The 72,089-nt window shown below is 29.2% G+C and overlaps 1 protein-coding gene across 2 annotated transcripts; it reads left to right on the forward strand.

Annotated features, from left to right (window-relative positions):
• Positions 1-11,808: 11,808 nt before the first annotated feature.
• On the forward strand, positions 11,809-43,608 carry LOC129958165 (pleckstrin homology domain-containing family B member 2-like). Of its 2 annotated transcripts, none has more exons than XM_056070405.1 (9): positions 11,809-11,904; positions 16,711-16,854; positions 19,315-19,399; positions 22,767-22,912; positions 23,201-23,310; positions 25,219-25,258; positions 25,359-25,434; positions 40,717-40,794; positions 43,378-43,608. In XM_056070405.1, the coding sequence occupies exons 3-9, from the start codon at positions 19,354-19,356 to the stop codon at positions 43,512-43,514; spliced, it is 633 nt and encodes a 210-aa protein (XP_055926380.1). In that variant the 5' UTR covers positions 11,809-11,904; positions 16,711-16,854; positions 19,315-19,353; the 3' UTR covers positions 43,515-43,608. The 2 variants fall into 2 exon arrangements, with proteins under 2 accessions (XP_055926380.1, XP_055926381.1); XM_056070406.1 differs by having other exon boundaries at positions 11,842-11,908.
• Positions 43,609-72,089: the final 28,481 nt, after the last annotated feature.

Below are 72,089 nucleotides of genomic sequence, written 5' to 3' on the forward strand. Positions count from 1 at the left end.
AATTTTATTTTAAACCCCGGTGCGAATTCTGAAAGTAAGCATATATTCGAAGTAGTTCTTTGTCATCACTTTAAGAAATGAGTACCTTTTATGTAATAATACGGATGATAATTTTTTTTAATTAATATAAAATGACACGCATATATTTTGGTTTTAAATATTGCATATGATTTTTGATATTATTGATTTATTTGTTACGCTGATAGATTGAAAAACATGACAATTACGAAACTTGACATTCTGCAGTTTCTACAAATGACATTATAAAATATGATCTAATAAAATCCTAGAAAATTCTGTTGAGTTATATCGAAAAATCACTTATCTGGTATTGGTGTGTTACCGGTTAAGAGAGATTCAAATGCACTTATTCACGAAAAGCAGGTGAAAACCAGACATATTTTAACTTCTCAATGAATTTTGAATAGCAGACTTCCAACCTATAGAAACACACCCGAACTAGGAGTAATACATGTTGGCGAAAATCTCTGGAAATAACAGAGTATAGAAATCATGTAAGAGCTCTTCTCCAACACCTCTGTATTTTCAATGATTTTCAGGAGTTAGTAATGCAATAATTAGTGAAAAGGGTTTTTTTCCCCCTTGAAGATCATAAAAAAAAAACAGAAAATCAAAGATATTGTCAGTTTTTAGAGGAAAAAATAGCATAGCGTGAGATACATTCTGTATCTGACGCAGAGCTTTTGTTTAGTTCTCTTTCCCATTAAACAATGAGACTAACACTTTAACTTTTAACTATATTTTGCAATATCTGAGAAAAATATTTTTACTTTCTCTCATACCAAGTATAGAGAAAGTATTGTAATCGTCAAAAAATTTGAACTCGGCATTTTGACGAATCTTCCCAATTCAGATCTTCCTGAGTTTGATTTTTGACATTAGGTCTGTCTATTTACCTGTAAATACGATAACCAAAAAGATTTTGAGCTAAACGGATGAAATTTAGTATATAGATTTTACACCAAATTTCTAGATTTCTATCATATTTTGGGTGAAATTCGTTTAGAGGAAGTCTGTCTGTATAACTTTTGGAGTACAAGTGAACTCGATGGCTACATAGAAGAGCTAAAAAGATAACATTTAATACACATGTTTGGCATTTAAAATGAATATTCTTATCAAATTTTGAACTAATCTGTCAAAGGATTGACTGTGTGTCGATCTGTACTTTCACATGCATGTAAACGCAATAACATATAAATACAATGATCTAAATAAATGAAATTCGTGATGTAATCTTGTAACTATAACTATAGTTCCGTGCTAAAGTTTGGTTTCAATCAGTCGGAAAAAAAAGATGTCCAAAATATATATACTCACGATAGATTCAATAAAAATTCCAGATTCGAGGTGAAGATCAATATTTTGTAACTATTGTTCTACAATGCCATGCAAGAACATTACGATTAATACTTCGTCCACAATTTTATACTGACTGGGGGAAGGGGGATAACACCTTTAGTATAGAGATTTCGGGGAGACCACTTCCGCTGTTTTGGCAATAAAGAAAAAATCGCATGTCCCATAAGTATAGACATTGTCTGACTTTACTTAGTTAAATATTTTTTTCAGAAGACGATTACTTATTTACATTTTTTGAAAGTATTTAGCATCTGCTTTTCTGTTTTTTATTGGTTTGAATAATTTTTTGAATTGTTTTCAACAAATCGATGTTTTTATGAACTCTATGAAACATCTATATAGGTAAAGAAAGAGGAGATAATTAAAGTTTTGAATTTAAAATTTAAAGGTAAAAGAAGAATCCAAGATTTTAAAGAAAGCTTTAAAATTTGTTTACAGAATTTTGCATAATGACAAGTAGTCTAGTAAAAAAGGACCTGGTCGGCAAAGAATAATATATATGTGCAGTGATAGAATCATCTAAGCATGCATCTGAAACAATTACGTCATTGCTACAAATTGCATCTAAATTTGGAGTGTCGAAAAATGCCATTCACGGAAAAATATTGTAATCTCAATGAATAATTTTCATTTTCATTTCTAAATGAATAACTTTCATCCCTTTCGTTTAAGTTTTCAAAAACTCCATTGCGTTTACATGTATATGAAAGTATAAATCCACAGATAATCAACTTTTGGACAGATTTATTAACATGCATCTGAGGTTGCAGAATTAATTTGTATTGCTATGATATCAGTATTCAATTTCAAAAAAGCTATATAATTAATTGTATAGGATTTATGAATCTACTTATGTACAAAAGCATAAATATATCGTTTTAGAAGGTGAGGAGATGTATGATAAGCTTAATTAAATTGACATTTTTTTTAATTCTTAAATTAATAATAATCAATAGAAATTAGAAGTACAAATGATATAGAGTAATCTAAATTACTTCATTACTACTTAGATCAATGGAAATTTCCACGTTATAAATAATATTTTATACTGGGGTTCACCAAACCTATTAATTCTAATCTTCCATTTCGAATCCTTTCCAAGAAGATCACCGACCTTACGAAATTGTTCCGAAACCTTTTAATTGCAGAAACGCTGCTTTTTAAACATCAGGATACTCCATTTTTATTTAAATCGTTAATTTTCAACACATTTGCAGATATAGTTTGCTGATAAAATCTTCTCAAATGTAATGGCATATCAAAAACACTACCTAACCTGATTGTAATATATGTCGCTGCTTGAAATAAACAGTGGCATATTTGCAAAACACTACTTTTCAGGAGAGCGTTTCAAAGTTTTTGCACAATCGAATAAATTATTCCCGAATATATTATTAGCCACAGCGAAATATTTTGGTGGTAAAATAATTGTTTTTTACTGAACTGCTTATACAGGCAAAGAAAAAAAATGCCTAAAATATTACTATTTAAGAAAGAAATGAAGATATGCCGTTGTTACGTAAGTATTATTATTAAATACTGAAGATAATTCTAGGCAACAATAAGGTAAGTTATTATTTAATTAATTGGAAATAAAATAAAAATAATTCATTTGAAACGTTTTAATATGGAAATAAAGTAGGTACAAACTAGTTACAAACTGTTATAAAAATCGGAAAACTGTCGAGGAATAAGGCCATTTTTTAACACACCCAGTAGCTTCTCCTTTGTTTTTTTTTTTTTTTTTTGTTTTTTTTTGTTTTTTTTTTTTTGCCACCTTGAATGGAGTTGGGTATGCCTGCTCATAATCAGGAAATGTTGGACTCTCAGACTTTCGAGTTTTCTTCATTTCTAAATCTACTACGATTTGGAACTGCGCATCCCCGTAAGACCTTTTTCCATAAATCTTCAAGGGCTCACTCTTTTTAAACATAATGACGCTCATTTCTGAAATTGCTGGGATAGGGATGCCCGTATCCCTAATATTTAGGAAATCGGAGTACATCATCTCAACAAGTTTGTATGGCTTTCCTTTTTTTTTTTTTTTTTTTGTCATACTGATTATTGTTGAGTATTGAACTGGTGAAAATATGCCGGGTTGTCCACGCAAAAAGTGATTGACCGATTTTTCAATTTGGCTATGTACGTTATCACCTTCATTTTGAGTATGCCCTGTGACAAGATATTTGTGTGTGATTGAATCGAAGTTCATTTTATTAATTGCTTGGAGATACATAGACATTAAGTATTGGTTTTTTTGTTGTCCAGAACAGTTGTCGCTGTAAAAGATTACATTTTTCACTGACCCCTGTGCATCAAGGTAAGAGAGATACTTCCAGACGGACGTTCCGATTTCTACTGGGCCACGGTGTCCCTGTGTTTCGTTCCAGAAGTAACAGAACACTTCATCTTTTTTAATGTTAAATATAGTAAAGTTGTATGAAGCCACCTTAGACAGGTAATAAAAGTCTGACACCAAACAGTTCGGAACCGAAAGAACAGCTTGTAAATCATACACAGCAACAGCAGTTTCAGCGTCCGAATTTTCTTTGTCTGCCTGCTTCTCCATTCGAGAAAGATCTTTCTCTATGATATGCTGCTCATACTTCTCAGTTAATGCATCTGATTTTGGAGAGTTTTCGTATTGTCGGCAAAGTGAACATTGGTCTTTTTTTGGTTGAAAAAAGCTAATATTATACGTCTTAAATATTTGGAAATATTGGTCGTAAGTAGCACATTTTTTTCCTTCTATTTCTCGTTCCTTCTTGTAGTCTCTATGCAAATCTGCGATAAACTTTCCCCCTTCGATGTAAACTCGTGAAGTGTCTTGTCGGCAGTAGTGGCTAGGGATTTTTGGGATGGAATTGATGTGTTTATGAACACTTTCCACCAAAGTAACTTCTATTTTGTTATGCTTCTGGTGTTTTCCCCTTTGATCTGTTTTTAAAATATTTGTTTCGTTGTCTATTTTTTCAATGACTGTTCTGATGAACCTGTCTGTTATGTTGAATGTTTTTTTGAAGAAATACTTACAGACTCTGAATCTTTCACCTTTATGGATCACATAATATCCTTGGTTTTTACCTTTAATACGTGTCGCATTCAAAGTGACTCTTTCTACTTTTGGCGCTACTGTTTGCATACAATCTTTGACGTATTGACGTTGACGCTGCAAGTCTCCAAGGGCCCAAAAGGTTGTAAACATTTCTTGTCTTTGGCTCTCGTCAATTTTCTCCTTGCAGTTTAACTTACAATTTTGACATGGCGGTAACAGCTTTTTAGCGGCGACAAGCTTGTCAGTGCGACCGAGGTATTCTTTACCCAATTGTCTCAAATGTTTTCTTGTTTTCCTCTGATTCTCTTTCTTGGGTTTCTTGGTCAAAAGTTTCGGTTTTTTGGCATCTGGTAGGGATAAAATATTATTATTGCTCATTTCATTGTCAGAGTTGTATGACGGATCATTTTCTTCGCCGTCAGACGCTGCAAAGGGGTCTGGTGCCCCATCAGAATCTCTACCAGTCTTATCCAATTCATTAACTCCATTCTCATTCATTTTGGTAACAGCAGTCTCATTTTCTTCGGTAACTTCATTTTCATTTATTTTGGTAACATCAGCCTCATTTTCTTCATTAACTCCATTCTCATTCATTTTGGTAACACTAGACTCATTTTCTTCGGAAATTTTATTCCCATTTATCTTGGTAATACTAGTACTAGTCTTATTAACTTTGGTAACTCCAGTCTCACTGGTTTCAGGAATTCCAGTCTCAGTCTTTTTAGAAACTCCATCAGTCTCATTCATTTCGTTAACTCCATTATTTACAGTCTTAATATAATTCAAAGTGCCATCAGTATTAATTATTCCGGCATCTTCACAAAAATCTTGCATCTCATTGCTATCATTGCATCTGTACTGCATTGGTTGTACTGGTTGTAGTTCAAAATAATCGGGGTCCGGCAGGTTGTTTACCCATTCTTGTGTACCTAAAACCGTTGATGTAGAACCTATCGCTGTTGGTGACACTGGTGGCACAATTCGCCATTCATCCCTGTGTGATGGGCCTGGTGCTTCAGTAACGCCTTTTTCTATCATTTGGCGCTTTCTCGCCATCTGAAGAATTAACGCTGTCCGCCGTTTCATGATTCATGAAGAACTACAACAAACAAATAACAATAAAATTAAACAACTGCATGCAGAAGTCTGGACAATAGTCAATTGGATGAAGCAAAAAAGCTTTGAAATCAGTAAAGTCTTTAAAATAATGCAGAAAACAACACACTTATTTTGAAGTATTTTGATCTGGTTTTCTCCAAAATGAGGGAAACACCAGAACATCAATCAATACTCCAGTCTTTTTTTAAAAAAACTACAGTTAGCGGATTCTTACATTGAAGAAACACCGGCATATCAGCTCAAGTGACAGTTTTACTTTGAGTGAGAGATCAGTAGTTAGTCTCCCACTCGATGTAACACCGGCACATCAGCCGAAATGACGATTTTATTTTCATTATACATAGTGAAACATAGAAGTAAAATGGTATTAAGGGTACTTATGCCGAATCAACTTACAGAGACATAGATGTTCCTCCTCCAAGCACTTCTTCAGAACTGACGCAATGGCGGCTGTGTCGTTGTTTACTAGGAGAAGCGCGCCAAAATACCAACTATGCACAACGACACTAGCGATTGCTGCGTGATATTTTGAAACTAGAGATATGCCGACATTACCACAAGAAAGAGTAAAAAAAATGAATTTTTTGATGTAATAAAAAAAATCGATTTTTGCAGATATGCCACTGTTCATTTCAAGCAGCGATGTGAGAAACTCTGGAAAACTCCAATTTCCTGTTTTGACTACTGTCTCATTACCGTGAAAGAGTGGCATTAATTCAGAAGAAAACTCTACTGTGCAAGCGCAAAGACATTATCGAGTTGCTAGATAAAGAAAGCAGAACTCTCTAGTTTTTCCTATTCCGGTATCTTTTTTATCCAATAAGCATTCCGGCCATTTATTTTATCGGTATCATTTGTGATCGCATAGCGGGCTTCATCCAGACTTTTAAACTCCTATATTAAGGAAGTTTTTTTTGTTTGTTTTAGAATTATAAAGGAGATCACCTCCACATTTTAAAGTATTTTAAAGAGTTGAAAGAAGTTCATTCATATTTTCTCTGGAAGTGTTGACATCATTTGTTGATAGAAAATTTGTTGATAGATCATTTGTTAAGAACTCATTCAAATATAAATTACTTATCTTTATGATTCGTAATCTTTACAAGAATTTCTGCATCTATTGAGTTTTAACAGTATCTCATTCTTTGCAGTATGATCTTGCGGACGAATGTTCGTAAAGGGAATGGCGAAAGAAAAAATTAAGAAATAGGATGCAGGGGTTTTAAGGCTGCTTAAAAATTTGTAGCCATTTTAATGGTTAAATTTCAACCATTCTCACACAAAAAGGATAGATGATGCTATCCTAATATATTTGCGTGAAAAATGTTATTTTCTTTAATTCTGCTTCTAATAAATATTTTCTGTTTAGTAAACATAATAGAGTTAAACATTTTTAAGACCTAATCCCGTTAAAGTTAAATTATAATAAAAAAATCAATCTTTTAGAGCCTTTTTACAAACAATTTGCAATTTGCAGACAATCAAACAATTTGCAAACAACAACAATTTGCCAAAGATTTAATTTATATCTTAAATGTAGAAAAAAGCATATATTTTTGTGGTTTTCAAATATGTTGAAATTGTACAGAATCATTTAATACATTTTTCGCAATTATGCAGGAAATTCTTTAGAGAGATCACAGGAAAACTTAATTCCTTTTTTGGGGGAAGGGCTTAGTTTACCGTCATTTATGATAAGTACAAAGCGATGGCTTAAATGAGGCAAAATTAAATAGATTAATAACTATTATAAAATGACATCAATCCAAGACAGAAAATTCCTATTTTAAACGATATACAGATTTTAAAGTTTTATTTTAAAATCTGTTTCATTTTACAGGAAGCAAGAACCATGAGTATAAACAACGAAACATTGTCGAATGGTGATAAAAATGCAACACCAAACTTTCAATCATGTGGCCATTGTTAACAACTTTCAAAATAATGCATTTAGCAATGGTATGAAATAAAATCGATACAAATAAAAGAATAGCGATTGAAAATAGTTAAAAAGGAAAGCATTTCGGGGATATTATTTCAGTAATAACAGTCTGCAACAAATAACATGATTACTCATAGGCGGCATTAGAAGGAGGCAAGGGGGCAATTGCCCCCTCCCTGTTGGCGAGAGATTGAGGATTTAGTCGGAAAAAATCTTCATCACTTCAGTGTGGTTGTGAAGTGCTGCACATTCTTGAATATAATAATTTAAAAACTACCTTAAAGTTAAAATGTTGTAAACAGTCAAAATATCCAAGTAACGATTAAAGCAGTTTGACTGTAGTATTTGGCAAAATAATCGATAGGGCGGTAGGTCAATAAAATGCCGCATTTTGTGGACAATTTTTGAAAGGCTGACTTTGAACGTAATGCCATAGATGTCGAAGAAATTAAATCCGCAGATTTTAAGGCTTTTGATTGAAATATCGTCCATCAAGCTTATAATTTGCATTACTTTTGGCAGTATATCCAACAAGGTGAATAAGATATTGCATTCTGCCGACAATTTCTGCATGGCTGACTATGAATTAAATGCGATGGAAGTCCGCAGATTTTCTGATTCAATATATTTCATTCAGTTTATAATTTGTGCTATATTTTTCAATATAACCGATAAGGTGAGAGGTGAATGAGATATCGCAATTTGCCAAAAAAATTTTGGTCGGTTGACTAAGAACTCAATGCGATGGATGACGACGATGTTAAGTCCACAGAGTTTTAAACATCTGATTTAAATGCGCTTTATTTAGCTTATAATTTGCGTTATATTTGGCAGAATAATCAATAAACTGACGAGTGAATAAGACGTCGCATTTTTGCCGACTAATCTTTGTCTTTTGGCTAAGATGTTAGGTTAGGAGAAAAAATTATTTTCATCGAGTATTTCGATTATCTACAAATGGAGTTATTAGGGAAATATACTTTTATATTATACATGAACAGGGTGATAGAGTTGTATCCCTAATTGAGAATTCAATGAATTATAGTTCTAAAATTAATCGTAATTTTTTTCAACTAATTGTTATTTCCTTGGGAACGAATTGGTAAATTTATTTTATTTATTTCACTCTGAGAATTGCCCGAATAGAATCTATTTAATGGTTAGATTAAATTTGATAAAACACTCGTTTCTCTGGACACTCTTGTGCAATATGCATGCTAAGAAGAGTTATTTTGCTGTAACCAAATTATGTTAATTCATTATAAATCACTGGAATAAGTAAATTCCATAACTATGAATTAAGTTTATTTACATTAAAATATCTGTGTGTGTGTTTTTTTCAATCTAATTTTACAGGATTCAATTATTTCACAAAAGAAATATTACCGACTTTAATTGACTACAAAAACGTATATGTGGTATAGTAACCTTTCAGCTATACTAAAAGAGCTTACCCACGTATGCAACAAATTTATTAAATAAATTTCTAACTAAATTCTTCAGATTCTGCATTCAGTATGGCAACTATGTTATCAGGAAATGCATTTAAAAAATTCTTTTTCATTTTTCCTTTCAATGATTCTTCGCGGCAAAATCTATTTAATTTCAGGTGCTTCTAAACTTTTAATAAACTTTGGATAAAGATGTATTTATAAAATGATAATTAAAATAGTTATTCATAGAATATTCATATATAACACATCAACCCCTTCACATACGAATTTACATAACTTCCTAATGAGATGGCACATCTTATTTGGGAAAATTGTTATTCTAATCTCTAGAATAATAAAAAGGCATTTGAGGTAATGATACGTTTTCAAGTGATTTTTTCATTTTAAATTATTTAATATTTTCCTTTAATTTAAGATTAATAATTAAAAATTTAGTAATTCGATGCGCGATTCAGAATCGTCATTAGATACGAAGGGGTTAAGAAAAACGAATGGATGCAACTGAGAGGATAAAATTCATTTTTGGGAAGAATAGCAGCTTGCAATAGCTTCGATGGAAAAAAGTATTAAACCATGCATAAAAATGAAGATAGAGGAGTTCATATCTAAGATCTAATTGTTTTTTAATAAAATGAATTAATTTTTACTATTTCCTATACATAGTATAGAGGAAGCATAGAAATCACTCAAAAAATTTGAACTCGAGATTTTGACGTATCTCCACGTTTTAGATCTTTCGGAGAGCGAAAAACACATTTTCAGAAAATATCCGTCTGTTTGTGACAAAGAAACTGAAAAACATTTTGTGCTAGACAGTTAAAATTTGTTATACTATCTTTACACCAAATTTTAAGATTTCTATCAAATTTTGAGTAAAATCTGCTCAGAGGAAGTCCAGCTGTTCGAATGTAAGTTAACACGATAATTATAAAATGAAGGGAGCTAGATCAGTAAAATTCGCTACACAAATTCAACATCTATAGCATAAATTCCTGTCAGATTTTGAGCTGAATCCAACCACGGATTGATTATCTATCGATCTGTACTTTCAAAAACATGCAAACTCGATAATTCAAAAAAAAAAAGTGACCTAATATTTTAATAAATTAACATATCAAATTTGCTATGTGATTTTGGACTACAAGTGCAGTTTTTGTTTCAAATTTTTGTTTCGATCGGTTGAAAAAAACGTCTAAAACACAAATTGGATTTTTGGATACTATTAACGCATACCAGAGATTGATCGCCAAATAACTCTCCAAGGAGGCCATGATAGATTCAGTAAGAATGCTAAATTCACGCTATTATACACGAATGCGATATAAGGCGTTTTCTAGCATGTCAAGTTTATTAGAAAGTGTACAAGAAAGTTTTGGGGAAACCACTCCCACTGGTTTTAAACTTAAATATACATTGAAAAATAAATACATGGGAAACCAAATATTTAAGTAGTCCATTTTTCACCCGTACATTTTTCATATCTTACGTAAAATAGTAAGTTTATACATATATTTACAAAATATTTTATCCACCCTTCTTAGGAAACAATATCTTTGTATCTTTTCAGCATTCTATATTGTTTTTGTCCGAACTATAGTAAATTTTTGCTGTGCGTGCGCGTTTATTCATCTCAGATTCGAAATACATCCAAATTCATTTAACATGATACGACATTCTGGCGAATCTGTTTTTTTTTTTAATCTATATAATGCAATCTAGAATGAAATATAACTATATTTTTCCAAAATTAGATCTAAGAGCGAGTAAATATCAAGAGTCTCATAAAAAATAAGCTCAAATATTAACAATCTTTTGATGGTAAGTAAAAGAAGCTGAGAACAATTTTTTACAAATAACTTTGTAGATTTTTAATAATGGAAAAAGGGGTTAGTATCCATATAAAAAAGCTAAATAATATTTCATTTCCTTTAATTAAATGTAAAAATTAGTTATGAGTTATTTTGAAGCCAAATTAGAAACATTGTGCTTGCCTTCCCTGTCAGATTCTCCCCACCCCCATTGGCAAACCTCTGCCTCCACCCCTGTGATTACTTTGTCAGCCATCGAGGGTAAAATAATGAACTGACGTTTTTATAGAATTATTTAGGATAAAAATCAAATAGGGAATAATTCCTTTATGAGATTATCAAGGTTTCCAAATGATACACACCTTTCATTAAAGTCATCCGGCTGTGTTTCAGGAGTTACTTTCACCTTGCGTGTTAATTCTGCGAGAGCTTTTACCAAAAAACCCGGGGCGGTAAATTACCTATCATATTTCTATTCTAGATTGGCGGCACTCTTCCACTGTACTGAGGTACTTTAGTTTTAGCTACCATCCACCACGAAACTATGATGGCGAATGAATAAAGTTTGTTTACTTTTTATCCCAAAATTTGCTATAGAGGCTAAAATCATCAATTTAAAAAGTATTGTCTAACACAAATAAGAAAACGTATACTTTTCAGTAAAATAATATATATTTGCATGCAGATTTTATAAAGCATAATCAATCACTTTGCCTTCAATCAGCTATATTTCATATTCTCAATGTAGCAATTAGAGGCGGTTTTACTTTAAAGAATTAGTAGTATTTTCGAATAAGTGGTCCAAAAGTCGATCTTACTACATGCGATATCTGTTGACAATACATAGAATTGAAGAGAAATATCTAACGTATCATAATAGAAAGAAACGAAAATTCTTTATATTGATTTTTCTTCCAAACTACTTAATGTGTATTTATCGAGAATTTTTAAAAGGTAAAACTGCGACTGAATTACAGTTGTTTAGAACAAATATGTAGAATTAATAGTCCCAAAAATATTTATAAGGCAAAAAGAAAATTCAAAGATTATGCATCCTACTTGCACACAGTGAATGGCAACAAAGGGCAATACAGTTTGTTTTGGATAAATGTTGCGTTTTTGGTTTCGTTTCTGCAATCATACGTAGGTAAAACAATTGTAGTGTATTAATGCTTATTTTCGGATCTTGAAGGAATAAAATAGTTACAATAAGCATAATCATATTATATAATTAGGATGTAGTTGTACTAATTATGAAAGAAAAATATGAATGAATTATTATTTATTAAATTCAGTTTGCAACAATATTATTATTGTGTTTGAGAAACGGACATTTGGCAGTAGGAATTCTTTACTATTGAATTATTCTGAAAACAAATTTATTCAGTATTATATTAATATATAACATATAATTTGCAAGGTCAAATAATTTAGTTTTCTAAAAAGTGCGAGATAACTTATTTTCAGATTTGAAATTAATGCAGCAGTACTTATTATCTACTGAAAATAAATACATGAATTAAAATTCACATTACATATGCATTTTTTTTCCAATTCAAATTATTTATATACCAATTATAATTTAAACGTTGAAAATTTAACAAAATATTGCTGAAAAAGACTTGCTTGTAAATGAAAAAAAAAGTTATTGTATTTAAAAAAAACTGTGAAAACTCCTTCTAAGTATCACCTTGCTTGTTGCATATTAGTGGCATTATGTACAAATTTGTGTATCATTTAGAAACAATGAAATTCAAAAACTCTGGGTTAGGGTCTTAATCACACGAGACAGAATCGGAGGATTCATAACATCCAAATATCAGCTATATGTTTGAGGTCGTAATCCTGATACAGCTTAAAATGTTTCTAGATTCCCAAATTATTTTTACTTTGCTTGAGAATGTCAAAGTAAATATTTTTTTAATATACCTTCTATAAACCCTTGAAGTTCTCCATATCTGACATTGTCAGGTACATGCAGATTAATTGGTTGTCACCTCCATATGTAACATTGAGCCGTAAATTTTTGATATGTAATCTGTATTTGAACTGTGCCAAACTGCTTGCTTGTCGTTTGATCTGAAAATGTACTATGTGCATCTCTCCAAAAATTTCCAACAAAATTTACTGAACTTTTGTTGGTTGCCTTATGTACATTGTAGCAAATAATGATCTAGCTTTTTTATTTGATTGCTGATATAGGACTTTGTCATATTACTTATGTTTCCTTAAAACATTTTTGACAGTTTCAGGAATTGCAGATTTCCAGAACTTATTTTTACATTTCAGAATCAATTTTACAGTTTTAATTCTTTGATTAGTAAATCTCTAAATTTTCTTGATCTTTGCTTGGTTTAAACCTTATTTGTTTTCTTGAACCTGTGAATAATATGAAAAACAGTAGATTATTGAGCTTCAAAAATTGTCCTATTATTGAAATGTTTTTCTATTTTTTCAGTGACTTATTACCAGATTTCATACATCAAACATCTTTATTTCTCACCATTATTCCATAAATAACTTTTCTGCTGATACTTTATGTCTAAAATTATAGTCTGAAAAAAGTGTAGTTTATAAATTAAAATTTATTGATACAATATTTTTTTTAAAAAAATTTCTCCTTTCAAACGTATCCCAATACTTTTTGGCAACTGTTTGTAGTAAATTATACTTAAAAGATTAGATAAAATTGTAATTATAAATTAAGAAAAAATTTTCTTATATAGGGTATGCCGAATGTTAAAGCATTTTTTCATTCATTTTTTATTTTTTGTTTTAATGTCACTAATATGTTTATAAATATCTTTATATATTATGCATGCCATGTGTTCCAGTACTTTTTTTGAATGATTGTATATGACTAGTGTGTGTGTGTGTGTGTACATTTCAAAATAGTATATCATAAAGTTTAAATTTTTTTCAATTTAAATTTTTTAAAATTTCAATCCTATTATAACATCTTTTCTGCCTCTTAACTAATCATTTATATTATTTCTTGTCCTAAAAGTCACAAATATTTTCATTTCATTATGGAATTTTTTTTTTCCAAATTTATAACATACATAATTATATATTATCTATATTATATTTGAAATTTATGAAATTATTTATTTGAAATATATGTTTTAAATTTAAGGAATTTTGATCATGACAGCTTAATACTGGCTATGGCATGTTGTTAATTAACAATTTTGTACAATTTCTCATTAGTAGCAGCTTCTCTGCACAATAATGGACACTGCTGCAAACCATCTTTTTCATGAGAATACAATTTTTAAAAAATCAGCTTTACTTCTAAAGTGCCCAGACATTTTGTATTGTAATTATTTGATTTGTTTAACTCGTTAACTCGTAACAATCCAGCATCTGAAATCCCCAAACAGTTGCTCTAACTTGTGGGAAGAACAAACATCTATGTTCAATTCATTATTCGAAAGACTTGGGATGACTTTCTGCACTCCAGCCTATGGAAAAATTTTAAAAATTATCAAATTGTCTTTTTGTATTATAAGTAGTTTCTAACATATGAAAACTAACCTATATTAAGCCAAATGTGCTTCTGTCAAAGCAACATGGAAATGAAACTAAATGCACAGAATGACAGGTATGAAAAATTGAAGAATGAATTGAGAGCAAGGCAATCCTTTGTCTAAGGATAGTGGGGAATCAGATAACTTAACATTATATCAGAGATATAAAAATTTCAACCAATTCTTTGTTGAGTTCAAAAAACAAAAAGTGTTTTTTTTTTTTTTTTTTTTTTTTTTTACTGTTTGATTACATTGAGCTATAAATTAATTCTGATGCTTTATAGAGCTATTTATTGTGTAGGCCCATTATATGATTTAATGTTTCTTCGTATTTAAAGATTCAAGAACTTTTTTCTCTTGACTTTTATTTTTCCAACTTTTAATTAATTTAATTTATTCTTCTGTAGAAATAAAATAAAAATTGTGCATGCCTTTTAGCAAGTTTTTGCATGTCAGGAAGAAAGCTTTGAGCTGGATCCTTTAAAATCAGATGTCAACAGTTCATGTAATTAGGTGTCAATTCATGTGCTTAGTATACTATTTATTAAAATATTGGAACAGTACACTTATACAAACTTATTTGAGTAATTATTTATAAGTTAGAGTTAACTACTTTTGAGTTAATGAAGCATTTTTAATGATCACCTCTGTTTATACACAAAAATAATGAAAGAAAATAAAATTAGCTGATTTAATTGAGGTATACAATCAATGTCATGTTTGCAATTCATTTAACATTGTGTTTTAATTCATTGAATTCAATCTTTATTACTTACAATAGTATTAAAAACAAATTTTCTTTCCACAAATTTTTTTTTCCACTCTATGTATTAAGATTTTATTATTTAGAATTTTATTTCAGGAAGTATTTTTCATGAATAAAACTTTTTCTCTCAATTCAGAGTATTTACTTTCTAATAATACTAATGACAATTATGCTGAATGAATGATTCATTATATTATTACAATATAATGATTTTATTATTTTAGTTGCATATAATTAAGAATGAATAGTATCACAGTTGGAACTGTTTGTAGATTTTTCCTTAATCATTTTCATATATAAATTGTTAAATGTTTTGAAAATTTCAATTTTTTTCATGGGAAATTATTTTTCTTTTTTCTCTCTCTTTCTCTCTCTCTCTCTCTCTCTCTCTGTGTATGCATGTATGTTTTAATATTTAATACTTGTTTTAAGTTAAACCATATATTTAGGGATTCATGTATTTCAAAATAGTCAAAACTGACAATCTAATACTAATTATTTTTGATCATATATTTATTTCAAAAAATAATTATGGAGTTCATAAATATTTATAAATGTAGATATTATTTGCCTTTAATAATCTGATAATTTGATATGTATCATACATTAAGCTACATGGTTTAATCAATTTCATAACAGAAGGGAAAATATTGCTTGCAATATTATTATCATATCTCAAGTTGTTATAAAGCAAGTTATTATTCTATGTGATTTCTATTTTTGTGCTAGTAAAAAAAAATATGTATTACTAAAAATGCTTATTGTTTTATTGTTAAAAAAATAGTAAGTATATATAATTAATAAATAAAATATGACACTTCAAACCTTACAACTCAATCAAATTTTTTTTAGTATGATGGAGAAGATTTTTTTTATTTAAATTTATTTCTGTTTATGTGAAACAAATTTGCATATTATTAGATGTTTGCATATATTTTAATTAACTACATCTATTGGTAAACATGCAAAGTATCTATATAAACGATAATGGTTTTGGATTTTACCAGTTTGCTATTACTTTATTGTTATCATTTTGAAAGTTTTCCATTTAGTATTATGGAGTTATTCAATGTATAAAACCCCCAGTCATGGAACACTTCAAATTGCATTTTTGACATTCATTGCTTTTTTGTTGTTGTTGTTTGAAGAAATCTATTGCTGAAGCCCATCAGACACTTTTAGAAACTTATGGTAAAGTTGCTCAGTGATATCCCAGTTATTGGTTTTAGTTTCAACGACTTAAGTGTGGTGATTCGATGTCAATGACTAAGAACGGTCTGTAGGACCAAAAAAATTTGAAGACAAATAATTGCAAGACTTATTAGACAAAAATGGAGAAAAGTTGTAGAAAATTATGGAAAAATATTTTGATTGATATATATTGTACCAGTTTTTCTCAAGAAATGCATTTTTAAAGTGAAAAAAAGGATCAAAATGTATGCAATCACCTAATAATAATTGTGCAGTTACTTTACTTGCTTCATTTTGGCATGTTTATCAAATTAATGACAGTTAACTTAACATCCATTTAGTAATTATAGTCTTATTTAAAATTCAGAGTCAGAAGGAAATAAAATTATATGCTAATCTCTGTTTTTAGCTATCATTTGAGCTGATTGGTTATAAAAACTTATCTGAAATTTTCTTTTTCAGAAATTTGTTGCAGTGAAGTTTGAAGATTTCACTAGTAATAATTTTAAAGAGAAGATTCAAAAGTGATTTTATCTTCTCATTTTTTATACCATGTAATGCTGCATAGATATTAAATCTTGTAGTATTGTTGAAATTCTACTTCCTGTAAGTTAATTGTGCATTTGGAATTTTTTTTTAAATTTTGTTTCACTAGCATATTCTAATGTTTTCACTTACGTTGACTTATTTTGATTTCATGGGAAATTTTTTATTTCGTTTTATTGTGAATATTATTATAGATATTTATTTCTAATTTTAAAATATTTTTTTTAATATTGAAATTTAGTTACAAATACACTAATCATGTTTTGCTACATTTCAGAAATTGAACTATTGTTTTTTGTTTTTTTTTTTCTATTTGAAATGCTGTTGATAAAGATACTTATCAGATATGACTAGTTATATATTCTGAGTAACGATTACAACCGGTAAAACCTCCAGTTTGTTGATTCAGTTGTTGGCAATTCAGACAGTAAATAAATGAAATAGTTATATCATTAATCTTTTTTACTACTTTTGTTTGAAGCTTTAATAAACTCATTATTACTTTTCACTCCATTTCCATCTGTAAAATCAACAGCTGCACTTTGCAAACAGTTTGTTAAATAGTGGCATATTTTCTTTAAAAAAAACATTTCGACTATAAAATACTGAAATTTTACTAAAGGCATAATAGGTACTTTTATGTTACGTGTTTTACCTCTGGATTATGGGCTTGAATATGTTTAAATCAAAGACAAATCTCAAATATTTTTTTAAAATGGGAATTTAGGCATAGAAATGGGAATGTGTTTTAGTGGCAACAAGATACCTTATCTTTTTCAACTGTCTGGGGGAAGGGGAATACCTATTTTTGTATTTTCATAGTAGTAATAAATTTACCAAGAAATATACTTTTTCTGCATCTTTAAGAAAAGTGTTATTGAACTCTGTAAAAATAGCTTGTTTGTTTTTAATGGTAAATTTTATAAAATTTATAAAGAATGCTGAAAATCATAAAAAAGAAAATTGTCTTTAATAATAAGCGAATGTAGGGTTTATGAATAATACTAAGATAAAATTTCTCCTCCCTTCCATATAAGAATCATTAGTGCTAAAATAACTGATTATGATTAATAGTATTAGGGAATAGAAATAGTTGATTCCCTGAGCTATTTTTGGATTTTTAAGGTATTATATTAGAAGGGTTGTCAGAAGTGAAGTCTACGAGAGAATTTATTTTTAGGAGCAAGAATTTCCTTACAGAGATTAAATCAAATAGATTTTAGATAATTTTCTCTGTCTGTTGAATAATGTTTAGTAAGATAAAATTGATAAAAATGCATTGAAGTTTCTCTTTTACTGTATGTAACTATGCATGATCAAGTTTTCTCTTCCAATCTGCTTAGTATTTAAATTAATTTCATTTTAAGTTTTTTTTCTTTGTTTTGTTTATTTATTTCAGCCTTTATTGCTAATCTTTTTATATAGTAAAATCAGAAAAATATCTCAATATTTACACAATATAAAATGTGATTTTTTTTTTCTCATAAACTCTTATTTTGCTTTTGTTATTGTCTGGACATGCACCTTAGTGTACTTCCTTTGCAGTGGTAAATGGATTTTTAGTTTAAATTTGTTGTTTAAATTAACATGTGTAAAATTCCTAGTGAAAGAGATTGAAATAAATCAAAGAGATTTGAAATTCTGGTCTCTGAATACTGAGAAACTCTTCTGGTAACTGTGAAATCAAATCTTGTGTACATTTATCCATTCACATTACATTTATTTTTAAAAGAAAGATAAGAGAACTATTTTCAATATTAAATAATTTCAAAAAATATGCCTACTTACTCATATTCTAAAAAGATTGTAAGTTGTCATTAAATTTTATAACTAGAGAGACTCTAAATAAATTTAATGTCTTTTGGTTTTCATATCTTAATTGCTATACAGTTATTTATTTATCCATGTCTCTTATTTAAATATTGTATTCCATAAATACATATATAAATATTCATTTTCATTTACAGAAATAAAGTTATTTTGATTTGGTTTTACTTTATATTGGAACGTTATAACTATCTAGTGGTAGTATCTTTGCTTAAAACTCAAAGAGTCACAAGCTCAAGGCTCAATTCCTTGGAACATCGACTATATTTGTCAGTTGCATGTTAAATTTTTTATCTTGGTTCAAGCATTCTTTCATTGGCATATTGTGAAAGTTTTGCGAGTGGATAACTTCGTATATTTTCATCACTGTCTAATCACGAATGAAATTTTGAAGGTCCATTCTCATTAGCTCTTATGTTGCCTTAAAACAGAACATTATCTCAGCAAATCAATCTTTAAATTCTATCCTGTATATCGAGAATATATTTAGATACTTATATTTGATTTAATTGTCTGTGTTTTATGTAGTCTTATATTTAATTCACTTATTTGAAAATAAATGTTAACCTCAATTCTTAATATCTTTATTGCATCTATTAGTTAGTTTATCTATTGATTGATTACTATTAGTCAAACTTTGTATTATATTGATTATTGCAATGACTAAAGTAATTTCATTTTCATTTTTCTAAGTGATTATCTTCACTTTTACTGAAATTGTGGAATCTAGTCATGGATAATTCAGTGATAGCCAAAAGTGGATGGCTTTCCCGACAAAGTAATTTTTATTTATTTGTCAATATGTTTTAATATTAGCCAAGAAATATAAACTAATCTTTTTTAGATAATGAATTGATTGTTTATTTATTAAGTTTTTTAATTTGTTATAAGGCTTCTATTATTTCAATTCAAAATATATTGAATAAATTCTATTTTTACTTATGGTAGAGTATCTTTATTCAACTGAATCCCGTCTAAATTAATTAAAAATTATAAATCAAAAATTATGATCTGTAATTTTCATTATTGTTTAAAAATAATTGTTTCAACAGACAAGTTTGAAATCAATCAGATGAGACCATTGATGTTTAAATATGTCATAAAAATTAACTATGTGATGTTGGAGTAACATTGAAATATTCTGAACATTAAGAAGCTTCAAGTAGGGTAGTTAAGTTTTACATCAGTTGTTGATATAGCATCTAGAAAACATCAATCTGCATGGAAATAACTTAGTATGATAAAATTGTAAAAGTTAAAAAAAAAAATGAAACTTTTCCCTTTTAAGGATTAATTTTATTGCTTTATAATTTAAAAAAAAAAAAAAAAAACTACGTGCCTAGTTCATTATTGTTGCTGCCAATTCCAGAACCACTCAAAACTAGATATGCCCTAAAAAAATCCAGATTTGCAGACATCAACAAGACAATGCTTAAAACTTACTGACATAAGTAAATGTTAGAGATTTAGTTTGTTCATTAATCAATCTACTCATTTCTAACACTTTCGAAGTTGAATGCTGCACCAAGGTATAAGACATTGTACCATTATGCAAAGAAAGGAGTCATTAGATTATCGTATGATCTTCTTAGCGAGTCCTTGGAATATAAATATTTCTTTTTCTTTCATAATTTATTACTCATTTCTTTAAAGAAATGTGGAAGGTTATAACATATCAATTGTACATGTACTATTTTAAATTACAATGCTGATTAACTACTTAAAGGAAGTGCTGTGTGTTAATTGGAGGAGTTTCTTCCTTGAGAGGGCTATTGAAAGTCCATAAATTGTCTAATTATGTATTTTCAAATTCATTTAATTACAGCCACAAAAGTGTGGAACATATTTTTGTTTGTTTGTTCATATGTTAGTGTGTCAAGAGTAATTTACTGAATATGACTTATGGGAGTGAAGGACTGTGCAAAAATTTGTTTTTTATTTTTTCAGAAATACTTTTATTGGCTCAAACAACATTAAATATTATTATTTTTTTTTTACATCATTTAGAGTATTTTTCCATCTGGAAGTATATTTCTATCACTGACTGTTTAGAAATTGACTATTGAATCACAATAAAGTGGATTCTTTATGTAACGTTTATTTTTATTTTTCAATGCAGTATATTACGTGAGAGAAGTTTAATACACAATTTCCATTGTACATTTTGTAAAAACTGTTCCCTGTCTATTTATTATTTGACATTTGCTGTTCCCATTCTTGTTGGATAACTGAGATTCCATTATACTTAGTTTTAATGGTATAAATGTACATATCTGCTGTGTATTTGTTGTAACGAACTTAATTTTATAGGAATTTTCTGCAGCTGCAAGACATATAGACTAGATTTCAATGAATTCTACTAATTTGTACGCCATCTTTTTTTCTCTGCATATAATGACATATACCCTTTTGATCCCAGTTGGGCATTTTTAAGTAGTACAAACTGTGTTGGGCCTTAGTGTTTTTTTGCCTGCATTTCTTCTTCAATCTTTGGTGAACGTCTTCCGTGCTTAGTAGTATGTTTGCTTCCTATCGTGCATGAATTTTGATTTAGGATTTATCTCTGAGTAACGATCATTAGCAAATTCTTAAATTTACTAATATCAAGCTCAGATTCGTAGATATCTTTTGCAAAATCTTTTTACTGCTTGTAGGTATAGTCACGTGGTTATCATTTTTTAAGTTCGTTCTGAAGAGAAGTTATGCTTTCATTGGCTTTGGTTATTGAAGCTATTTGAGTGTCTTTCAGACTCTCGAAAATTTTAACCATACTCTCCCTATGCTCCCAATACGAATTATCATAACCATACTCTCCCTATGCTCCCAATACGAACTGATATAAAAAATCATAATCAGTTTCGCTATTTGATCATCTACCATTTGATTTTTCTGTTTCTTTTTTAGTCAAATATATTTTTTCTGGAATTTCGAAAAATATTAAAGTAAAATTGCAGAAAATATTAGAGAAAAAAAATATCTAACAAATTAAAGAAAAAAATGTAAATTCTTGAATCCAAATCTCCCTCCAAAATGAATATATAAAAAAAATATAGGTTTGAATATCAAATTTGAATCAAATATATACAGTCAATCTAGATTCTTTTTCATTATCTAAAATCAAAACGGTTCATTGGTTCTTAGGCTTAACGCTTATGCTTATTGTTTCTAATTGGCAACATACTCAAATCTGCTTATAGCAAATATTTTGCATTCAAATATTCATAAACAGATATATAGAGAGAGACTTAAATAACTTGCTTTTCAAGTATCAACTTTTAATTCAATATTTCAGAATAAATTATGGCATTCTCAATTGTACAAACCAAGCAAAAAGGATATGCTTCCACAAATGAATTTTTTTTTCATCAATACTTACACTGTATTGCACATGTTGTAAATTGAGTTAATAACATTTTTAGTATGTTTCCTATTGGCAACAATAAGCATTGGAACTTATTTTCTTAATATTTTAGAAGACAAAATTGATATGTTGCTTAAAAGTAACATGGATCGCTTAAGGGTTAAAATCCTACCATTGATTTTTCCAGTGCATCCAAAATCAAAAAATCCTAATCAGTTATATATATAGCATTCGACATATTTCGCAGCCATTTTAATTAAATTTATATATTACTCTTTTCTCTCTTTGAATATGAATTCCGTACTGATAAAGGTAAAGTTTTCATTCAGCTTCATTAACATCGCCAGTCATTTTAAATATTTTAAACTTAACGAACAATTAGTTTGGATGACAAAGCTAGTTGTCAGCAACATACTTTGAACGTGTTACAAATGGTGTATCACAGTTCCTCTGCTTTATTGATTCCTAGAAACATTTTTATAACCTGTATTCCTCAGAATCTCACCGTATATAAAAATTTCAGCGCTTTTAATAATACCTTGCTTTTCCACATTATTTTAGAATTATAAATTATGCATATTAGACTTGTGCCATTTTATGCCTTTTTAATTTTGAGTATGAATATATATATATAGTTCAGAATTAATTATGAGCATGAGTTATCAAATATTTTATAATAGGTATAAAATGTGTGTGGAGGCTATTTATTTAACTGTCTTGTTTGTTTTATATAGTAATCATTGGCATTAATTATTTTGTGGCTGTTCATAAATCCATTTTTCAGCTTCAATTTTGAAAAAGTGGAAAAAAAGTTGGATTGAGTTATATAGAGATGGCCATTTAAAGTATTATGAAAATGAATGTAGTCCGAATGCTGAAGATATCATTTTTATGCCGACAGAATGCCTAGCAGTAAAAGCCGGTTTACAGGTAGTTGTTTATATTAATCTCTTTGAAACATTTTATTATTGATATTTCTGTTGACTTAAAATTTTTTTTATATATATATATTACCATATTTGATATTTGAGGGAGGGAGGTGACATTGTTTTTGTAAGCCATGTAGTGTTATTGCTTTATGCTAATTTTTTAATGAGTTGAATTTTTCCTTCTGGCCTTTTACCGGTTTTTTTTTTTTTTTTTTTCCCTTCGTGCACACATGCTGCCAAAAAAAAAAAAAACATTGTTTTATTAAACCAAGCATTCTTTTCTCTGTAGGTTGAAGGTATCCAACCACCTGAAGGATATGGCGTTCAGAATTTATTGTCTGTCATTACTTCTACTGGAAAGACCTGGGTGTTTTGTGGAGAGTCATTAGATGATATGAGGTTGTTATTTACGAATTTTACAATAATTTGAATTCAGGAATTCTGTATTTGAATTTTTACTATGGTTGTAACTAGAGGTGCACTAATGAATTAACCCTTTAAAGGGCCATTTTTTTCTAGTCATATTATGTTAAAATATTTTTAGGCTTGAAATTAGAATAAGAAAAGGTATTCATTTAGCTTATTAGATAAATTTAATTTGATTAATTAATTAATTTGGTTAATTAATTTTTAAGTAACAAATCAAGACACATCATTTTGTCTGAGATAAAGAACTGAAGCATATAAGTTTCTGACTTACTAAAAAAAATTTGTCAGAACCTATGCCAACCTACATAATTTCATACAAAGATTGATAAATTTGGTGGGAAGCATACTTCCCACGACCCTAGAAAGGGTTAAGCAATAATGCAAGATAATTGAAAATTCAAGGAACTATAGAAAAGTTCCATTTAGCTATGTTCCACTATAAATAGAATTCTTCGAATAACATTAGGATTTGAATAATACCTGGTAATTTTATTTTTTTTTAATTCCAAGGAAGGTAGTAACAGTGCCATTTTCCGTCTCTCGCTTTTGAAACATTGAACATTTACCAACACGGCATCTTCTAAATCTGGCATGCAGGGCATCACTTCTCCCCTTTCACTATGCTGCTAGTTGAAATATGTTTGCTGTGTAACATTCTACTGTTAGTTTTAGGCACTGGTGGACTGGCCAACTTGCGTAATGGCGAGTGGGCCTCTCTGCACTTAAGGTAAAATGGCACAAGAATTCTCCAGGTTCAACTATTAGAAATTTGGTAGAGTGAAGCTAAGTGAAAATAAAATCTTAAGAGATAGTTCGTTTTTTTATTAAAATATCAAAAATTTCTTCAATTTAATACAAATTTGCATTAGTTGCAGATGCCATGCCTGAAATTTTAAATTTAGTCTTGTAAGTCTCAGTTGCGTCAGAGTGCATTTTGAAAATTTAGGAAATGAGCTGACAGATTATTTTAATCAGACTGCCGCCGAATGGGACCGGGTGTTAAAAATTCTTAAATCTGAAAGATTTCTAAACGTCGTATTCATCAGAAGTTTAATATATTTTGAATGCGTCCTTCCCTATACCTGAAGAATTATATGCCCAATGATTATGATAACCATGTGATAATTTATAAACATTTAACCATCCGGATAGGTAATGAAACATATTTAGTTAATAGTTCTAATTATTTTGAAGTTACTTTATAATATCAACAACTAAGTTCGTCGTAAAGTTTTCGTCGATCTTAATAACATTTGAGTGAGTTGGGAATACTAAATAGAAAATAAAAATCTTTCTTAAATGAAATGAAATCCGTTTTTAAAATGTAACAGATGTTTAAATAATCTTCTAAAATAATTTTATCAAGCATTACTGACAGTTGTTGAATGTCTACTTCTGTCACTTTGTATTTATTAGGCTATTTAGTATTTGCTTGTTTATGATCTATATATCAATGCGACATTTTACGGTTGATTTTTGTTTGATTTTTTTTTTATGTAGTGGATTCCATGCAGTATACATCTGTGTTTTTGAATTGTTAACATTTGACAAAAGAGATTATTTAAAAATAGTAATGAATTTAATAGAGAATCTGAATATTTTTTTTTAATTCTCAAATAAAATTTGATAACTTCAAATGAGTACATTTGTATCAAATTTTGAACGAAATACATGGTGGTGTTATACGCCATCATCGCACTTTAGGTGCTCGCGAGTGGCCAAATATAAGAAATTATCAGTTGTAAAGCAGAAATTCATGTACACGGCATCTCTTTTGTTATCCGTTTCTGCCCTTTCATGTAGAAACTAAAAATAAATATTTAATTTATTCTTAAGAGATCTATTTATTCATTCCTCAGCTCTTATTACTTTTTTTAGGGCATGGCAGTTAGCTTTGGAACAAGCTCGTATATTTGGTGTAAGTTGATTTTATTTTGCATTTAATATTTTTTAGCTTTGAATTGTGCTACTAGTTTTGATGATACTGTAATTTTAATGGTAATTAATGTATTTTATAGATGCATCCACACCTGTCAGGACATCCATCTGCTTACTTGTCTAGTTATAATCCTGGCTACCTCCCAGCTTATAGTGGTTAGTATAAATCTGATATTTCTTCAATACTGTAGTGAAATATGCCAATGTTTATGATTTTATATTTCTATATTAAATTATCTGTATCGATGGGCAAAAAGTACATTTTAAATTATCGAAGTTTTTCTCTAAAATATATTAGTTTGATTTACCTAAAGCTTGTTTTGCTTTAACATAAAATTAATATATGTAGATATTTTATTTTTGCATTTGTAGTTAAATATGATAACTTTCCTTTACTTAACATTTTTAATAAGTGTAATTTTTGGCGCAATAAGCGTTGTATATAAGTAAATGTACCTTCAGCTAACTACGAATAAGAAAAATGTGATTGTTTTTACATAAATATTTAATTTTGCATCAACGTATTCATACAGGTAATTTAAATCTTTATATTTGAAAATAAAAATGAACGCTCATACAATTGTTACTACAAGTTCAGTTTGTTATTCATAATTTTTCTTATCTGTATTGGTACAGACAATGATGTAAGGCTTTGTTACATACAAGCATAATACTTCCTGTGGTTTTAGACCATATTATATTGAGTCAAATTTAGGACAAATTTCTGCCATCTAGATGCAGAAAATTTTAAAATTAAAAATGAATATTATTTTTCTACGGAAATTTCTTGTTGATTAAAAAATAGTGTGTAGAATAACAGTTTTGTTATGCACAATAATTATGATGATAATTTTTTTTTTTATTTGTAAAAGAAAAGAAACATCAGGTTTCGTCTTTGTTAAATAGCCATGAAAGTTTACTTGTCTCAGGAGAATTGCTTAGCTTCCTTTTATTTCAAAATTTTTTTTCTCTTCAAACTTTGCCTATCATTTCAAATATACAGGATGTCTGAAATAGCTAGAAATATGTTTTATTTATTTATTTTTAATCATTTGAAAGCAAATTGGCTTTGTCAATAGGAAAAATATTCAAAATAAGGTTGGAAATAAAGAAATAAAATTATGTTAAAAAAATAATGCTACATTTAATTTTCAAGAAGTTGCACATTTTAATATTTAATGAGATTTCACTGTGAAAATTCATTAGATCAAATTATTAAAATTTAATATTAAGATAGGGTGAACCCTGGTGAACAGAGACAAGAACTAGTCTCATAGAATTTATTTTCAGACATTCAATACAAATTTTAACCAGCGTGAGTGGTCTCTCCGATCACAAACTTTCTCATATAGACTTCTTTTAATGGAATGTCGTTCAAAATTGGACAGAAATTTGCACACTCATCATAAATTATATACGAAATTTGATAGAATACCACATTTCATTCGTCTAACAAATTATTCTTTAGTTATCCCATTCATTGGAAGATATAAGATCAAAAATGTATTTTTCGAAAGATTTAACACTTGGAAATTCGTCAAAATCTCACGTTCGAATTTTTTGATGATTACAGTATTTCTTCCTTACTTTGTATATGAGAAAGTAAAAGGTTTTGCAATGAATCCAAGTTTATATTAGATGTAAATGGTATATATGAAGTTTTGAATCAAATCTCAACTGGGTCGAAGACATTTTGAAAATTTAATGCATGAGCTGAGAGATCATTCTGATGAAACTGCTCCCGAATGTGGTGAAGTATAAAGCAATCTAAAATGTAGATTTTTTTATTCAATCAAAATTTCTTATCAAATTTTAAATTATTCTTCCTTTCAAAATTTTAAATCAAATCTGTCAATGGGTTGACCATCTGTCGGAGATAGATAAAATTAGGTACACAAGTTTAGCATCTAAAATGTAAGATTCTTATCAAAATTTTTAATCAAATCTGTCAATGGGTTGACCGTCTGTCGGTCTATGGCTTTGTTTACGTGTAAACACAATAATTCATAATCACTATGGCTTATATTGAGAAATAATCAATTAAATTCAGTTTGTAATTTTGTGATTACAACAATTGTTTATAGTTATAACTAAATAATAACTATAGCGGAAGTTTGTTTCTTAATCCGAATATAAATTAATAAGATTACTTCAAAACGAAGAGAGCTGTATAAATAAAATTTTATATGCAAATTTAGCATCTACGTTTCAAATTTTGTATCCATCAAGGGACTTGCCATATGTAGGCCGTTACCTTTGCATGCATGTAAGTGCGATAACTTACAAATACGATATGTGATCTTAATACTAAAATTGTAGTTCTGTGTCAAATAATTGTTTCAGTTGATTGGAATAAAACAACATCCAAAATTCATATTTAGCTTTATTTACTAAGCTAAGAAGCACAAAAGTCTATGTGCGGGTCTCTGAAAATTGCCATTCACCGCCTTGCCCAAAATGCATAATTTTATTAGGTAACACCTTTATTAGAGAGTACGAGTTAAAGTTTTCTTGAGATCTCTTCCGTTGGTTTAATTGAATCAGTTACACTTATCTAAACCTCTATAAAGAAAAAAAATATATTTATTTTAATTTTTTATTGAATTAAGAATTTATTTATTGTTTCAATAGTGTAATAGATTTTAGTGGCATTTTAAGTTTGGAATAACTTGTATATAATTCGAGTCGGAAACTTTAAATTTAATACGTCAACTATACCCCATTGGATTAACAACCAGTTGCAGATTATTGCTTTTCCGAGGAAGGTGGAAGTGTTGAAACACTTGAAGTCTATGTATACAAATTCAATGTGAGTGATATATTTACCAAGTGATTTTGCTATAGACGTCCTAGATTTATCCAAAATTCACTTTTCGCTGAACGGCTATGGCCTGTTCATTGGTCTTTGTGGTAGTAACTATACTTACTTATTGAACGAATAAGTGAATTTAAAATATATAATACGACTGCAAATTATTATTCATTTTTAAAAAAATAATTTTAATGTAATTACTTGAGTTAAGACTGAATGGAGTCAATTTATACAATAACACGATCAATATGGCTGCACTTCTGTTATAATTCTGCATCCTTTGTTGTGAATTGTCTTTCATTTGCATTTTACAATTTGTGTACGTTTTGTTTTATCTTTTTGTGTAGGACAAATAGCATGTTACCACTTTGACTGTTAAAATCAAAAATTAATAACTAGTTGTTGTTGGCATCACACTGTGTCCTTTTAAGTCCAGCTCTAATAATATTAGCATACTGGTATGCATATTTATACATTAACTTGTAAAAAATATAAAGATTTATTAAATATGTATATGTATACAGTGAAACCTCTCTGAGCGGCCACCGTTCGATTCCAAGGAAATTTGGCCGCCTTGAGGGGGTTTCGTTACAGTTGCAAGATAATTGATATAATACATAATATAATAGGTGTGACACATTTAAAATGAAGTGTGAGACTTATCTAAAGAGAAAATAGTACATTATTTAATGGGTGTTTTTTTTACATCTTATTAAAAAAAACAACGATATAATTTAACTCTTGTTTTAAGTTTTTAGGCTTCTTAAAAACAACCATTTTTTCAAGTTCGTCTTTAGGTTTAAAGAGTAAATCTCTAACTGATTTGTTTGTCATTTCGTCGACTTCATCTATTTTCCTTAGAGTCACTGGAGATGAAAGCTTAACTGTATTACGATTACAAACCGTATCAGAAAATTCCTTTCCAAAGACAAAATAAGCCCTTGAAAGGTACAAAAATTCATTTGTAAAAATGTTTAAACATAAATACTGTAAAAAAACAGATTAATATAAACACTGTTTATATTAATCTTATATCAATTTTAAATTTGATTAAAAGTGTGTAAAAAAACGTCTATCTATGATAGACTCGTCAACCAAAAGGTTTCCTCCTAATCGCAACTTGTATCAGAGCACTCTACTACTGTTTTGTGCTGAAAGGATTTGAGATCGTACTCTAGTCCAGAAAGTTTCGAGAGATCTGCTTATTGATCTTCCGCTACGATTCGTTGAATAAAACTTATTGTCTTTCGATTCTCTGCTACTGATTCCACAGCTAATGAAACATTTATTCATCACTTCTTCACTTACTTTTTCCATGAGATTTTAATCCAATTTAGAGCATCTTCGACAGAAATTTACTTTGAAAGTTCACAAGCATTTTCGCATCCATCGATTCATGAAAGACATGTCGCAGAGCGCATTGTCTGTATTCCATCTTGTAACATTTTATAACACCATGATACAATGGCTGAAGCTTTGATGTTGTATTTGGTGGTAGAAATTACAATTTAAGATTTGTGAGCTGAGCTCCGTGAACATGACACGCCGCATTGTCCAAAATAAGAACTTTTTTGGTTTGATTCCTCATTTTTTTTTTACAAAGTTACCAACCATTCTTCAAAAATGGATGATGTCATCCATGTTTTTTGTTCGCGTATCATGACACACCAAGATAGTTTAAATATTTTCCTTTAAAACATATGGGTCTTGATATCTCCAAATGACCAGGGGCTTCTCTTTCTCTCCAGCTGCTCTCACGCAAAAATGGTAAGCCGTTTCTTCGGAATTTTTCCACCTCTGTCTTCTTCAGAATTTTGAAGCATACTTTTATTGGACAAAGCGACAGAAAAATAGTGATTTTTCGTTCATGTTGAATGTGCCCTTGTCATCATATCCAGCCAAAAGCAGTGGAAGGCGCTCCTCCAATCTTCATATGAAAGGAGGGCGACATTGGCCACATCGCCACATACTGATCGAAAAGTGATGCTTTACGTGTACGAAATCAATCCAGCTATTCATTGCTGGCAGAGAAATTTTCAATTCCCAAAGCATCCACAAGTTCTAGTACCTTGTGTTAAATCGTATGTCCATTGACAGGAATTTTCTTCTCGAGAACAATTTTAAATCGTTCCAAATCAGCCTCATTTATGTCGGGTATATTTTTTGTGTTTCATGCAGTTGACACTAAGAAATTTGGAATCTTCGTATTCTTTCAAAATCAAATCCTTTTCTTTAATGATTTTGTTGATTTGCGTTCTTCTGCAATTAAAGAATTCAACTTTCTCACCGATTTGCCGTTGTCATACTGACACAGAACTTGAATGCGCTGCTCGAAATTTTGAAAAACGCGCTTCGACATCGTTGCAACTCAGATCAACGATCAACTAATGAAAGAAGCACGAGTGTCGTTTTTGTTCCAAAATTATCGTAATCTTTTAAATAGCCAATAGGAAGCAAGAAGTACAAACAACCTTTAACATGACCTTGAACCTTGCAGGGATGGCCGTTCGAAGAGGTTTCACTATACAGGGTGTCTCAAAAACTTTGACCACTGCTTTTATTCCTTAAATATTGATCATAGACATATGCTGTAAATTACAAAGTTGCGTAAAAAAAAGGTGCAGCATGATTAAATTTTCAATTAAAATTTTCAGGGGATTAAACTTTAAAAAATATACAAAATTTAAATTATTATACAGACGCCGTACAAAAAAAATTCTCAGTGAGCAAAATGTTCCCCATCCTCTAATAAGGTCATGTACAAAATTTCAGAATTTTCTCATGAAAACTCTCAAAGATACGTTAAAACAAAGTTGGTGAAGGGTCAATCACAAATTAATATGCAAATGTTTACAGCTTCAGTACAGATGACCCGACGCAGGAATGCATCATAAGGAAATAAAATATGCTTCATATCTTTAGTTTTAAATACAAATTTTAAATATGCTTTCCGAAAAATGCTTTAAATTTTTATATCATGAATTACAGAATATAACTTAAAAACAGCACAGTAAATGAACCTGTAACAAAAACTTAGAAATGTTTGCATATGCAAATATATGCCACTGATTGGCGCGTCCCACAATCTCAACAGACGCGTCATTATATTATATTATTTGTGCTTTGTCAATGATCAATAGCATAGCTTACGTAAGAATAACTCGCACATAAATATTTCACACTTCTGCTGCATTTTGAGAGTGCAATTAGCCTGTACAAACAGTATGTCACAATACAGTAATGAAGAACTTTTTGAAATCCTAATGCTTTACAGTTTATGCAATCGCAATGCTAGCGAAACCGCACGGGAATTTCGGCCTAAATATCCCAATTCCCGACATCCTTCTAGGAGATTTATTTCCCGATTAGTGCAACGAATGCGTGAAAGAGGAAACGTATATCCTAGAGGTGGACCAGGTAGGCCCATACTTCACTCAACTGATGAAGAAATTGATATTTTGGCTTACTTTTGCAGTCATCCACATAGTAGAGTTCGTACTGCTGCTTCAGAAATGAACCTATCACGCGCAGCAGTGTGGAGAATACTGAGACGGAATAGATAACATTCTTTTAGCATTCATGGTGTGCAGGGACAGGAGCCAACAGATTATCAAAGTCGTCTAGATTTTTGTAATTGGGCTCTTAATCAGGAAGATGCTAATTCATTCCTCTTACCTGAAAAACATAATTTGGGCAGACGAATGCTGTTTTGGGTGTGTGTGTGTGTGTGTGTGTACGTACGTGGGCCGTATAAAAATTTAAATTTTGTATACTTTTGAGTTTAATCCCCTGAAAATTTTAATCGATTTCATAACAGTTTGCACCTTTTTTTACGCAACTTTGTAATTTACAGTATATGTCTATGATCAATATTTAACGAGTAAAAGCCGCGGTCAAGGTTTTTGAAACACTCTGTATATATATAGAGAGAGAGAGAGAGAGAGATTTGCTCTGAAAATGTAAATGAGCACAATAATTTAAATGTTAGAAAAAACAATATTAAGTAAATTTGAAAAAGTTTAAAAAAACTGATCAAAAGACCAAAAATAAATTTTGAAATTTTTTTCAGTCTAAGAAATATTTTTGATGTGCAAGTGGACTTCACACGATATGCTGTAGACTCAAAATTTTTATCGTCGTACCCTATTTTACATCTATAATGTGTTCGCGAATTCAACCCATTCTGTTTAAAAGAAAAAAATTACTGAAATAAAAAAATAAAAAAAAAAAAAGCTTTAAAAACTCAACTGTATGAAATTGCGATGATTTTTAGGAACAAATACTAACTGGTTTTTCTTTCAGTTAAAAAATTGTTGCTTCTTGGATTGTGGTGGTTTAAATAACTATTCAAGCCACAAGAATCAAATTATTTATTTATTGGATGATTCAACAGTGACAACTTATGAACAGATCTTTCGTTGGGGCAGATGGTTGTTTTCACCTTTGCCGCATTCCTAGAAGTGCCTACTTTGCCGTTTTCGCATAACAAATTCTCCTTCTTGAGAGTTCGTATCGGTTTTGAGCATTTTGTTAATGATCGATCCTGCTGGAGGGCTTGTATTCACCTTCTCTGTACTATAGTTATGTGTTAGTTCATTCCGGAACGAAGACCACAGTTCCAGATCCGACCAGTCGGATTCGGTCAGACTTGTCAAATACATGGAATGTATGTATTAGAAAAGAATGGCCTTGCTGTTGCGGTACCGGTACTGTGGTGAACCCAATCCGGAGTGAATCGTTAACGTTCATTTCTCAGACCGAAAACATTTGAGGCAGGAGAGTCATGCATGTGGGTACTTCAGTAGTGAAGGAAATAAGCATCGTATTTTTGTGACAAATAAAGGTTTTTTGATATTACACGAGAAAATTGTTAAAATAATAAGAAAGTTTGAAAAATAAAAAAATAAAATATTATTATTACATGATCTGTATTCTATTGCCCTCGGTTCTTAATTTCGTTTGAATTAAAAGCTAATTCAAATGTCTGTATCTTTAATTTTTCGACTAAAGAACCAAAAATAACACAGTTTTTAACACCATCATAAACTAACGCTAGTTTTTTTTTTTTTTTTTTTTTCTAAATATTAAAAGGAAATAGAATTGCATTTCTTTAGATTATTTTCTGTTTTATAAAAAATTTTTTGCGTTACTTTAAAACATTTTCTTTTTGCTTTTGACGAATAAGCTAATTCTGTAGAACACACTTTCTTGTGTAAATGTAGTCCTTAAGTTCCAATTTTTCTTGTTCATTGTCTCTCCTTTTTAAAGTTATATCAACTTTTCCCCGCCGTTTGATTTAATTTATGTTATAAAATCATTCACAAAACCCTCTTCCTTCCCATCTATTTTATAATAAGCATATGAGAGTTCGCATGATTAACCTCCAGTTAAAAGCTCATTAATATAACTTCCGTAATTTTACAACTACAGAGGCAGGATAACTAAGAGTTTCTTACCAACATTAACTTGGTTGCTGAGGATACATTTTGTAAATTTTAATTGCGTTTTTTCAGCTTATCATCAGATTTGAAAGTTTTTTACGATTTTTTACAAAGATTTATTATTATTTAAGAACTGTTATTATTTAAGAAATTTTTGTGGTAGAATTAATGGTAGTGGTTTAGTTCAAGGTCTTAACATTTCCCAGCAAAGGAGTGCAGTATCTACCTACAAATTACCTTATTTCTAAATCATGTGCGTTAAATTTACTAAAGAATTAATAAAAATTAAATGAAAATTGCACTGAAATGAAAGTGGCATCTTTGAAAATAGTGTGGTGTTAATTTCATGATGGTCTAAAAATTTTTTCGGATTAATTTCTTCGGAGAAAGATTTTCTAGCAGCCTCACGCTTCTGCTTTCGACATATGTTAGTTTCTTTTGCTCTTAAAGTTTTTACATTTCTTACCTCCATTTCCGCTATTCACTTATGCTTACGTTTCAGCAAACATTGAAACAAATGCAAACCTGGCAAAAAGATTAAGACAAAAAAATTAATGTGTTCGAATAATTCGCTAACATTAATTTTAATGCAGTTAAATATTTTTTTTAAAAAAATTAATAACAATTGAAAGAAAGGCTATGTAAAAAGGAAATCGATATCATTGAAATAATAAGATTTTAACTTTAGAGATGGTATTAAAATATTTTTATTAGATTATTTATTTCGAAATTACTGTAAAATTTCGGTTAATTTCTAATTAATTACATAGTTAATTAACATTTGCGCTTTGGAGGGTTGACAGTATTTTTTTTTCTTTAAGAATAAATGTGCAAGGTTTCGTTGAAATCGGCTCAGTCATTTAAGAGGAGATGTGTGACATACATGCATAACCATAATAACTTATTTATATTAAGATAAATTGTAATTTTATTGATTTTTTTTTTATTTCTGTCCCCGGCATTTCTTTTCCTTTATACAGAAATGAAAAAAAAATATTTATTTACTTTAAAACAGAGAAATTCTTTGTTTGAAAATTAGAGAATGGAGAGCTTGGTTTTAATTAATAATGAAAAATTCCAATAGAACGTACATTGCCTTGACTTTTTTTTAGGATTACATCTATATCTGGAGAAATAGTTACTTTTTTTTCATAATCAGTAGTAGTGGAGAATGGGTAGTATGAATTTCTTCAGGAAAATTACTAATTTTATATATATTGTTTCACTAGCTTTTTTACACAAACTAAGAATATAAATGCTTGGTGCACATTTTGTAAATTTGGGAAAACGAATAATCTTGATTATGTTTCTTTTTACAAAATATCTAAAAATTTCTGAACTGTAAACTTGCTTCGAAGATAAAAAATATTTATAAATCAAAACAAGAAATTTGGTTAGCTTCAAAGTAAAATTATAATCTTTTTTTATTTATATTATACATTTGTTTAGAACCAGCTCATTACACGATATTACATACACAATATTTTACTAGTAAATTGATAATTATTCATCCATAAAACGTCTATATATCTTGGTTGAGGATAAAGATTTGTTGTTTTACGAGATTAAAGATTCTACTGATCATTCGCATTTACATAAAACACTCACAAAGAAAAATGCTTCTGTTAACTGAATGCAGTTTACTCATTCAGAAATTAAGTTGACTCACCTGAACAGAAATTTAATCTTTTTCGGTTTTTTAATAGCTCAAATTCTAATTTGTAATCTGTCTGTTTAAATCTTGGAAAATATTCAGAAATTATACATAAAAGAAAAAAAAAACTTTACATGCTTACCTGAATATACTGTTAGATTAAAGGTGGATTTTTGATATTAATGAATGATTTTTATAAAATTAATCTTCAAATTTTGCTAAGCGTAGTGAAGATACGTGTCATTAAACATCTTAGCATTGGTATGGCGCGAAAGTTTGAGAAAGGGGTTCAAGTTCATTTTTCGTTCTCGTCATCTGACTGCAGATTAAAATTAAGATCCCACTGCAAAATAGCTGTTGTTCAAATCGAAACAAAAGTATAGCTAGCATGACATTAGTCAACTGGAGATTTTTATTTGTCGTGTTATACTAATTTCCACCCTATCAGTTGAAATTTGTTTTTAAGCGTAAAATCATTTATTGAAAACTCTGGATTTGTCTTTAAATAAGACGCAAGGTATTGCCTCTTTTTTTTTTTTTTTTTTTTCAACAACTGTTCCTTTTTATGTAATACACCAAGTTAGATATGTATAATACTAAGTCTTATTCAGTATTTATAGTACTAAATGAGAAGAAGTGTTAAATATCAGCATTACAGTTTTATTAAACTAACATTTCTTATCGGAATACTGTGATAGTTCGAAAGCTGTTGATTCAGTTTAAGGAATTTTATTTTAAACTTATTTGAAAAAGGATTTATTATTTTTGATTGAAAAAATCTTATTAGAAATCCAGTGTAGTGCTACTGCGTTTACACTTCGAAAATACAAAATTTTGGACAATCATTATTAATATTCAGTTTACTCTTGTTAGAACCAACTCATTTATGCAAATATAATCAAACTTCTTTCTTGCACGCACAACTCAGTTATAAAAAATCTCAAACAAAGCGCATTAACGTATTCACAAAAATGAAGCAAAACAATAAAAGATCCGTTTCTAAAATATTATTCTTTATTTTACAGGCAAAAGTTATTTCAGCTTCATTGATGTAGTAAAGTTAAATTATTTTGTAACATTTCCGTGTCAACGTATCGAATAAAATAATCTTTAATTCAATATCTATATCAAAATACAGAAAGGAATGGAAATACGATGCTAAGCAAAACCGAAAAAAGTACATGGGCATCATAATTCAAAAATTAAAACCTCCCTCTTGGAAATCCTTTCTAGCGAGAAAACATGCAACAAATGTATAAAATGTATCAAATGAAATTCTATCAGTTAAATTCTAATTGACACTCCATATTCTGTTATCAACAGAAAAGACGACCACATCAAATAACTTATGGCTGACCTGAGGGATGTGCAAGGGTATCACTGACCAGAATGTGATCAATTGCTTTCTTTTTCTTTTAAAATCCAAGTATGCATATAAAATGTTGTAGAGATTAGAAACAATTATAAAATTCCGTCGTTAAACAATTTTTATTGGGAAACATCTTAAGTAAAATAATAGGTTCGTATTTTTTAAATAATAGAGAAGATATGCCAGTAAGTGAAAAATCAATTTCGAAATCACTATGAAATTTTTGTCTATATAGAAAGAAATACAAGAAATGGTGACTAAGAATCAATGATGAATAGCGTCCTTTTCCGGTTCTACAATTTATTACAAAACATTATTTGCAAATGTTTTGAACTCTAATCCTTTTAATATTTCTTCAATAGGATATCACAATGTTATTATTTTTACGTTTTATTTTAAAGCACCTGATAAATCTGAGGGATTTAAGTTAGTGTAGGAATTGCACTTTTTTTTTCTTTGATATAATGTTCTGGATTTGAAAACAAAAGTAAAGTCGAATAAAATGTATTTTATGACAAAATTGGAAAAAGATTATCCGAAACTTAAACTTTCGGAAATATTAATTATACTGTTGACAGGGACAAAATTAAAACTTGAGCCGGTAAGGATCAAATTTGAGAAGTTTTGAAGTTCCGATGTTCTCCCAAACATGTCACATATGGTTATAACGAGCAACGTTAAAGCATATTAAAATAAGCTTTATATTTATCTTAAATTTTAGTGATAGTTTAATTGGTACAGAAATCATTCAAAATAAAGCTTTATTAATGGAGTTATTAACAAATTAAAGCTTTTGAATATTGACACTTGATTTCCAATAATTGAAAAGGTTATTTAAAATTTCTTGATGAAAAATAAGATTTTTTGTAGAGTATGGAGCTAGTCACCAACGGTAATTTGATTAAAAATTTGAAGTATAATTTCATCACTGAACGCTTCAGTGAATAAATTGTCTCCCAAAAATAAAAACTTATTCATAGAAAGACTGCATTCAAAACTTTATGATACAGCTCAAAAATATTCGTCGAAATACTAAAAACTATAGAAGAAACATAAAGTTTCATAATCTATTGATTAGTTTTAAGAATATTCATTATTAAGAAAAAAAATTATTACTATCATTTTTATCAATTTGAATTAAAAGTTAGCAAATGGAACGAAATTATTATATTAATATTATGCAAATCATATTATTGTTAATGATAATTTATTAAATTATTCATATAAGAATTAAAATTTCAGTTATGGAAACAGTATCATGAAAGTAATTTTGGGTAATAATACCGTTTGAGTTTTGAATCTGGACCTCGGAACGACTCCGTGGTTCTGAAACCGCGAAGCGCATAGGTCCAATCCATCACTGATGTATTGTCATTGACGGTTACCCGCCTTCTCATTTTAAGTCCTTAGCCATCTCATGATGAAGTGAGGGATCAACACCCTTAATGCTAAAAAATCAAAAATCCCTAAATGCATTAATTAGTCTAGGCAGAATTTGCCGAACTTTTCATATATGTTATTGTTATTTGTCTCAGTGCTTGCGATATCTTGATTTTTAATTTTATATGCGATCCTCATTTTTAATGGTACATTTTCAATTAAGCATTATACAGTCAATTTTGAAGACTTTAGTATTATTTTTGCAGTGGTATTAGTGCAGCTAGTGGTAAACTGTCAAAATTGAGAAGAAATATTATTTTATTAACATAATATTTCTCCTTAATTTGGACATTTTTGCAATGTTTGATTATATCTTAGACATAAATATTAAAGCATGTTTTAACTTTTTAAAGACATTCTATATACTTAACCATTTTGCATATGAGGAAAATTATAATTAAAGTTGCACTCTCAAAAGGCTGTAAAAATGACCTGACAGAATGACCTGATATTTCATCTGAGTATACATGAAGTAATGTAGATTTGCTTTGAGAAAGAAGGAAAAAAAATAGTTCAAAAATTGACTGATAGATGGAAATGTACTCATTATAAGACGCTAATTAAAAAACTTGGCATGTTGTTATTGCACTCTTTATTCAAAGCCCATCCGCCATCACAAAGTGGTGGATAGATTCCGCGACTGTGACAAAAAATCGGTTTTTAATTGTGCCTTGGTCAAAAACCCTAAAACAAATCAAAAACTGATAAAACCGTCTAGAAAAAGAAGTCGGCGGCAACTTATTTAAGAAATGTTCAGTATATTGTCCACCATTTTCTCCTACGGGTTGAAAGAGCAAAATAGCCTTTCCTCAACAGATCTTAGTGTTTCAGTGGTGATACTGTGAATGTGTTATGTACTGCGTGTTTTCAGTTCACGTAAGTCAGTGGTCGGCTAACTCATTATTCAACAAATCTAATTATCAACAGTTCAACGGCTGAAATTTCTTTTGAGAGACACATTTTTTAAGACATAAATGATATAGGTAGGTATATTGTTATTCATTTAATTAGGGTACTCTTAGCTGACTTTTACAAAGAACGTCTTCAATCTAATCCTTGGCTCACGAGTCGCGGTCTGCCTACCATTGATCTAAGTTCACAATCGGATCCCCGTACACAGCATCCTTTAGGTAACCCCACAGTCAGAAATCTCTCAAAGGATCGGATCAGGTCAGGTAATCGTAGTGACTCTGCTGTTAGGAAATGGCAATTCTGTTTTTTCCAAAATGCAGATTCACCAGCTACTTTACAGATATTGCAATGTGCGGAGGACCGCCATCTTCCATAAAAATTGCATTATCCACACATTCGCGCTATTGCAGTGCTGGAATGAGCTGCTTGCGCATAAAAGATTCATAACGTGTCCCATTGGCTGTACAGGTTACAGGACCAAATTGCCAGTCTTCTCGAAAAAGAAAGGGCCTCCAGAAGGGAAAAGAAAGGGCCTTCTTTATTGTGGTTTGTGCATGGTGCAAGGATGTTGCACATAATTCTATATCCCCTTTGATTAAACTCGCTGTCACCGTGTAAAGCAAAAGCTGAGAATAAATTATCTGGGAACTTTTGTTATATTTGAATGAATTTATGCTCAACTACCTTATATTCTAGAACATAGCAATAAGTCATTTAGGATTTTTTTTTTTTTTTTTGTAATTTAAATTACACAAAATAATGTACCATTTTTAATTATATGTAGTATAAAAATTATTATTAAAATTACACAATAAGACCATTATGATGTTATTGATATCGAAAGTTAAAAACTAGAAGACATTTTATATTTAATACTGTATAAAATTTACAATTCTGAATTGAAAAAAAAATCATTGATTTTCTTGTTTGAAAAATCATTGTGAATTAAAAATAATAAGGATTCGGATTTTTTGCATATTCAAAACTACAATCATTTTCTAGTTTCTGCAAGTTCATGTTATTTGCCTAGAATGTTTAGTCGTAGTGTTACTTGATAAGTGGGTATTTGATTTCCAGAATGTACAACTTCTAGAACTATGACTTGATGAGAAATTGTGGCCGGATTTAAAATTTTGAGTAAGTTGCATGATCATGTTGTAGGTGGAAAATCTTGGGGCATTAAAAATCATTGACCTCTTTCACTGCATTTCTTGCATTCTGCATGAATCTTTTGCTACACTATCGCATGTATTCTTATTGCATGAATTCAAAAACATGTCATGAAAGCGCATACTCATCCTGTATATGATTTTCCAGTTTATTAAAATAAATTTAGAAAATAATTTTGATTTTTTCATATAATTTATTTTTTTAACAATTTCTTTGCACAAAAATAATTGTCAGTATGTTAAAATTTCTGTCCTTTTTTTTTATTTTATTAAAATATTACAAATGAAATACGTTTTCTTGAATATTTTGAGTGAATCTGTCATGCCAAATGTATTCAACTTTGAGTATCATGACTTTTCGCTGAAAGTAAAAATGCTTGGGAATAAAAATGGAATACCTTAAGATTGATTATTGTGAATAAATGAATTCTCACCAGAAAAGTGAAATAAGCATTTGTGTGCATGTTCTACCTAACATCTTGCTCGTAGTGTAGCTGTTAGGATATATTATTGTTTTTTGATTGCATGTGTGTCTGTTTTGATGCCCCTGCTAATCAACATTATCATGCAGTCTATGATAAATCAAGGTTGAATGCGTTTAATTAATTATAAATTACATTTCTTTGGTTTTCAATATTTAGGGGATACTTCAGTCACTTTTTTGCCTCAGTTTACGTATCCATCTCCAGCCTATTATGGTTATCCTGGACCTCAGTACAGTAAGTATAGTGCTTTAAATTTTGTTGCAAAAGATTTTGCTCTTGTACAGTCAACATGATTGATTATTTCATAAATCTTCAAAACAGAACGAACCTTTTAATCATTTTTTAATATTTTGGCCTCTTTTGATGCTGTTTGTAACAATATAAAGAAATGTTAGATATTTGTGTTACGTTTTACACAAAAAACATTGTGTTTAATTTTATTAGGGTGTCCCATAAGTTTCTTTTCTATTTCTGATAGGAAATGAATGCACGATATTTACTGTCTAAGATATTATTTAATTTGTTATATAAGAACTCTTTTGCTGTATTACTTTCTTCCGTCTTTCAGGAAGCCTCATTATTCCTTCTTTCCAAAATTGTTGTGTTTTGAACAAGAAATAATCCTCAAGGTGCGCTTTTAGTTCGCTGACGGATTCAAAGCGCTTATCACGAAGAGAATTTATTAAGGAAAGAAAGAAGTAATAACCAGATGGAGCGAGATCTGGAGAATATGCAGGATGCGGTAAAACATCCCTATCAAACTGTAAGAGCTTCTTTCTTACGATTAATGCAATATGTGATCTTGCGTTGTCATGATGAAAAACAACGCTTCATCGGTTCATTAATTCCGGGCGGGTTTTTTTTTTTTTTTTTCCCCCTTCCTATTTAGCTTTCATTTGATCCAGTTGATGACAGTATTTCGTAAAATTTATTGTTTCACCTTGAGGAAGGAGCTCCTAGAAAGTTACGCCTTTCCAATCCCACCAAATGGACAAAAGAACTTTTTTGGGGTGTAGTAGAGCTAGATTGAAACCGATGACATAGACCGCTAATAGATAAACCTGCATGTTTGCACAAGCAGAGCCCGATAAGGCCATTCATATCGCGATGAGAAAGAAACTTTTGGGGCACCCTAATACAACTCTTCATGAAATATTGTATATTCAGCAGCCCTTATTATTTTTTAACTTGTAAAATCTTTTATTACATTATTTAAAAATTGTAGGTTTGTAATATAATATGCAGAATGATCTAAATTAATTAGGAGGTATTTGGACATCTCCTGTGTAAAAACAAATGAATGGACTACGATCAAATTTTGTACACATACTTTCCTCTGCATACAGCTTTGATTTCAGAAGAACGAGAGATTAGTTCATATTTTGGCTAATAATAGGAATACTACACAGCTGTACAAATAAGGTGTTTACTTTTAAAAAATACCTGTAATAACTTTTATTTTATGAGAAAATAAGAAGCTCTTAAACTGCACGGGCACTATTGCTGTCATGTGCATTTGTTATTGCTCATTCTGCAACTGCAATTGTAATTTCTCTCAGTATTGCATTTGGTTGCTACCCTGTCCTGGTTTCACTGTAAATGTTCCAGTATCCTTAAAATAGAATTCACTCACCGAAGGCTTGTTACAGTAAAAGCAGCGGCGTAACCGAAGGGGCAAGACACCAGGGATGTAATATAATTTTTTCGTTCCCGATCGTCATAATCGATTTAGTAAATATAGATGGCATGGCATTATATTTTTTTCTCCTTGTTATAATATTGCATTTTTTAAAGAATATAAATGCATTAATGTTTTGTCCCGATGGTGCCCCGTAAGATGACACCTGGAGCATCAATACCTCCTTAGTTGCCCGCCGATCGTTACGCGATTAAGTAAGAGGACTTCGGCTCAAGCCCTCACCTGACGAAATGCCTTAAGCGCGATAAAGCGCTGTTATCTCTCTAATGAAAAGTTAACAAAAAATACTTGATCTGTTGAAAATAATGTCATATTCACTAAAGTCGTAGTTTAATAAAAAGTTTTTTTCTGCACACATTATATAGACGAAAGAATTTCAGTCTGAGTTTGTATTTGCACTTAAAATTTTATACAAATGATGTATCACTACACTATTTTCCCTTATGGGCTAAATTATGAACTTTTTTCTTCTAAAATCAAATCTTTGTATGCAAAATTTTGTTGCTTTTTTTCCTGTAGTTTTCGCACAGAAGTGCCTGAATGCCTTTTTAATTTGAACATTAAATATATCGAAGGTTCAACTTGTAAAGAGTAGTTTTATCTCAAATATATCTCAAACTAGCTTTAAATTATGTTTTTAAGTAAATGGGTAGCGATATCTTTTTCATTGATTTGTCGCTTATACTTGTACAATGCTTCTCCATGTTTTAATAATACTGCATTAGTCTAAGTCTTAGAGAATCTTCTTCATTTAAGTGATTCAATTACCATGGACCTTTTTATCTTGGAAACATTTTTTATTCTGGCATATTTATTTCGCTTAAATGTATCTTGTTCTGTAGCATTTCAGTTTTTATATTTTCATTTTTTGCACATTTTTGTCCATAGAGATTTGTTTTACTTTTATGGACGTACCGTATTTCTGGTATTGATTGAAGCTGAAATTTACTTTCAATGTTTTGTATTTGAAGAAGAAGAAATTCTCTGTATTCTATAATTCTTCAAATTTTACAGTTATAAGAAAACCATAAAAGATTAGATTTTCAAATTATTAAACATGATAAATTAAAAATATCCATTTCTTAAATTTTGTTCATTTGCATTTGTGCTTTTTCTAGTGACTGCTAACCCAGGACAAACTGCTCTTGTGTATCATCCTGAAAGGTATCGCCCTGATGGAACAGATTTGGCAATGGGCATGTTAGGAGGTGCTACTGTTGGATCTCTTATGTGGGGTCCTCTACTTTGGTGGTAAACATTCTGAAATTGGTGGCCACAAGACTGTTGATATTTTGCCATTTTCAATATGCCTACTTTTATTATAGAAAGACTAATTTAAAACAATAGTTTTGAAAAAAAATACTTCTTTTTCTACGATGATTTTTTCTGTATGTAAACTCATATTAAATATAGGTTTAATGTTAAAAATATTTAAAAAAAATTGATGTAATTTATTTTAGAAACTGGTGGTTTAGTTATTTTGTAGTGAAGAAAAGTAGATTTTGTCTGTGTTTGAATTCCAGGTGCCAAGAAAATATGATTTTTATTTATGCTAAATAATTCTTAGAAATGTCATTTTTGACATTTTACAGTTACAGTATATAAGAAATTATAGTTTGGTTGAAAGTTTTAATTTAAAATGATTTTTTTATTGGAAGTAGCTATGGGCAGTGTATTTAGCTGAATATCTTGAAATCATATTATATCTGTTATAAGAAATTGATAGACAAACAAAAGGACAGCAATTCTTCTTTTCTTAATAATATTAATCAATATCAGTTAGAATAAACATGTGTATCTGTAACTCAAAAACATATTTAAAAGAATATCAATATTAAAATCTCATTGAAAGTGGATTAGTTCTATTGGCACATTTAATTTTACCATCTATCTGCATAATTTTTCTTTGTAAATAATTTGTGCAAATGCTTTCTCTTGTTAGTTATTTATATTTCAAAAAAAGTTGTGAATAACTGGATGAAATTATATCAAATAATTATTTTCCGTTTAAATCTGATAAAAGTGATGCATTTTGTTATTTAGTATCGATTTTCATCCCTATTAACTTACTCAAAAGTTATTGTTTAAACATCTTTCATAAAGTAAAATTTGAAATGTAAAGACTATATATGTCTCTTTTTTTCACATTCTTTCTTGTTCAAGTAATTTAGTTCAAACATTTTTAAGAAAGAGTTTACTGTTTTTGATTTTATCACAGAATCATATTGTGATACAACAGATTAATGTAATTAAACAATAATCATGTTCTATAGATGATATTTGTATTAACTTCCTCTAATAAATGAAATATTATTTAAAGGCATGATTTAAATAAAGTAAAATCATATTAAAATTCTTTCATATAGTGCTGAGAATTTTTCCATCCCAGACGACTGATTTTAATATTTTATTTAAAAGATTTGAATTTAATTAATATTTTTCATTTTAAATATGCATTAAAGTATAATCTTTTAAAAATTGTCATATATTTATATTTTGATTTGATGCATATATATTTGTTTTGGAAAATTGATTTTCTTCAAATGTTGAATAGATTAATATCAACAAAAATTCTTATGTTTCTTCCCTTCCTCTGAAATTTTAACTATGTTTTGAGTAATGGTAAATCTTGTTTTTTAATTATGTTCAGTAATTAAATACTCATATGCTCTGTATTATGGATGATAGTTATAATTTTTATGTATTTGATAAATTGTAACTCTGCTGTTTAATACTTTAATTGTGTAGAATTTGATTCTTTATTTCTTCATATTTTATTTTCAGTATAATAGAGTCAGTATACTATTATACGATTCATTGCCCAAACCTTTTTGATGTTTCAAACTTCTTCCTCATTTGATGAGACTGGTCTTTTGCAGTAATATATTCCATTGAGAATTTTGTCAGAAAACAACAGATGGTTATACTTTTTTTGTTGTTTTAATCATACATTGAGATTATCTGTTAAAAATTTCAGTATGTGTTCATCTTTAATGTTGGGTTATAATTTTCATGATAAAACTGTTTCTGAGGTAATTAAATAAAAGAATTTTGAATGTCATTCCCTTAATTTATTTTTGTATCATCTTTGTCATGATGACATTATGTTATAGTGTGTTTGTCTATCACTGATTTGAAGTCTTTTGCTATATTTTATTTTGTCCTATATGGATTTCAGCTTTTACAGTTTCACAGTGTATAATATCTTATTTCTTTTGTATTCGATGTTCATTAATTAACATAGTTTGTGTCTCAGTGTATTGAAACTACATTTCGACTTATTCAAATCATATCTCTGAATTAAAACAATTTTACTTCTTTTCTCTGGAATTTCATTAATGATTAAGGTTAAAGTGCTTTATGATTAAAATATATATAATTTAAAATGATGCAATTTTAAAGAAACTACATCACAGAAATTTAAAACACAAATGCAGATATTTATATGGGTATTATACTTTTTGGTTCATATTCATTGCATATGAATACTCAAATCTGCATATTCTATAATATTTATCTTGTGTTCTGCATGTGGTGATTCTTTTTCATTTTTGAAGAAACTATTTTTAAATCAGTTCTATTTGGTAACAATTTTTAATGACTTTTGTGATTATATCAAATTAGTTTGCCTGACTAGATAATTGCAGATTTTATTACATTTTTTTTTTTTTTTTTAGCATGAAAGATATGAAATTCACTTTTAGATATATGTGTAGATCAACCCTTTGTTTTAAAAAATATTGCTGAAATTTATGTAAATAAAAAATGTAGCATATAAATATATAGATAGATAGATAGATATAGATAGATAGATATAATTTAAATATTTATTTGAAATGATTGTATTGAGATATATTTATGTGTGTGTGTGTGCACGCGTGTGTATGCGTATTTCAAATTGATATTCTTCTAGTCTTGACATTAAAAACTTACATTGTTGAATTAGCTTTTTGTTTTATAATTGTAGTATTTTTTTTTTGAAACATATCAAATGAATGTGGTGGTATTTTGCTTGTTATTTAAATCATTTCTCACATTGTTTATTTTTCGCTTGTGAAAAAATGTTACATAATAAAGTAATTTTAAAAAGCTGGCTAATCAAGTGAATAAGTCACATTAATTTGTAGTTTTGTCTTGAATATTTCGTGTCAGCAGGACCTGTTTTATTTATTTAATATTTTTGTCTGCTTATTTAATAATTATAGCTTATTATTGCAGCATGATATATATATATATATATATATATATATATATATATATATATATATATATATATATATATATATAAATTATTATTATTATTACCAAAATGTTTTCACCATTATGGACTTAACTCTAATATGCAGTATAAATTCACTGTTTGGATGCCAAAATGCATATATGCATAAAGTATTAATATTTTTATTTAAGCAAATGGGTATTTGGAGTGGGGGACACGAACCATTAATCTGGCATGATCATTATTCTGTCATTATTCATTGTGGATTTATACCAAAGGTACCATTTGAAAGAAAATAAAGCTTTGTAAAGGTTTAAAATACTGGAAATTTTTAAGGGGCTGTCCACATAAAAGAACAAATCCAAATAAAATAACCAGAGTTCAGTTGAAGGAAACCTTAGCAAAATTTTAAGTTACAGATCCTAACAAATAACATCTTTTTATCAGTTCATCTAAACATCTTTTTATCAGTTTTTATTATTCCAATGTCAAATAAAATGTTAACATATATATAATTAACTCTAATGATACAGATGAAACAGGAACAAATGATTTTATAAATTATAACATTGAAAAAACTATTGAAAATAAAATATATGATCATATTATGCAGAAATCATCTACCAGTAGAGTTAACCTTAGTTTTAAATACTTCCTATATGTAAAAAAAAGACGTGAAGCCTCATTACGGGAAAGGAAAATTGATAATCAGCAATAAATTAAAAACAAAACAGTTACAGCATGTCGACATTTGATGCCTGTTTTCAACTTCGTCTGTTAAAATTGTTCGTGCTATTGTTAAAAACACTAACATTTTGCATTTTTAATTCCGGTCATTTTAAATTCTTCTAACACATCTTTTGTGTGTGTGTGATTATACTATATTGTAAATGATTTTTTCTATATGTTTTATCACTTTCGCACTTATATCGTTTCGAAATTGACAGTTAGTTATGCATGCCATATAACTTGCTTGATCTATACCGTTTGGTCGGCACAAAATTATCAAAGCTGGTTTTTCCACCATTTAACTTCATTACATACATTTGGGAAATGATTATCTTTCAATAAACCCCTAGATACTTGTCAAATTAGAAAATTTATCTCTTTAAGTTTGTTTAATTTTATTTATATAAAAAATCACCTTTATATTGAAATTTGCACCATTTTCTTTTCTTAAACAGCCATATCACTTTCTCGAAATGAAGATCTGTAACGTGGTTATTAAAGGATTTCAGATCGATTTCCATCACCAAATATCGATATTCGCTACACATATGGAACTATTTGTTTGCTTATCTTGTTACTCTATGTTGTTATTGTAGGAATGAAACTACGTTATACTATACACACACATAATGATAGTATCTCCAAACACTTTTTTTTTTGTTGCTTTTAGATAATATCAGGATGCATACTTATACATCATTTTAAGTGTATGTATGTAAATGTTTCGTACAGGATGACTCTTCGAAAGCGAATTTGCCAAAACAGTGCGAAACGCAGGGTTGCCACGGCACCGGGAGAACATTGAAAATACAGGGAATTTAAAAAACAAGGAAAAGATAGGAAAATTTCCATAAAAACCAGGAAAACACAGGGAATTTTAAGTTTCTTAATTCGTTTTTTATATTTAATCTAAAAAAATGTCGATCTCTAAACATTTCAAGAAAAAAAGATCATAGCCGCAGTACCAAAGCAGAAACAACTGTATAATAGCGGAAACTCAACCCTTTTCTATCTCTCTTTTTTTTTTCAGTATAGATTAGTCTAATTTCGATTTCAGAGACAGCTCTGTTTTCATGAGATTCCTGGATATAATAGCGGAAACTCAACCCTTTTCTATCTATCTCTCTCTCTCTTTTTTTTTTTTTTTTTTCTTCTGTATAGATTAGTCTAATTTCGATTTCAGAGACAGTTCTGTTTTCATGAGATTCCTGGATTGCTGCTAATGAGGAAGCACATGTATGCTATAACTGCTTGAGAAAATAGAATAAATTTCTCTGGTGGGAATAGGAACATTCAATTTGCGGAAGCATCGCGATGGTGTTCAGTCCCTCGCACATGAATATATTGAATGGCTTGTTTATTATTTGAGGAATTGTGAGCTTATTCAGAGTAGATTAGAGAAATTTTTTTTAAGCAATGAACTACTGAAGACCCTTATTTGATACAGATTAGATGAATAAAAATATGAATCCTAACTTAGTCGAATACATTATAGATGTTCCGCAAATTCCACTTTCTGCATATTTCTGACTTTATAAGAAGATAATAAACTCAAGTAATATGGGAAAATAGGCACTTATTAATCATGCCAAAAGAGGGAAAACAAAATTGCGTGCAGAGGCGTCAGCAGAGATTTGCCGACGGGGAGGCAAGACAAATCCGACAGGAGGGCAAGGTCAATATCTCTAATTTGGCTTCAAAATAACTCATAATAATTAATTTTACATTTTATTAACGAAAATAAAGTATTATTTAGCTTCTTTTTTATTCAGATACTGACCCTTTCTTTCATTGTTAAAAATTTACAGATATCTGTAAAAAAAAATGTTGTTCTCAGTTTCTTTTACTGACTGACAAAATATCGCTAATATTTGAGCCTATTTTTTATCAGACTCTTGAGATTTAATTGCATTAAGATCTAATTTTAGAAAAAAAAGTATGATTATATTTTATTCTAGGTTGTAGTATATAGATAGGAACATAAATTGCGCCAGAATGGCGTATCATTCTAAATGAACAAATGCATGTTCTTATCGTAGAATCTATATAAAATGAATGTTGAAAGAAAAAATTTGATAAAAGAAATTTTTTTAGAAATCTAGAATAATAAATAAAAAGTATACGATGTTTGATCCAAAAAGATATTTTTCAGCGTAGTTCCCTACCTATAATATTTGTTAAGTAAGGATTGCAACAACGAGCGAAGGTATTTCGAATCTGAGGAGAATAAGTGCGCGTGCTCAACAAAAATTTACTATAGATCAGACATGAACAATATAGAATGCTTAAAAGATACAATGTTGTTGTTTCTTAAGAAGGCTGGCGAAAATATTTTCTAAATTTACGTATAAACTTACTATTTTATGTAAGATATGAAAAACATTCTTAAGAAAAATGGACTGCTTAAACGTTAGATTCCCCATGTATTTGTTGTTCAATATATATTTAAACTTAAAAACCGATGCATTTTATTAAAAAACAATTAGATCTTGAATATGAATTCCCCTATCTACATTTTTAGGCACGCGTTCTATGGTTAAGTACATTTTTAATTCGAAGTTATTGCAAACTAACATTTCACCCAAAAACGTGAGTTTTATCTCCTCAGTTGTATACATGGGGTTTTCTTAACTCTTTCATATACAATGGTGAATCTGACTCGCTTATGGAATTATTGAATTTTAAATCTGAAATTAAGTGAAAGCATTAAGTAATTTAAAATGCAAAAATCCCTTGAAAATGCACCATTACCTCAAATGCCCTTATGTTATTCTATGGATTAAAATAACAGTAATTGTCCGAAATAAGATCTGCCATCTTATTAGGAAGTTAAGTAATTTCGTATGTCAAGGGGTTCGTATGTTATTTATGAATATTCTAAAAATAACTCTTTTAATCATCTTTTTATCGAGACATCTTTATTCAAAGTCTATTAAAAATTTAGAAGCATCTGGAACTATATAGTTTTTGCCGCGAATAGTAATTGAAAGAAAAAAATAATATATAAACTATTCGTTCCCGATTACATAGTCATAATATTGAATGGAGAGTCTGAAGATAGGTTGTAATTTATTTATTTAACAAATTGCATACTTGGGTAAACTCTTTTTAGTGTAGCTAAAAAGCTATCAAACCACAAATATTTATTTATTTTTGTCAACTGCAGTCAGCAATATTTATTTAGTGTAATAACTGTAGCCTGATAAATTAGATTGCAAAAGAAAACACATATTTTACGGTTAAGTAAATTTAATTTACAATTATACAATTTACTTACTTCAGTGATTTATAATGAATTCACATAATGTGGCTACAGCAAAATAACTCTTTTTAGCATGCATATTCACAAGAGTGTCAAAAGAAAAGAGTATTAAATGGTTTATTAAATTTAGTTTAACCATTAACTAGATTTTAGTTCAGACTATTCTCATAGTGAAATGAATAAAATAAATTTATCATTTCGTTATTGAGGAAGTAATAATTATATAAATAAGATGACGATAAGTTTTAGAACTTGAATTTGAATGATGAATTTCGGAAAACAACTCTATCATCTTATTCATGAATAATATAAAAGCATCAATTTCTCTAATAATTCCACTGGAGTAATCGAAGTGATGAAAACCATTTTTTTTCATAATCTATAATAAAATCTTAAGGAGAAAGATTAGTCAGGAAAAATGTGACGTCTTATTCATTGGACAGCTTATTGATTATTCTACTAAATTTAGTAGAAATTAAATGCTGAATGAACATTATGACATTTAAAATAAAATGACAGAATTTGGACTCGTCGACAACCATTCACATTGAATTCTTAGTCGACCAATCAAAATTTTTTGACAAAATGGGACATATCTTATGCCTTATTCACATGTCGTCCTGTCGGTTATATTGCCAAAAGTAGGGCAAATTAAAAGTTTGATGAACGACATTTGAATCAAATGCCTGAAAATATGGGGATAGAGTCTTCGACATACATCACATTGAGTTCGTAGCCGGTTGCCTAAAAGTTGCCGGAAGAACGCGATAGCTTATTCACTTGTCTGATATATTGCCAAATCTAGTATAAATTATAAGCTAAATGAACATTTCAATCAAATGTCTGAAAATCTGCAGATTTATGTCTTCGGCATTCACCGCATTAAGTTCATAGTCGGCCGACCAAAAATTGCCAGCAAAATGAGAAGAATATCACCTTGTCGATATCTTATTCACTTGTTACCTTGTCGGTTAAATTACCAAAAGTAGTACAAATTATAAGCTTAATGAACGATATTTGAATCAGATGTCAGATCAGAAAATCTGTGAACTTAACATCTTCGACATCCATTGCATTCAGTTCTTAGTTCGGTCTATCAAAAATTATCCTCAAAATACGGTATATTATTGGCCTACCGTCCTATTGATTATTTTGCCGAATATAGTCAAATTACTTTAACCGTTACTTGAGATACTTCGACTGTTTACAATATATTAACTAAGGTGGAATTTAAATAATCATATTCGATAATGCGCTACTCTGTACAACCGTCCTAAAATGGATAACAATTTTGCCGACGAAACCCTCAATCTCTCGCCGACAGGAAGCAATTGCCCCCCTGCTACCGCCGCCTCTGATTGCGTGCCACCTCAAAAAAATCATAACTGATATTGGATTTTATATCTTAAAGAAATACAGAAGAAGATGATATGCCAAATCCGAAAAGAAGCCGATTTCGATTTTTTTAGTTCAAGTACAATTATTTAAAGCTGAACTTTTCTGAGTATTAAAAGTATGTCTTGCAAACTACATAGATATTAAGCAGAATCCTTCTTCTTTAGCTTTCAACAATGGAGGAAAATCACGCGAATAAATATTTGATGAAATAATGAAAAGGGTTTAAATTTAGAGCAACAATGTAATCTTTTGTTGAAATATTTAAATTGACAAAATCCATCAAAAATTCACATTACTATTAAACCAATATCGTTACAAAGGTATTTTTTTAAATTTCAAAACGATGTATTTATATGCTGTATTATTTTCGGAAGTTATCACGGTAAAAGCCAAGATTCACTTAAATTTTTAATTAATTAAAATTCTAATTAAAATTTCACAAATATAGCTCCGAGGTGCACATTTCCAGACTCCGATATATATATGTGTCAAATTTGTAGCTGTAGATCAAATGGTCTACTCTGTAGAGAGCCAATACACACACACATTCATATGTATTATAAGCAGAGATAGAAAGAGCAACAAAAAAATCTATCCTTACTTGAGAAAATGATTTCCCATAATTTACTAAATTAATGATAAATGGGATTGACTCTATTACGTAGGAAGATTTCCCATAATTTGCATTATCTTCCTTGCTTTATTTTTTGCACATATGACACATTCGTGGATAATTTTCCTTTCTGTATTTATATCCGATAAAGGCCTCAATTCCTCTCTGACAAAAAATAGCATTATTTGCGCACCAGTATTCAAAATGAAATATTGCATATGTATATAAAATCAAAATACTGCATTAATAAAAATGTGAATTTATTATTATTTGACAGCAAAATGAAAAAAAATAAATATCTAAACATAAATCGGAACTGATCAATTTCTTCATACACGTAAAACATTATGATTATCAAGAAATGGATCTAAACAACTTACCTCGCCTTTTGTAACGATCTCTCACCCTTTCAAGAGAATTCATTTCATATTTAAAACAAATTACCTGCACTGATTTAAATAAAGCCAACTATTCAAGCTGGAGTTCATTTACCGTTAACAGACCTAGACATCTTGTTTTGTACAGCTGACCATCTAGCCACCACTGAACGAGGCAATATCGACAGAATTTGTAGACCTGAACATTTGTTGGAACTTTTCAAATTATTTAAAAATCTGAAAATAAAAGGTACATTTCTGATTTACAAAAGGTATTGGAAAGGCTAAGAAGATTATCTAAAAATGAAGGGTCGGCTGTTGAAATTAAATTGCAATTAGTTTTTTTTTAAAGTTCTCCTAAATAAAGCTTATTTGAAGAAGCGTCTATGTTCTACTCAGAACTGGCTCATTTCGGCTGAATTCAGACGTGTCGTCACTGACTGTCAAATCTTGAATTTCCAAAATTCTGTTACCGATGAAAGTCTTCATCTAGTTTGGTAGATTTTTGATCCAAGCAAGAGATATGGTTGAATCTGTATGAAAAATAGCATCTATCTGAAGCACATGGTGAATCCTTTCCACTAGCTGTGGAAAAAAAAAAGACACGCTGATAATTCCATACGTAAAATAAAAATTGTTTCAGGTGGAATTTTACAAGATTTATTGGCGATAAGTTTCATAAAACTTGAATTTGTTTCACTTCTGTATTAATGCAGACCACAGCTCCATTTGAAGCGTGTAAAGCATCATTAAATCCAACCAAGATTGTCTTCTTGATGTCATCTGATTTAGTTCTTCAAATAATCTCAGAGTACAAAATTTGCCCTTTGCCATTTCAAGAGGTTCACGTTTTTTGTATTACATTTGAGGCTAATGGTAGTCTAAAAGATTCATCCTTAGTTAACTACTTCAAAGTTCTAATTGAAGGAAATGAGCTCTAGCATTATATTTACAAGTGGTTCTTCATTTTCTCTATTCTTCCACGTGATTCTTAACAAGTCACGTTGAACTGGATCTATAAATATCTGAAGATATATATATATTTTAATGCCGGCTGTAAAACCAAATTTATACTCCCTGAATTTTATCATTATTTCAAAACTGTCCTCTTTGTCAGGCCCTTTCAATAGCTGATAGTTGAGGGTACAGATAGATGTAAAGAAAAATGTATTAAATACAACGCTCAGTTTTGTTGTTGGTTTTTCATATCGGAAGACTCCATGAGGGGAAAAGTAGTATCAGGGTTGCGAAACTGATTGTCCATAATTAGAATCAATTACATTCTTGAAATGACAAAGATCCAAGTATTCCTACATGAAATCTTGATACAAGTGTTTCATTACTGCATGTCTTGGAAAGCATTTTTCGCAGCTGATCAAATCTTTTTATTACTGTGTTTCTAGAATCTCCTAATTTTACAATATTTTTATTGGCATTTGAATAATGTATTGACCTGTTTTATCACAAGCGTCATTTTTTAGAATTATTCGCAAAACTTTCTTTCCTCACTGAATATCCTTTCAAATTCATTAATGGTCCTTATTTCACAGAATTTTCTCAATAAAATCTTCTATATTTTGAACTTTTAATATGAAGCCACAGTATTGTATTGGTATGTTAGAGTTAACTGCTTCTGTAGCTATGTGCCGAAAACTCTGTTAATGACATTGAATGATGTCAAAAATGACTTGGCACCAATTAGACCGTCGATTTTATCTGGAATTATAAATTGTGAATCAGTTAAATTATCAGGAATAGCTGCATTTTCCAAATTGAATACTATTACAGGCAGGACATCTGTTATTTTCTGAACTGCTAAAATGCCGGAGAAGCATTAAAAGGTCCACTTCCATTTGAATTGATGGTTTTAATCTTGATTTTACTTTAATTTTGTTTCCAGCTAAACCAGAAATCGGGAAATTTATTTTTTCTTGAGGCAGACCTAACTTATTTGCAAAGTTTGAAATCATTAGACCTTGACCGGATCCTGAATCTAGCGTACCACAAGCTTGAAGAATACTGGCGTTCAAATGCTTTAATACTCATACTTTTAGTATAGGGAGAACTGTACAGTAGTTTGTTTTATCTATATAAGATAGGGAATAAGAAAAATTATCTGGAAGTGATGCATTGCTGTGAAATTCCTACTCGGTGCTATTCAATTTTTGAATGCGTACTCTCTTCTTGATAGAGACTGCTGTGGAGGGCTTGCATTATACCTCAATACCATTTTTATACAATAATATATTTCGACGACAAACACATTTTTTTAATTACAAAAATTTATAAAATGTGGGCTAGTCGGAATTAATTGCAACTTGATTTCTTTGATAGACAGCAAAATTTAGGAAAACACAAATTATAAATAACACTTGAACTTTAAACTTTACTAGTTTCACAAAGAACGATCATAGTTTTGTGTTTCTGTCTTGAAAAGATTTTTGTTTAACAGCTTGATATTTTCTAATACTTGAGCTCGCTTCTTTTCTAGAAAAGAAATTAAATCATCTAATTTGATATTTGAAAATTTTAATCATCTAATGAAATTATTCAGCTAGAGCTAGATTCTTAATATTACCATAATTATTTATCTAATTTACTAATAACAATGTTTAAAAACTAACTAACTAATGTATGTAGCTTAACTAATGTATCTGAAATTTTATTTCGATTATATTCCAATACTTTTAACTCACGAATGTTTTTTTTTTAATTTTTTTCGGTTAAATTTCTCAGATTTTTGGCTGATTCATTGATTAATTTTACTGCTTCTAGAATGTTATTAATATGAAATTTTATTAATAATCTTTTGTTTTTGAATCTGTCAGAAGCGCTTTGAATAATGAATCGGCAATTTCATCATTTGACTGTAATTTCTTCGCAGAGCAAGATACTGATGAATTTAGATAATATAATTTTTGCTCTGTCAACAATAGTTTATGAAATAAGATTAAATTTTTGAACTGCAATTGGAAATAATTAGATTCCTCATACTATCCTGAAAATTTAGGGAGAGGAATTTTTTGCAAATTAATAGTTGGCGAGTTTTTTAACTAAACAATACTTAGCTTGTAATTTGTTGTTTCTTCTTCCAATAATTTTATTTCTTTTTAAATCTTTGGGTGACATTCAACAATGCTTTCACTAAATTTCTCGCTTTTATTTATTTCCTTGTCATACTGATTTGGATCTGAAATACTTGCTTCTAGTTTAGTATTCAAAGAATTTAACGATTTGTCTTTTGCGTTTAATTCTAAAAGTTCAATAAAAAAAATCTATTTCTTTCATTTCTATTTCAAAGAAATTATCTAATCAACGAAAATAATCCAGTTACTTGTATTTAATCCGTTCCTAAGCATTGTTGTTTTGAAGTAAAATGTGGTATTTGATCCGTTTGCGAGCACTAACACTTTGTATTAGATGCACATTACGAAAAAAATTACAAAAATTTTATTGTTTTGGTATAAAAATCACATGGATAATGTTTATTATTCAACAGAAGAATTACTATTTGCTGAATGGTGGAGTTTTTATTAAAGGGAACCCAGTTATGGGAATACTAACATTTATTAAAGCCAAATTATGGACACTTAAAGGCCACTCATTTAACCTTTCCTCTCTTGTGCCTTTTTTTAATGCATTGCTTTCTTTTGTTCTCTCCAACTAGATTATGATTTTCTTTTATTTTCTGCAAATGGTATTTAGATTCAGAAAAAAAAAGTCAAGCATTTAAGTTCAATGAATTACATTTAAACGACGAAGCATTTTAATTTTAGAAATTCTGAAGCATTTGTCTCTTTAAATATTAATAAATATTAATAATTAATTTAAATATTAATATAATTAAATACGCGTTACAAATCGGTATATGTTATGTTAATGTTATTTATGCAATTGTGTTAATTAGTACATGTTAACACATTAATAATTACACTATCCAAATCATCGGGAAATTTGAGAACTGTCACATAAGTTAACACGAGCACTTCATTCCTTGGGGGGAAAAAATGTTTGGAACTTTTTTTTTTTATTTTGCAGAAAATTTGCTTTAAAAAAAGGTTTTGTCAGTATCAAATATTTTGAAAGCTCGTCGAATGCTTCATATAACGCACATCTTTGAAAAAGAAGGTGAAAGTGTTTTAGAACTACAAATATTTTTTAATCATTCTGTATAAAAAAATATATATATAATGATTTCTTGGTATGCATAACGCTAGAAAAAAATATATGGTTCTAAATTTTTTTGGCGTTTATCCTCCTAAATAAAATCTGCACATTTCTCAAATAAAATCTTGATAACTATATTCATAAGGTGTGACAGTAAACACTGAAGCAAAAAGATAAAAAAAAAAAGTCTTTATACATTAAAATCAGCTAGAAGGGTCTTATTATTTGATAATGCCTCCATATTTGTGGAAAAAAAGAAATTACGCTTGCATTTATAACTTTATGTGCAAGGGAGATGCAGTTTTCGTTATAAAACTATATTCCTTCTATTGTAATAGGCCAAATATCTGTAACTGTGGCCTAAGGTTCTAGACAAGAATAAAAAAAAAAATAAAAAAAAAAAGACGATTTTTTCAATTGAAGTAGTTGCAAGACGTTGAAAAATACTGCAATTTGTACAACGAAAATAAACCTGCTTTGAAAGAGATGAGCAAAACTCTGATTTAAAATTCTTATTATTTTACGGTTTGTTGTATTAATATTTTACCTACAAAAATAATTTATTTAACTATTTCTAAGAAAGTTCTTCAAATATAAATTATTAATAAATGTTTATGATATTGAAAGAAAAGAGCAATAATAATAATAATTTCACGATATTGTGTGCTTTTTGTTATGATTGTCATCAGGAATATTTTAACTTATATTGTGCTTAAGATAATAAAAAGACTTTTAGCTTTCTTTAGAAGGAAAAAATATAAACAAAATGAAGAAAATTCTATTTTTTTGCTAATTTTTTTTTATTAATCATTTATTGACTCTGACTAAATCGGATATTTGAGAGAGAGGAATATTTTAGTAGATACTCATTTTTCTGTTATTAAATTAAGTTGAATTAAATTACATTATTAACTGATTTGTTATTTCTGTTTGAATAGCTTTTAATTTTTAATAATCTGCATAGGAGCAACAGATATAGACAATATTAACGTATTTAACTCATTGGATTTATTAAAGTTTTCTTAATACTATACAAGAACCAAATCTGGGAATTGCTTGTATTATTTAACTTGTATATTAAATTAGGGTAATTTTATGTGTAATCCGAATCATGTAAATCTATCTTATAGACACAGCTAGATTTGTATACTTTTAATGAATAAAATAAACCATATATAGGGTCATTTTTACCAATATCATCATAATGCTATAAAATTATATGTTTGAATAAAAAAAAATTAAAGACAGTTTTTTTCCAAAATTATGTATATGCGCTGAGATTAATGGGGATCTCAATTGGATTACGTTGTTAAAAGGTAAAATACACATGGATAAGAGGAGACTTTTATAAATTACAATCTTTAAAACCTTTTATGACTTTGATGAACAGTATTTTGAAATTACGGATTTATTTTTAAATATGAAATTATTAATGTTATATATAATTATGATATTTATATTAGCGAAATAATTTATTAATTTACTGTTACTTATTTTTAATTCTTAAAAGTATATAGTTTTGAGAGGTACCAGCACCGCATTTAGCTATGTCCTACATGATACCGATTTGTTAAACATTTTCTATGAAACATGACAAAAACTTTTACAATAGGCAATTTTTTTAAAAAAATTCAGCACTTATTTTAATATATAAGAATTTTAATTTGAGTATATTTTAGTTTTCCTAATAAATATTTTATAATTAATGAAATTTTATGATTTTTTATTATACTTTATGTGTGTTTCCCTTATTAAAATTTTCTCTGAAAAAATAAAATATAATTCCAATAAAAATAATATGTAGATATACACTGTAGAATATACATGACAGATTATCGAAAGGCGGGTTGTAATTCTTTTTCTTTCAGTAATTCATTTTTCTTTATTTTCAGAAATTTCTATTTGATTTTTTTTAAAAAATAATCCTTGGTTTAGATGCTGAGACTCGGTAAACATTGCTCGAATTTTCTTGAAACAACTTTTTTGAAAATTTACGAGATATATTTTCAAATCTAATTATTCCATTTCTCTTTTATATACCTCTAGAACATTTTGCCGAAGAAAATAAAAGCTGAAGAAAATTAATGTTAAAGTGGTAATTTATTTAACTTCATTGCAATCAAAAATATTGTAAAGAAAATCAGTTTATTGCAAAAAGAATAAATAAATATTTTTAATTCGAACATTATAACTTTTTCCGTTAAATTCCAAAATCCACAAAATTTTAATAAACGAAGCATTTTTTCTTTATCACATTGCCAACCGTAATATTGATGATATGTAAAAAAAAAGTATGGATATATAAGTTATGCCAGCATTTAGATTTTCTGTTATACATTTTAAAAAAATATTTTCATTTGGATGAATATCTGTGTATCACCCAAGCTGTTTTTAAAAATCTATGAAGAGAAATTTATCATTGGCAATTTATTTAAAATATAATTTTTATTTTTAAAATAGTTTGAAAATAAACCATAAATCTGTTTTAAAAAATTGGGCAATCTTTCAGAACAGTGGAATTCTCATGCTAACCGAGCACAGAGAAAATGCGAATATCAAATCGTTTCCATCATGGAAAAATATTAAATGTATGATAGTAATTATGATGTTTATATCCATATAAGTATGCCATATATGAAATTTGTTTGGAGCATTGAATATCTGCAGAAATTTCTTTTAAAAAAACAAATAAATATTTTTCTGTAGAGACTTGAGTGCGAAAGAAATCTTGTTTTCGTACAATGAGACAAGCTGCATATTGCTTCCAGTGATGATCATTATCATGCGATAGGATCGGGATAGGGCCTGCCATCTTAGGGGTGGGGCGGATGCAATGCATCAATTGATAGGGTTTCAACATGATGAAGAACTAAAATAATGATCTGAATAATAATAGTGGTATGAAAAGAAGAGAGGAAGAAATTTAATTTTAACAATCGACGGGTTTGGAAATACGCGAAATTTACAGATATGTTACAGTCTGGTGCAAGAGTGAAATATATTATAACCATAAAGTAAGTAGACTTACGGTCATTTACCTCATCTTCTAGGTTAGATTGCATATAGTACTTTGATAATTCATACCATAAAATGCTTAATGTTGTTGGATTTAATCATATCCATGTCCAGGAAATATCCCTCTGGCTATTAAAAAAAGAAAAAGAAGAAAAGCTAAATTTCAAGAAGTCATAAGCAAATCTGTTATCTTGTCTCTGAAGTAATTCTTGCCATGATTCGACTTCAGAAGTTGCAATTCAAGCTCCAACTGGAGAAGAAAGTTCCACACAAACTGCACAATCTTGCAATGAAAATATAGAAATTGAACTTCTTTGAAGAACTGTATGTTTATAAAAATATGATTGAGTCAGAAAATAACCACTAAAATGACAATAGCAGATATGATCAAATAAATATTAGTGATCCAGGTTTATGGCCAAGTACTATAACTGATAAGTTTAGAGTGTTTTGTGTTAAAATCTGATCCTTACAACACAAAGGAATTTTTGCTAAGAATGCTGTAGAGAGAATTTTCCACTATGTACTATAAAAAAAAAATGCCAAATGGTGAAATCCAGCTTCGCAGCAGGTTAATTTATTTAAAAACGTAAGACCCGATATTTTTAATACTATGCCCCCCCCCCCAAAAAAATGAACAATCTGTAGGTGGCTATAATAGCTGGCTTAGTTTAGTTATATTAACGTTTCGTTTTAAAAACAACATTAGGGCTACTTTGGGACGGGTCTCTTAATTTTGAACCCCGGTCAGATGACGAAGACGAAACCTGAGCTGGTATCCCCTTCTCCAAGTTTACACACCTCACCAACGGGAGGGAGTTTGACCCCGACGGATTTAACGTGCACCAGACCCACTTACACGACGGTTCTTTGGTGGAATCGGATCTCAAACTTGAAAGCCTCCAGTTCCGAAGCCGAAATCTTACCACCAAGCCACAGCGGCCCTACGATAATAGCTGGAGAAAGCCGTCAGCAGTAATTAATGATCATGAGCGTTTTATTTGTGACTTTCATTCCTTTATTGGTTGGAAAGGCTTACTAAAAAGACTAAAATCATGTTTGACTATTGATAAAAACAAATTTACATAAACAAAAAAACGGCTTAAATTAACGGAACGGCTTAAATTACTATTTTAAAGAATTGTAGATGTGATTCTATTTTTATCATGTAATAATCTTTCACTTTGTGGAAACTGTGAAAATAATGGGACCTCCTAATAAAGGAATTTTTTTTTAAGTTTAATCGAATTATTTAGTAAATGCTACTACGACTACGATTTAGTGTTAATAGACCATATAATTCGAAAATTAGAATTGTGCATTATTTAGCAGAGAGATCAAAAGAACAAATTATTCCTGCGTTATGAAACGAAGGCCTTAATAAAATTAAAGACGATATAAAAGCAGCCACGTTCAACAATATCCAAAGGATTGTGTTTCTGATATTCCCATAAGGAACAAACTTCGGCCGTTATTAGGTATGTAAATTTTGAAAAGAAAATATTAAATATAAATTAGTCATTTATAGGGTTTATTAATGTAACTAATGTGTTGGAGAAGGACTAGCAAAAACTCTGTTGAAAAGATTAAGTGAGCTGGATTTAGATATTAGGAATTGTAGAAGACAGACATACGATAACGGTAGCAAAAAGTAAGGGAAATATAAAATTGTACAATGTAGAATAATTGCTCTAAACCCACATGCAATTTATTTGCTTTGCCTATCATACTTTTTTAATTTATTAAAGAGTGTGAAAGGCAAGGCATGTTATAAAATTTTGATACCTTTGCCAGCAATATATATTGTGAAAAAATTTGGGTTATTGCAACATTTATATTACTTATTTTCTGCATCTACAAAAAGATGAGAAATTCTACAAAAGCATTTAAATATTATTATTAAACCATGTGTGATACTCTTTGGGAATCAAACATAGATTCAGTAAAGCAGTGTATGCACAGTTTGAAAAAATTTGTAATGCCCGAGAAGAATTTATTGACGCAACTAAGATAATACACCAGTATTCGAAGCTAAAAGTTTATTGGATTCAATACAAGAGATGCCATTTATTTTATATTTAATAGTATGGTTTGCAATATTATCCAAAATTAACACTATAATAAATTATTTCAAGCAAAAACAGTTATTCTTGACCGGCTTTTAATTTAATCAGTAAAATTAAAACTGAAATCCAAAATTTAAGAACAAAATTTAACACATTTTTAGACGAAGTAAAAGTGATAGGACGTAATTTGAATATTTCAGAACATTTTCCTAAAAAACGAATTCAAAAAAGAAAAAGATTATATTCTGTAATAACAGGAGATGAAGTTATAGATAACAAAGGAATTTAGGTGTTAATTTTACACAGTAATTGATACTGTTATTGTACAGATAGAAGATAGATTTAAAAGTATGTCAAATTAATAATTGACATAAAAACTTTAGAAAAATGCTGTAAAGTTTTATAACTGGATGTAGATGAAAATCTAATTGAGGAAATTGATTTTCTACAGGATTTGATTTTGAATGAAAAGAGTGTAAATAACACACAAGACATATTGCAATACATACTAAATAATAATTATAAAGAGTTTTTTTTAAATAATTAATTTTGTTTAAACTTTTTATTACTTTGCCAATTACTTTAGCAATTGCCCAGCACTCTTCCAGCAAATTAAAATTAACAAAGAATTTTCCTTGGACAGGCATGTGTGCAGAACGCTTAAATGCACTTGCTATACTAAGCATCAAAAAAATTGCAAGAAATTGTAATTTTTCTGAAGTAATTAATAGAAAAAAACAAAATCAATTAATAAATAAACACGCAATAATATTATATATTCTGTTTGCATTTTTTTTTTTTTTTTAGTTTAGTTTACAAAAAATTTAGGGCCCTGAATGGATTTTTGCACCAAGGCCTCTTTGTAGAGAAGGCCGGTTCTGAATCGGGAGAGCTCCGACATAACTCTTTGTAAAATGAGAGGCTCTCTGCATGTGATCAATAAGTCCCGCCACAGGCCAGAACTATTTGTGGGATGTCTTTCCTGGAACGTGCATCATTGTGTAAAGGACTTTTCCTATGCATGAATGAATTCTTGTTCGAGAGCTTCAATTGGACAGATCGTATTGATTGTTACTTTCTATCGTGATCCAAGACCAGTAATCGAACTATCACCAGTAAGATCATGTCAAGGATTTGAATCACACCCCTCTTTGAAATGTCTTGGTCACTGGTATCTGTGACTTTTTGATATTGATTATGTAAATACAGCTCGTAAATTATTCGTCATCCCTATAGCATATTTGCTGAAACCAGGGCATTTTCTAAATGCGTGAACTGTATTATACTTTGAACATCTGCGCGTTACTTCTGATTTATCTCTTTTTTTCCTCTGCATGATTAATGATATTTTTCTTTTTGAGATGGTTTATGGCAAACGAAATGTTTGAAGTTCTTTTTCTCTTCGCCAAATTAATAATAAATTTGTTTCATGATTATTCATAATTTGAATTTGCTGATTCTTTTACTCAGCAGTGTTGCTCGCCTTGATCCAAACTTAAATCTCATTCAATCAAAAGTTTTTCTTTAATCGCGGTATCTTTTATACCGATAGTCAAAATGTCTCTTATTAGGTTTTCTTTTTGCGTTTCAAAATCACAATCTTTTGTAAGATTTTTAAATTAGGGACGAAATAATCAACTCTTTCAATTTATCTTTGAATGTAATTAAAGAATTTATATCCAGCAATAATGGAATTTTTCTTAGGTGGGAAATAATCATCGAAACTTTTTATTACTATATCGAAATTTCCCTCCTCTGTACTTAAACCAAAATTGTTATATACATCAAGACTTTCTTCGCTCATTGGGTTTAACAAGATGATATTTTTAGCTTTACTGGTTTGTTTATTTTTTCCGGAGCTTTTAAATACATAAAGAATGTTTGCTAAATTTCTTCCAATTTTCCGCTAAATTACCCTCTAATTTTAAGTTTAATGGTGACTCATCCTCCACCTTAAAATTTAGGAAAAATTGTACTAACAGAATTACCCGTGTTAATTTCCAAACGAAACTAAATTTAATGCAGTAGATAGTTTATCCTGCTCGCACCGTGTTGCATATTGTCCTCATACTGAGACATTAATTGTGGGTCCTTTAAAATCAACTCAAGTACACCTCTGAAGCTAACAACCTGGTTTATTTTCGAAGAAATTTCACAAAACAGTAGGAATTTAAAAAAAAAAAAACTATGCAAAACCGTAAGAGTAAAAAAAAAAAAAAAAAAATGCAAAACAGTAGGAATAAAAAAAAAAAATGCAGAACAGTAGGAATAAAACAGTTACAGTTAATAAGTGATGCAAAGATGGAGTTCACTTCCGGTAGAAAGTCGAACTTTTGGCACGTTGCCAAAAGTGATGGAATTGAACTACCAAGGTTATAAAAGAAACTCGCATCTCGCTATCGTCAACCTTCCAAGACCTGTCTCACTCCAGAGCAAATTTTTTCGATCTGAACTTCAAGTTTTAAGGCGGGTTAACACGAGGTCAACTATTCCGCGCAATAGAAGGTCACGCCTACTTCAGGAAAATCACGTGACTGCAAATGGTTGTCCTTTCGGGACAAACATTTGCCATTGTCCCATCGACGTTGTCTCAACTGTTCACATGGGGACAATACAGGGACTACAACAGCAGAGGCGGTGGTAGCAGGGGGGCAATTGCCCCCCTGTCGGCAGCCTCTTGCCCCCCCCGTCGGTGAGAGATTGAGAGTTTTGTCGACAAAAGTGTTCACCATTTCAGGATGGTTGTAGAGAGTTGCGCATTATCGAATATGATTATTTAGAATCCACCTTAAAGTTAATATATTGTAAACAGTCGAAATATCCAAGTAACAGTTAAAGTGTTTTGGCTATATTTGGCAAAATAATCGATAGAGCGGTAGGTCAATATGTCTATTTTGCGGACAATTTTTGATAGCTGAACTAAGAACTGAATGCAATGGATGTCGAAGACGTTAAGTTCGCAGATTTTGAGACATCTGATTCAAATGTCTTTTATTAAGCTTTTAATTTGTACTACTTTGGCAATATAACCCAAGGTAACAAGTGAATAAGATATCGACAAGTTGATATTCTCATTTTGCTAGCAATTTTAGGTCGGTTGTTTATGAACTCAATGCGGTGAGTGCCGAAGATGTTAATTCTGCAGATTTTCAGACATTTGATTGAAATGTTGTTTACTTGGCTTATAATTTGCACTAGATTTGCCAATATATCTGACAAGTGAATAAGATACTACATTCTGCAGATAACTTTTGGATGGCTGACTATGAACTAAATGTGATGAATATCGAAGACTATATCCACAAATTTTCAGGCATTTGATTCAAATGTCGTTTATCAATTTGCACTACATTTGACTATATAACCAACAAGACGACATGTGAATAAAACATAAGACATGTCGCATTTTTTTAAAAAATTTTGATCGGTCGACTAAGAATGCAATGCGAATAGATATCGACGAGTTCTAATTCTCAGTTATTTTATTTAAATGTCGTAATGTTCATTCAGTAAATAATGTATACTACATTTAGCAGAATAATCAATAATCTGATAAATGAATAAGACTTCACATTTTTTTCCAACTAATCTTTGTCCTTCGGCTAAGATTTTATCATAGATTATGGAAAATATTGTTTACATCAGGCACTTCGATTACGTGTTAGTGGAATTAATAGAGAAATTGGTGCTTTTATATTATTCATGAATAGGACGACAGAGTAATTTTTCATAATTCATTATTCAAATCCAAGTTCTAAAACTAATCGTCATCTTATTCATATAATTGTTACTTCCTCCATAACGAATTGATAAATTAATTTTATTCATTTCACTATGAGAATTGCCTAACTAAAATCTAGTTAACAAAATTTGAAAAAAAAAAAAAACCTCTGTTTCCTTTTGACAATCTTGTGAGTATGCATGCTAAAAAGAGCTATTTTGCTGCAGCCAAATTATGTGAATTCATTATAAATCACTGTTGTAAGTAAATTGTATAATTGTAAATTAAATTTATTTAATAGTAAAATATCTTACTACCTGAATTCTTCAGACTCTGCATTCAATATTATATGTAATCGCAGAACGTATCGTTTATATATACTTTTCTTTCAATTACTATTCGCAGCCAAAAGTATATAATTTCAGATGCTTCTAAATTTTAAATAGACTTTGAATAAAGATGTCTTGATAAAAAGATAATTATAATAGTTATTCATAGGATATTCATAAATTAAACATTAACTCCTTGACATACGAATTTACTTAACTTCCTTGGCAGATCTTATTTGGGAACAATTATTGTTATTATAATCCTTAGAATAATATAAAGGCATTTGAGGTAATGATGCGTTTTCAAGCGATTTTTTATTTTAAATTACTTAATACTTTAACTTAATTGCAGATTTAAAATTAAAAATTAAATAATTCCATACGCAAGTTAAACATGCCATTGTATACGAAGGGATTAAGAAAAACCAATGCATGGAACTGAGTGGATAAAACTAGGGATGACGAATATTTTACGAGCGGTTATTACGTAACCAATATCATAAATACCAGTGATCAATACTTTTCAAAGACGGGTGTGTTTCAAATACTTGATACGATCTTACTGGTAATATTTCGATTACAGGTTTTGGATCACGATAGAAAGTACCAATCGATACGATATCACTGAAATTTACGGAGCGGTGACTTCACTGGAAAGTAACAATCGATACGATGTATCCAATGGAAGCTCGCGAACAAAACAGAAAAGGAGATATCTGTGAATGGATTGAAAAGTGAACGGACCGGTTATTGGAATTCTCGTATCATTGAATGGGGTCAATTCATGTGACGTAAAAGTCACATGTCATGAGCTATCCGCGCATGGCATTTAAGTTTCATCCCCACCGCTTTCGTCGATTAGTCTGCCATTAACGTTCTCCGCCGAGTATGAAGCGGATTGTTTTGTTTACATTTGGAGTTATAATTTTTGAGTCATTTTCTTCCCTCTTATTATGTGTTAAAAGAGGAAATACTGGTGGGCTGATGTATGTTTTAATGCGAAACACAAGAGTGACTATCATGATAAAATGTTTTCTTATTTTCCTTTGAACAATCCTGCCTAGGGTTGGTACCTTTGGTATAGATTTTTTCAAGCCTTCGAAGTCGATGATATGCTTCGATCATTTTGAAGAATTCATTCAGTGTGTATTCATTTATTAAATCGTAAATGGAATTCCAGTAATCGCAAATGTTTCAGTAATTTTTTAGAAAAATTCTTCGAAAAAAAGAAATCGGTAAGCGATTTTCCAACAAAAACAAACAAAATCGTGAGTGAATTAGAAATGAATCATTTCTGATTCACTTTATTCACATTTGATGAAATTTCTGATAATTTTGAATATGCTTAGAAGGTTTTAAAAGGTTTACATGAATATTACATTGCATTTTCTAAAAAATCTTATCTAAATTTAATTAATGTAAGTACACAAACTCCCGCTGCAGAAATAAAAACTTCTATAATGCTAAACTTAGGTGGAAGTGAATAAATTTCTTAAAGATTTATTTAATAAGTGAAATCTTTACTAACTACTGAAAATTGAATTTTCTTATTGACTGTTATAATATATATGTAATTGATGTATTTTATTAAATGTGCTCTTAATTTGATAAATTGAATGCTATATATAAGAAATATATATATTTAAGTGTTGAAAACACATGTCATTTAATTAAGTATATAAATCAGTTAAGTATAAAAACCATTAATTAATGTCAAATAATTTGTGCATTTGATTTTTAGTTTTTGGCATTATAATAAAATGCATTATGAGGTTTTACTTTTTTATTATGAACCTTAAAGTTTTCTTTATCTTTTAGTAATTCATGTTATTCAGTTATTGCTGGGTAGTCATGCCTAATAACAAAAGAGCAAAATGGATGACATCAGAAAGCATTATTACTAGTTTTCTAATTACATTTGCAGATTTGTGATGGATTCAAAGTGAATTTATATCAAACAACTTTTCTATTGTTAAAAATGAAATGTCAATAGTTTATTGTATTTAAACTGAAATTGACTGTTATCATAATATCATGTTATACCATTGTGCACCTCAGTGATTTCTTTTTTAATAAATACAGGTCTTTTCATTCAAAATCAATTTCCATATCAACATTTATTATATAATTTTTATTCCCAACTTCATTGCTACATGCATGTTTCACTTTTTTTTTCTTTCTATTTTTTTAACATATCAATTTTGAATTATAAAATTCTGTAAAAGTATAAAAGTGTTTCTTCGAACTCATCTTTATATCCTATTTAACTTCTCTCTCTTTATATATATATATATATATATATATATATATATATATATATATATATATCATGACCTTATTCTTGTTTATTAAATTAACTGTATTGTATGTTTTATTTTATGATATTCATTCAATGTGATTTTTATCAATGTAACTTTAACATTTAAAAAAAAATTAATAAATGTTCTGCTTTAAAAGTATATTGTTCAACATAATGTTTTTATTCATGATAAAAAAAAAACCCTGTTGTTTAGTATTTAGAATGTTTCTGTTGAATAAATTTGATTTCATCATTTACATTGACATTCTTGTCATACTGTGTTTATATTTTTTCTAAGTGTCTAGAAAAATAAATGTTGATAAATAGTTTTTTTTATTAGTGAGTACATTGAAACATCCATTTGATCATATTTTTTCAAATAATTATCATATATATTTTATCTATATATATATATATATATTGTAATGTGCAAATAAAAAATATGAAAGTGTAATTTTGTTTGTTTTCCTTTAATGATCTCTACAAACTAAAATGTAATAACTGATTCATAAGTTGCATAGATTTAAAAAAAGGTATCTATACTTTTTATATTTCATAATTTGAAATTGTAAACATAATTTATTCAATATATACTAATTTGAATTTCATGTTCTTTCCTCTGAGCAAACTGAAAACATCAAAGTCTCAATATTAATAAAAATCATTACATAAGAAAAAAAATGCAATAATTTTATTAGTAAGCTTTAAAATATTAATTTATCTAAGAGTAATAATTCATTTTTAAAAATAACTATATTTATAAGATTCAACATTCAATAATATTTAAATAATATGTAAAAAAAGAACATATGTAATTTTTAAAAAACACTGCCATAGTCATTTGTCAAAATGTATCCTTCAGATAAAAAAGGATTTGGGAAAGGAAAGAATAAAGCAGCACCAAACGAATTAAAAAGCGACGTTAATTAATTATGCAAAAACAATAATTCCATTGAAAATACTAATTAAAATTTTAAGATAAGAAATAAAATTATATAACTACGAAAATTTGGAGAAAATAATTCAAAATAATATCTTCAAAAAAAAAAAAAATCAGAAGTTTTTAATGGTTGATCGGCTAGCGTAACAATTACTAAACAATGGTTTCATCAACGTTATCGGCAGACATCCCGTCATGCGCAGGACGGTTGAAAATTGAACAGAAACTGTTTGTTTGGTACGTGACCGTGAATTGACCCCATTGCATATCACTGAAATTTATCGGAGCGGCGACTTCACTGGAAAGTGTGAAGTTGCCGCTCCACTTCATGAGAGTAACCTTGACTTTCCGATATTCGTATTTGATGATGCACTATTCCATGCATATCCTTTTTAATTGCTTGTGACTTGACTTTGCATATATTCCGTTTACTACTGGCGCTGTCTATTGGTAGAATATAGAACTAAAGTAAACAATTTAAAGAAATGTTTATATTTAATTCAAATTTTTCAGAAAATGGTTTACTCCAATAAAGAAATTAAATAAATAGTTTTGAAAAAAAATCAAATTTAAGAAGTAAGCTGAAATAGATAAATTAATTCAATCACACGTTACTTAAATTAGTAAATTAACGGCCGTATTCACCAAACCGGTTGCTAAACATCGGATCGTTCAACCCATGATCAACGATAAATCATCAACCAATGATCATTGGTATTCACGAACGGTAATTTCACGACTAAGCATCAAGGTTACGACAAGCAGCTTTTTCTGCCTTTTTCAACCGGAAATGGATCTTCATTGGTCTATATATATCACATGATTATCAGCTGATGGGTGGCGCTGTTTCGTGTTTTTGTACTAGCGTCTCAATCGCAACGTAATCCCTATGGGATGGGCGAATCCATCATGAACCGTACTTTTCACAGGTAGGTACGTTTGCCCGAGAGGGGCAGCAGGGATAAACGTTGGCTTTTAAATGTTGAGTTGTAGCTCAACGATTATCCCGGTTCAGTTGAATCGTTTTTCGTGGATCACGAGGAAATACGTTGTCACTACTTTACCATGTGAATGTGGATATAGTTTTCCTCTCTATTAATGTCTATTTTTAAATCACTATTTCTTATCTTTGAAAATGTTTACAAATTTGTTCTTGTGTTGCATTTCATAAACGGATCATATAATTTTTAGAAATGTATAAAATTACATTGTGAATGAAGAGGTAATGTGATATTTAAGTTTCATAGTATGTAATATGGAAATAAAGCAAATCATTAACCATTTCATTTTCATACTTGTTGATTTTTTTTGTCATTATATTACTCTTGTGCTTTGTAGTTTTAAGTAAATGCATGTTAAATTCTTGTAAAGGTAATAAACTAACAGGAATGAAATAACTTATTGAATTTAAATAACACGTTTTGTGAGTAGAAGACATATAACCAAAACTTAATGATCTAGGTCATCTTTATTTTTAAAAAAATAAATAAAACAACTTTTACATAAATTTAGAAAAATAATTTTATAAAGTGCTTACTGTAAAAACAACTTTATCACAAAGTTTATTTCCTACTCGGGGTTCATAGTGTAATAATAGACATAGCATGTTGAGTAGGTATATATTGTAATATTTATTGTTTATCAAATCAAGCCTTTATTCAAGAAACAGTTTTCTTAAAAGGATTCTGATTTTATTAATGTTTGATTGAGATTTATTTTATTATATTATAAATTTCTAAAAATTTTATTATCATAAGTTATTTTCCTCTTCTCAATAAATAAAACAAATTGTGTTTTATTACTTAACAGATAAATCTCATTAAATGAGCTGTAAAAATATGAACCTTTTTAAAGCATGAAATAAAACTATTTTCAATTCATGTTTTATTGATAATTTAAGTTCTTTTGTAACAGTGATTGTATAGTGATTTTTTTTTAAAACATAGGACTATTTAAATTCAATTTTCTTATGATAAGTATAAGATTATATTCAATTACATAAAAGTATTAAAATGTAACTCCCTGCAAATGTTTCGGAGGATATAAGTTTTTATTAATACTGGTTTTATTTAATTTGGGGTTTGTTTTTCTAGTTATTAAGAAATCATGTTATATAGAGTTTCATGTTCATACTTGCAGCTTCCTCAGTATATTTCAAAATATAAATATTCTTGAAAGATTAATATAATGGTCTTTTAAAAGATGTGCAGAATATTCACAATATTGCAGCCTGTTACTGACATTCTGAATATAGGAAATGAATAAATCTCTTATTTTTAAAAAATGAAACTACTAAATTTTCCAGTTAATAACTGAAAAAGAAGTGATACTGAACTAATATATTTTACAAATATAGAAAGCCTGAATGTTCAACATGTCACATGTTCTATTTCTAGTAGCACCAATATGTTTCCATGTGAAAACTTTTTTAAAGAGGGTTAGTGGAATTTGGCTTCATTCTATTTAGTTGTAGATGCCTCGAAATGGGGAAAGTTATTTTATGGTCACCCTGTAGTTTAATTACACAAAATTTTTGAAATATGGTAAAATGAAGTTTTAAAAGTAAAAATTGGAGCAAAATAATTATAGTTAGGAAAGAATTAATTTTACCTGCTAAATCATGCAGCAGTTATTTTTTTCATGTTTAGGAGTATGGAATATAATATCCTGAAAATTCTACAATTAAATAATGAGC

This window comes from Argiope bruennichi, chromosome X1, assembly GCF_947563725.1.
Source record: "Argiope bruennichi chromosome X1, qqArgBrue1.1, whole genome shotgun sequence".
Classification (NCBI taxonomy): Eukaryota; Metazoa; Arthropoda; class Arachnida; order Araneae; family Araneidae; genus Argiope; species Argiope bruennichi.

Coding starts and splice junctions, on each gene's coding strand:
- LOC129958165 (XM_056070405.1), top strand. CDS start 19,354: ATGGATAATTCAGTGATAGCCAAAAGTGGATGGCTTTCCCGACAAA. Junction 23,311..25,218: donor GAGTCATTAGATGATATGAG/GTTGTTATTTAC, acceptor TACTTTTTTTAG/GGCATGGCAGTTAGCTTTGG. Junction 25,259..25,358: donor AACAAGCTCGTATATTTGGT/GTAAGTTGATTT, acceptor TGTATTTTATAG/ATGCATCCACACCTGTCAGG.